Source organism: Megascapheus bottae, chromosome 8 (assembly GCF_031878675.1).
Source record: "Megascapheus bottae isolate mThoBot1 chromosome 8, mThoBot2.hap1, whole genome shotgun sequence".
In the NCBI taxonomy this organism is placed as follows: Eukaryota; Metazoa; Chordata; class Mammalia; order Rodentia; family Geomyidae; genus Megascapheus; species Megascapheus bottae.
Genome location: NC_143516.1, coordinates 54847013 through 54919101, shown reverse-complemented (window position 1 = coordinate 54919101; position 72089 = coordinate 54847013). Strand labels below are relative to the sequence as shown.

The following is a 72089-nucleotide window of genomic DNA, read 5'->3' as shown; positions in this document are numbered from 1 at the left end:
CGTAAAATTCAAAAATTATATTGATCAAGACATATTGCATCCATAAACTTCTTTGTTAAATGGCACCTCTTTTGTATGACAACCTAAAGATAATAACCAAATAAACAACATAAAATAAAAACTTTCAATAAAAACTGAAAGAAGAAAGCACAGCCAGTCTCATTGGCCCAGCTCCCAACTCTTCCTATATAATGACTGTTTTCAGTTTCTATTATATCCCTGTAGAGATATTTTTCTGCCATATATTCTTTTTATAATTAGAAACACATAAAGATACATCTTTTTAAGAGCCAGATGTCTGGAAAGTATCTGACTTTCGGCCTGCTGCTTGACAACCACTTGAGTCCATTCTACTAGACGTGCTCATTTCCTCACAGACACAGCACCCGATGGTGGGACCAGGGTAAGTGCTGGAAAATAATGACAGCAGAGTCATTCCTGGTGACTGTTTCCATGGGAATGAGAATGAAGCAGTGGCAGAAAACTCTTACATTTCAGCCTGAGGGGTCACAGAAGGCCATTCCATTTTCAAAGGGTGGTGGCTGCTTACAGCTTTTATGTTTGTAAGGGGATGGAAAAAAATATCAAACATAAATTTACTTCATTGAGGAACATTACCTAATCCTATGTATGAAAACTCAGCCATTATTCAGGGAACCCTGACAAGCATTCAGCCTATACACAGAGACATGTTTTCTGTGCTCAGTAAACTGTAGTGCTTCTGAAATTGTGCTTTTCAGAGTGAACAGTAGATTTGTGGATTGGAAAAGACACTGGTTTCCAACTTGGAGTAAGGAGACTAAGAGTGGACTAATTGGAACTCAATAGAGTGCACAGATGAAAATGAGAAGTTACTCAATTAATTGTTGGCAAGAAGAGTTTGAGGGAAGAGAGCAGTCTCAAAAATCCTTCAATGCAAGTAAGTTTTGAGGGAAGCTATTTAAGGATATTTTCCAATAATTTAGATAATTATACTCAATCCAAAGGCTGTTTGTACATCTGTCTTTTTATTGTTTAGTAATACTAGATTATAGTTCCCGAACAATGTGTGGTCTCTTCTTTATGCACAACCAGCAGCAGGCATCTTGGCAATATATCATCTGGGAAAATTGGTTTTTGGGGGTGATGAATTGCCAGGTTAAGAGTATTATATTCTTGCGAGCATGCATTCATTATCAGAACAGTTTAGAAAATGTTTTTCTATGATACAGCAGTACTGTCGTGAGAAGAATTCATATAACAGTTAAACAAGCAGCTTCAGAAAACCAGACGGATAATTTTAGATTTGTACTTCACAGTGCTAATACAGGCACTGTAGATCATAGCATTAATGCCAACATTTTATTAAATGGTGCAATTAACACTTGCTTCCATAAGTGAAACAGGGAAGGAATAAAACAAAGCATTTTAAGATATTGATGTATTAAAATAGATAAGAATAAATGAACTTCATATGTGACACCACACATTTTGAATTTTACTTGCTTCAGTTTAAGAAAGGGGTGTGTGTGTGTGTGTGTGTGTGTGTGTGTGTGTGTGTGTCACAGACTAGCCCAATGCTAACGGATGCAGTATATTTTATTTTGAGGGGAGATGGGGGTTATTAATCCTGGGGCTTGAATTAAGGGCCCGAGTATTGTTTCTTAGCTTTTTTTCCCCATCTCTCTCAAGACTGATGCTCTACCACAGTGCCACAATTCCACTGCTGGCTTGCTGGTTCATTGGAGATGAGAGTCTCACAGAATTCTCTGCCCAGGCTGGCTTCAAACCAAAGTCTTCAGATCTGAGACTCCTGAGTAGCTAGGAGTACAGGCATGAGCCATCAGCTTCTAGCTATGTATGCAGTGACTTTTTAGGTAGGAAAAGTTTAGACATGTGATTATTAAAACTAATTACAGATGCAGATAATGGAAAATTCACAGATCTTCAAAGAACATTTTCTTGATGAAAAATTTGGTAAGGACAGATCATGTCATAGAAAGGCACATCATCTTCTCTACATGCAACAGAGGACAAAGGAACCAAAAGGACAACAAGAGGCTAACATGGCAAAAGGTAACCCCCCAAAATGATACTAGCTCGATGCTGGTGGCTTCTCCGTGTAATCCTAGCTACTCAGTAGGCTGAGATCTGAGGACCATGGGTTGAAGCCAGCCCAGGAATAAAAGTCCATGAGATTTTTAATCGCTAATTAACTACTAGAAAAGCGGAAGTGGCACTCTAGCTCAAACTGGTAGAGTGCTAGCATTGAGCTGAAGAACTCAGGGACAGCACCAAGGCCCCGAGTTCAAGCCCCACCACCCAAAAACTAGTGACACCAGCCAACAGAGGCCCTAACAATGGAGCTGCCTCCAGATAGCACCAGAATGTCTAACACAGAACAAGCCATGTCTGCACTGCTCTCTTACCCAATCCACTTTTGTTTTCCTTGCAACGCCACAAGGGCTCATTTGGAACACATTGTATACTGGGTGTCAGATGTTCATGCTTGCCATCTTAGCTAGTCAGGAGATGGAGAGCCAGCCCTAGTAGACAAATCTTGGAGTCTCTAATCTCCAGTTAACCAGCAAAAAATAGTCAGGAGTGGGGGCATGGTTCAAGGGGTGGAGTGCCACCCTTGAATTATCAAGGCCCTGAATTCAAGTACCAGCAATAAATAAATGAAACAATTAAATAAATAGAATACATTAAAATCAATATTATCTCTTCCTTTTTATATATCCTGAGAGTTAATTATATGCTTTATATCCTCAATGACCAGCTAAATGAAGTTCAAACTCTAAAAATACAAAACGTACTTGCTTGCAGGCTTTTCAAGTACATGTTGACACATTTGGACTATTCATTTTGGAGACTGTTAAACACAGTTCTTAGTTTATAAACTAAGAATTGATTGGTTGGAGGATAATATTTGAGAGTTTTTTTCTTTCTGTTTGTAAATGCTCAAGTTTAGTCCTTAAGGTAGATGAAAGATAAGAGTTCCTGATCTCCAGTGTGGAGTGACAATCTTTTCCAGCATGCATTGTCTGTAAACCACTGGAAGTACCATTTTCTTACCTGCAGACTGAATGTTCTAGTCTATACCAGGGGCTAACACGTCACAGAAGCATTCATATATTCAGTTATTACTGGTCTACCAAAGAAGCTGAGGCTTAAGAATTCTAACATTCATTCAAATTCATCTGCTTAGTAAATGGCAAAACTGACATCTGACATCATATTTCTGATTCCAAACTCATGTTTTTCCTCTCCCTACAGAAAATTCTTTTAAAGTCAAAATACTATCCTCATACAGTACCCGACTACATTTAAAGACAAGACAGGTGAACACTGGTTGCAATCCTAACTACTCAAGGAGATTGAGATAAAAGGATTTCCATTTGAAATCAGCCCAGATAAATAAATCTGTAAAACTCTTATCTCCAATTAGCCAGGAAAAAGCAGGAAGTAAAGGTATGGTTCAAGTGGTTGAGCGCGAGCCTGACCAAAACGCCCAGCAAGATCTGGAGGCCTTGCATTCGTAAAACAAAAATAAAAACAGAAGAGCCACCAGAAGAATTGCTTAATGAGATACCATAATAGAAAGGAAACAAGCATTTAGTAGAAGGTTTTTGTTTTGTTTTGTTTTGTTTTTACTATATCTCTTCCTTTGGGTTAAGAATTCAGCCATCACAATTCCTCAATACAGAAAAACCAATCAACCAACCTACCTACCACTGTAGCTACAAAATGTGTGTCCTTTACACAAAATTTTTCAGTGGCATGTGACTGCTTATGCTCTCGGAGTGTGCTTTGGAATCAGCAAATGGACCGCGATAATGGAGAGGGGTTGCAATCTTTCTCAGGTCATAAAATGTAACTGTTTCTGCCAGGATAACATATGGGCTGGCAGCCTTCATGCAATGAATTAAATTCAGAGGAATATTTCACAGTCCTTTTCTCAGGGAGAGGACCTAATAGTTTGGCATTCATCCATTCCTTCTCTCTCATTCAACAAATAATCATCAAGCACATTTTTAAGTACAATTAATTGTAAATGAAGTTGCATTTCCTCCTCTCAAAGTGGGGCAAAATAAAGTCATGTCGCAATGTCATGAGGATAAATCGAGACTGTGTGCAGATGGCTTAGAACTGTACTTGCCACGACTGCTTAATGAACGTTAGTTCAGGCTGTGTGTTACTTGGGACTCAGCTACTATGCTGACTGCTGGACATTCAGAGACAAAGTGGACCTTAGCCTTGTACTCAGGAAACTCATCGCTGAGTAGAGGGAGGCACCTTCTGACTAAAGTCAGATAGACAAGAGAACACAAAGTTCTGTAAGATGCAGGGGAGACTCAGAGAACAATCAGCAAGTATGTTTAGGGGCCAAAGAAATCCATTCCATGTGGGTGATGATCCCTCTGCATTTTTCAGGACGAGTAGAATTCAAGAGGTGTGGAATGGGGAAGAAGTTGCAGTCTGAACAGTGGCACTTAGGACTGCTTGTTTATGAATGTGATTGGAGAAAGATAACTGTTAGAAGAAAATATGAGGCTAGAGAACAACACGTGTGTGCATGCATCAGCAATTATTTGCATTTCTTCTGAACTAACCTGTTAGCTACAAGGAACTGGGTAGTTATTTTTTGTATCCATCTCTTCTCTTCCTGTTCTAGGATTTTCATGCATCTGTGCCTGGTTTGAGAATCTAAGCATTCATATATTCAGTTATTACCTTTAGGAAATGTCTTTCCAAGTTCCAGAGGTAGTATGTATGTACAGGTAAAACTGCTTCCATCTGGATTCTTCTTCCTCAAGAAAATGACTCAGCAAAGAGGAAAGAGACACTCTCTGTGACATTGGTCACATGTCCCCAGAAAAATGCCCTGGAAAGCCTCTGTCTTCCAGAAGAAGCAATCAACCCTCTTTCAGTTCAATATGAAGTGAAGTCCTCTGGCTTTACTGCAGGTTGATGTTTCGGAGATGACTGGAAAACAGCTTTCTCTATAATACTTTCAGTACCAGAGGTCTCCGTGCACTAATCTCACAAATTAAAAACTATGAACAGGAAAGCTCTATTTCAATTTTAACTTACTTTGAAATAATTATGTATCTGTTGCAAATTTTGTGAGGAAAGGAATTTTATACCTTTTACCAATTCACCTGATAGAAACATCTTAAATAATTGTCATATAAATATAGAATCCAGGAAGTTGACATCGACCAGATTAGGGGGAGTGCTGAGTGCTCTATGTGGAGTACCATATAAATCTGTTTAAAGGTGATGACCTTGGGATCATAATGAGACAGACACGCAAGAAATGACTCGGTCACTCCAAAAATCTCCTTCCCGTGGCCCTTTCAGTTATTTCAGAAATGTCACATAAATGGAATCATAAAGTAGGTAATCTTTTGAGACTAGGTGTTTTTCATTTATGACCTAACCAATTCTTTTTGGTTGATAGTGGGGCTTGAACTCTGGGCCTGGGCATTGTCCCTGAGCTCTTCAGCTCAAGGCTAGAAATCTACTTGAGCCACAGTACCACTTCCTCAAGTTGTTGTAAGTACCAGTAATTTGCTTCTTATTGTTGATCAATATTCTACAATACAGATACATCACCTTATGTAACAATTCACCCAATAAAGGAAATTGGAGTTGTTTCCAATCTTACAGCTATAGAATGAAACTCTTGGGCACAGATTTTTATGTGGACTTGAGTTGTTATTTCTCAGTGGTAAACACCAAAGGGTGCAATTTCTGGGTGACTAGCAAGCACTTCATGTTGTTACAAATGGGTGAATTATTTCTCAGAGCAAGTAGTCATTCACAGTGAATGGGACTGGATCAGTTTCTAGCATCTGCAAAAAAATTCTGCTTTTCCACTATATATTTTAATTCTATTTCCAATAGATCCACAACGATCGATCACTGCCATTTCACTTTGCTTTGCCCTGAGGACCTGTACCACTAACCTTTCCATGTGCTTATTTGACATCTGTATAATTTTCTTCTGGTGCTTTAATTACTAAAGTTTTCATTCCTTTGAATTTATGTCTTGTACATAGCAATAGAGACTATATATATATATATACACATTCAGATACATGATTTGCAAATATTTTCTCCTGATGGATAATTTTATTGTTCATTTTGATTGTCTTAACAGAATGAATCACAGAGAAAAATTGTCCATTTGAATAAAAGCTAACTTATTTCTTTTCTTTTCATATGCCTTATTTTTGGTTTTCAAGTCATGTTTAGATCTTTTTTTTATTTTATGCAATTACTGGGGCTTGAAATTAGGGTCTAAGCACTGTCCCTAAACTTTTGTGCTCAAGGGTAGCACTCCATTACTCGAGTCACAGCTTCACCTCTGGTTTTTTGTTTTTTGTTTTTTGGTTTTTTTTTGTAATTAGAGATAAGAGTTTCATGAACTTTCCTACCCATACTGGCTTTGATTCACAATCCTCAGGTCTCAGACTCCTGAGTAACCTGGATTACAAGTGTGAGTCACTGCCATTCAGCTCATGTTTGGATCCTAAGATTTAAAATTTATTTGAGATCAATATGAAAGTCAAGATTCTATTCAAAATACTTATCTTGGTTCTGCTTCAAAGTGATCCAGGTTGTAAGGGATGTTGAGGAAAAGGGTAGATGATCAAATGAACAAGAATGGCTATGGGCTGATCATTGCAGAAGCCAGGAAGATAAGTGCATTGACCTTAAACTTTCTAATTTTATATAGCTATGCTTAAAGTTTTCCATAATAAAAGTCTTTTCAAAAAAGAAATGCATAATTTTTGAGTATATAATCCTGTTTGGGAAACTTTTCCCTAAGGAAAAGAATGGAATATTAGAAAAAAGAAAGCTCATTGTACAGAAATGTTTATAGCAACATTATTTGTGAAAGTGGAAGGAAAAGTCAGGAACAATACAAATAGCTAACGATTAAAGAATGGTTATATAATCTATGTATATCATCTCAGGGGACCATTATGGAGCCATTAAAGTGATAAACGTGAAGCCTAGAGATACATAAAAAGTTTCTGGTTTTGGTTTTTTTAAACTAATTTAAAAAAAACACAATCCTTCAACTTTAACCAACTTTTATATGGGTGTAATGTGATTTTCTATTTCTGAAGCAACATTTGGGTTCATTTTCCTAAACAATTTAATGATCTTTTTCAGTTGCCATAAATAAAAGACAGTGGCAACAGAATTCAACCCTGCTAGACTACCATGGCAGAATTTGTCAGGAGCTCAGGAGAAGGGATTTCTGAAGTGGCTCACATCCTGCTCTTTATATACACCTTAATAATGTATTAAGGTTGTTTGCACAGTATTTTACTAAGACTTTTAAAAAATTAAACAAAGGCAATGCAAGTCCAAAAGCCACTTCATTTGAAGCCAGAAAAGCTATGCTTACAACCTCAGTGAAGAAATGTAGTTTACCTGACATAGTTGAAGGAGAATATATGTTGGAAAACTCAAACCTACTTCTGAGATATATGTAGTGAATAAGGAAAAGTGCCAGATCATGGTTTGTTGTTGTTGTTATTGTTGTTGTCTGCAGGTGCTGTGCAGAGATGTTAGTTATGTAAGTCGGGTAAGTACATTTCTTTTTAAACACAGTCAACTCTTCCCTCATTCTCCCAATTTTTTCCTCCAGATCATGATTTTGTATTTTTTTTTCCAGTCCTGGGGCTTGAATTCAGGGGCTTGAACTCAGGGCCTGGGCACTGTCCTTGAACACTTTTTCCTCAAGGCTACCGCTCTTCCACTTTAGCCACAGCACCACTTCCAGCTTTTTCTATGTCCAAGGAATGGAACTCAGGGCTTCGTGCATGCTAGGCAAGCACTCTACCACTAGGCCAAACTCCTGGCCGCAGATCATGTTTTTAAATATGACAAATCTAGTTGTGAGCGTTTCAAACTTTGTTTACACATACTTTCCTTTAAAAGAAGATCCTGCTGGGCCTGTTGTCTCATCCCTGTAATCCTAGCTATTCAGGAGGTTGAGATCTGAGGATCACAGTTCAAAGCCAGCCCAGGCACTAAAATCTGTGAGTCTCTTACTGCCAATTAACCACCAGAAAAATGGAAGTGGTGCTGTGGCTCAAGGGGTAGAGCAGTAGCTTTGAGCTGAAGAGCTCAGGGACAGCGCCCAGGCCCAGAGTTCAAGCCCCATGACCAACAAAAAAGAAGAAGATCCTAAATAATTCTCAGAGTAGAAATTTAACTACACACCAACATAAATATCCACCTCAAAAAAAAAAGAAAATTAAAGAATCCAGGGATCACGATCTATATCATGAAAACTATAAAATGATTATGGCTTCTACAATGGAAATTTGCCAAGAGAGTGGATTTCAGGTACTAGACCCTTAACACATCCACACACACATCCACATCCACAAACACACACACACACATACATCCCAGAGGTATGTCCATATTTAGGATCATGTTAACAATCTCTCCTAATCTTGGATGAATCTCCTATGAAACTGTTTTTTTTAGCCAATAGCAGTTTTACTGACTAAAAAGAAATTTAAGAACATAATATTTTATCAGTATTCATATTTAATATCTGAAACCTATATTCTCACACCATAAACAAGCATGCTAAAGTAAATATTAGTAAAACAAAATATATCTATATTAACATTTGTTCTGAATGTTTTTCATCCATGATGTTTCATTGTTTGCTATGGATTCTACTTCTTTACAGTTTTATTTTTACTGCTTATGCTAAAAGAGAAGGAAAGAAAAAAAGAAAGATGAATAGAAACATTATATTTGGGAAACATGTGGTTGTAAAAATATTTTTCATGGCTCAGGTACCACACCATTTTAGATCTTGAAAATCATATTCTGAGAGATCGATTAACTCCAAATGGATCAAAGACCTCAAAGTGAAAGCCGATACACTGAAAACTTTACAAGAAGGAATAGGAGATACTCTAGGACTCCTTGGCACAGGTCGAAACTTTCTTGATAAGGACCAAGAAACACAACAAATCAGAGAAAGGCTGGATAGGTGGGACTGCATTAAACTGCAGAGCTTCTGTATGGCAAACGACATAGCTAGCAAATTAACTAGAAAGCATACAGAGAGGGAGAAGATCTTTACTAACCATGCAATGGACAAAGGCCTCATATTTAAAATATATCAACAGCTCAAAAAATTGAATCACTCCAAAACTAATCTCCAAAGAAACAACCATCCCATTAAAAGAGGGGCTAAAGACTTAGAGAGTCTTCTCTGAAGAAGAAATAAAAATGGCCTATAGACACATGAAGAAATGCTCAACATCTTTGGCCATAAAAGAAATGCAAATCAAAACAACTCTAAGATTCCACCTCACTCCAGTTAGAATGGCCAGGATCAAGAAATCTAATAACAACAGATGCTGGAGGGGATGTGGCCAGGAGGGATCACTACTACACTGTTGGTGGGAGTGCAAACTCGTTCAACCACTATGGAAAGCAGTATGGCAGTTCCTCAAAAGACTAACCATAGAGCTCCCCTATGACCCAGCAATTCCACTGCTAGGCATTTACCCAATCATCCAGAAACAATGACATTCTAAAGCCACTAGCACAACGATGTTCATTGCAGCACTATTTACCGTAGCAAACATATGGAACCAAAACCCAGATGTCCTTCAGTTGATGAGTGGATCAACAAGATGTGGTATTTGTACAAAATGGAATTCTATGCTGCCATCAAAAATAACAACATCGCCCCATGTATTAAGTGAAGTAAGCCAGACTCAAAGGAACATAGGCTCAATGGTTTCCCTCATTTGTCATAATCAGTAGAAACCTTGGGCTCTCCTAGCAGAGATTTACAATAGAACAAAACCTAGATACTTAAGGCCATATAGAATGACACTAAATGAAAGGACCTCCAGGATATAAAAACAAAAGCCATATAATGAGTGATTGTTGTTTTTAATGTACTATGTTATCTCTCATCTCTTTTGCTGTCCCTTGGTTATCTCATATTGTCACAGTTTTTCACCTTGTTATCTGATATATTGTATATATGCGTATTTGGTTATTTGAAGTTGGATAGGGAAGGGAGGAAAACAAGATGAGGGGCGGGGGTGGGGGTAAGGAAATGGGGACCAAGACATGAGAAAGAGTATCAATGTTTGTGAAGTAATGCACCTTCTATCTGGTGAATATAATGTAATCCTTCTATTAATTACAATAAAAATATATGAAAAAATCATATTCCATCTCTTGGCAGATAAAATGATTGTTTGAAATTTGTGTCCTTGTCATTTAAGACAATGACATAATATGAATTCCTAAAGACATCACTTAGGAACCCATATCCATATTTCCTGTGACTATTTTGGTGGTCAAATTTTGATTTTTTTCCCTTTATGAAGGGTTTCAATATTCACTATGAGAGAAGAAAGGCTCTAGGACTCAGAGTCAATTGATTTTTATATAGTAAATATTTTATTCTGTGTAAGTAATTGTTCAATGTGTCAGATTGGGACTGCAATGCACCTTCATCAGTGTCACCCCTTCCATGGCTCTTACTCATCTCTCCCAATACCAAACATCCCTTCCTGTGACCTGGTCCCCTTTCATATAGTTGCATTAAATATTGTGACTATATTTTCACAACCTTTTCCCATTCATTTGCTCACCTTCTCTTGTTATCTCCCCCCCCACCTAGTAGTGGATTGAAGCTAGCACAGGCAGACAAATCCAAGAAACACTTACATATAATTAACCAGTGAAAAGCCAGAAAGAGAGCCTGGTTCAAGTGGTAGTCTTACTATTACCTGCCTTGATCAAAAAGTCAAGTGAGATCACAGGCCTGGAGATCAGACCTGGTGCTGGCACACACAGGAGGAAAGGAGGAAAAGGAAAAAAATAACAGAAGGGGTGAATTGAGCCAAAGTACATTATATAAATAGATGAAAATATTATAAAGAAACCTCTTTGTACAATTAATTTATGCTAATAAAAGGAATAAAGAACATGTGACACAAACTTCCACTTATATTATCTTAGCTATACCCACATTGTTTTCTAAGTAATAAACAGTACTATGGATATACTATGGTACTAATATAACACATTTTAATAAAAACTACAACACATAGGTAATTCTAAAACTTAAACACAGAAAATAGTGCCTTAACATCTGTAGTTCCATAAATTTATACTTACATAGTGATTGGTGTAAAGTTCCAAGGGGTGACTAAAATAATCACATGGTGCTTTTTTTCTGCGAAGATGTGCCTTTTCCCATGCGGAGGCCTTGCACTTTGTATTCTTCCCAGGAATAGTGCTGGCCTAGTTAAGGATCTTCCTTTTGGCTTCTGCCTTGTGTTATTAGCTAGTTGATGGAGTAGAGGTGAAGGTCATGGTCACTGGAGGTCAAGATAAATGAAGTTCAAGAGACAGTGGGAGGTAAAAAGCTTAGAAGGACTCTACACATACAGATCTCATTTACTTAAATTCACTGATTTATGAGGAAATTCTGTAGGAACTGGATTGATCAAATTTCGACAAATTTGGGAACCATGGACTCTTCTGACGACCATCTTAACATACTTGAAACTGTTCAATAATGTGGTCTGAGGTCTCGTTATTCTCTATACTTTACCATTTACACATCTTTAAAAATTGTGGCTAGAAAACGAATGACATGAATATTTACTGCAATGGAAGAGAACAGGAGAGAATGGGGCCCTTTTGGAGTGAATGTATTTTGTAGACAACTTCTTGACAGTGAAAGAATTGCTTTATGATTCTCAAAAGCACAGGTTTCTGTTAAAAATGTCAAGATGCCAAGTTACTTTATAGAAGCCATAATAGTCACACAAAGGGTTTATTTTCACCACTGTTTTTATTTATTATTTTTTTTTTGCCAGTCCTGGGCTTGAGCTCAGGGCCTGAGCACTGTCCTTGGACTTTCTCAAGGCTAGCGCTCTACCACTTGAGCCTCAGCACCACTTCCGGCTTTTTTCTATGTATGTGGTACTGAGGAATCGAACCCGGGTCTTCATGCATGCTAGGCAAGCACTTTAACCACTAGGCCAAACTCCCGGCCCCTATTTATTATTTTTTTTTTGCCAGTCCTGGGCTTGAGCTCAGAGACTGAGCACTGTCCTTGGACTTTCTCAAGCTAGAGCTCTATCACTTGAGCCTCAGCACCACTTCTGGCTTTTATCCTATGTATGTGGTACCAAGGGGTCGAACTCAGTCTTTGTGCATGGTAGGCAAGCACTCCACCAGTAGGCCAAACTCCCTGACCTGTTCTTCATATCATTTAAAGAACTGTATATTTTACCCCATATTGATGGTTATCACATTTTTCTTTCCAAATGTTGCCTGGTTTTATTAATCACAGAAGTGGAGACATACCCCAGAAGAAGAGGCTTAGAATACCCTGAGAATGAGGATGTGTTTCACATGATGTCTGCAACAGAACCAGTCCCAGTTTCATGAATCACTACTGCAGGAGCCTTTGCTTAATGGACGGAGAAATGAACACGTATATCTAGTGTAGACCAATGCAAGATGACTCTGAAGAGCTCAAGTTGTGTGGTGAACCGTCTGAGCTCAAATTTTAACTCTATTGCTTCCTAACAGTGTAACCTTGAACAATTTGCCTAACTTCTCAAAACCTCATTTGCCACATTATAAACTGAAGATGATAATAGAAACACTCACAAGTAGGGCGTGGGAGATTTATTTATTTTTTTCTTTTTCATATATTTTTATTGTAATAAATAGAAGGGTTACATTGTATTCACCAGATAGAAGGCGCATTACCTCACAAACATTGATACCCTTTCTCATGTCCTTACCCCTACCCCCCCATCTTGTTTTCCTCCCTTCCCTATCCAACTTCAAATAACCAAATACGCATATATACAATATATCAGATAACAAGGTGAAAAACTGTGACAATATGAGATAACCAAGGGACAGCAAAAGAGATGAGAGATAACATAGTACATTAAAAACAACAATCACTCATTATATGGCTTTTGTTTTTATATCCTGGAGGTCCTTTCATTTAGTGTCATTCTATATGGCCTTAAGTATCTAGGTTTTGTTCTATTGTAAATCTCTGCTAGGAGAGCCCAAGGTTTCTACTGATTATGACAAATGAGGGAAACCATTGAGCCTATGTTCCTTTGAGTCTGGCTTACTTCACTTAATACATGGGGCGATGTTGTTATTTTTGATGGCAGCATAGAATTCCATTTTGTACAAATACCACATCTTGTTGATCCACTCATCAACTGAAGGACATCTGGGTTTTGGTTCCATATGTTTGCTACGGTAAATAGTGCTGCAATGAACATCGTTGTGCTAGTGGCTTTAGAATGTCATTGTTTCTGGATGATTGGGTAAATGCCTAGCAGTGGAATTGCTGGGTCATAGGGGAGCTCTATGGTTAGTCTTTTGAGGAACTGCCATACTGCTTTCCATAGTGGTTGAACGAGTTTGCACTCCCACCAACAGTGTAGTAGTGATCCCTCCTGGCCACATCCCCTCCAGCATCTGTTGTTATTAGATTTCTTGATCCTGGCCATTCTAACTGGAGTGAGGTGGAATCTTAGAGTTGTTTTGATTTGCATTTCTTTTATGGCCAAAGATGTTGAGCATTTCTTCATGTGTCTATAGGCCATTTTTATTTCTTCTTCAGAGAAGACTCTCTAAGTCTTTGGCCCCTCTTTAATGGGATGGTTGTTTCTTTGGAGATTAGTTTTGGAGTGATTCAATTTTTTGAGCTGTTGATATATTTTAAATATGAGGCTTTTGTCCATTGTATGGTTAGTGAACATCTTCTCAAGGGAGTGGGAAATTTAGATGAGCTACAGCTAGTAAAGCACTCAATCCAGTGTCAGCACATAGTAACTAGCACTCAATAAATGATAGGCTCCAAGAGGACTGAGTCTCAGATGTCTTTGATCTAAAAAATGCTATTCTCATCTAAAATGAAGACTTAAGAAAACTTAGTGACTGCTAGATTATCCTTAGGATTCTGCATTAACTCTATAATGTTCTTGGTATTAAAAAACAAAAGCATAGTTGTCACAGAAATTTATTTAACATCTTACAATTGAACATGTATGTATATTGCTTAGATAAATGTAATTACTGTAAACATCTATATGATAGGTATTTTGCTTTTATTTTGAAATGGGAGCTTTTTTTTGTTTACAAGTTCATTAAAAACCAAAAGCTGGGAAAAAAAGAATGAAATTTTCAAGCTATCATTCAAGAAGATGAGACTGACATTTTTTAAGAAATTTCTCTTAGTAGGAGAATTTTGAGTAGAAGTTAACAAAGTATTATCTACGTTTTCTTGTTATGTTGTAGAATACTTTGAAATGCACTTGAATACTGAAACTTTTACCCTTTTGGCAATCTCTATAGAAGGAAGTCTGAGAGAGAATAATGATTATATACTTAGTAATTTCAGTATAACTTAGAATTCATTGGTTAGGTTCATGAGTACAGTTCCTTATTTCTTCTGTCCTCTACTGTCATCATCTGCAAAGATTCACATAGAACAATTTATCAAACTTCCAACAAAATTCCTACAGGACAGCCAGTTTATTTAGGAGAAAATAAAACTTATAGTCTACAATTCATTTTGTCTTGTGCTTTGCCTATGAAAAGCTCTGTATTTTCTGGCCTCATTGAAGTTTGAGAATATAGAAGAACTTTAATAATCCAGAGGTTATTTCATTTCCAGTTAAATAAAACTATGTGCTGTACTAAACCTTATCCACCCCTCCTTCCAGCTCAAACAGTAGGAAAAATTGCTACTGGCTTTCCTCAAAGGCTTATAATATTCTGGGTACAAAGAGTTTTGAGAAGTACTAACTCATCTCCTAGGGTTATTTTAATATAAACTAATTCTTGCTGGGCACCGGTGTCTCACTCCTATAATCCTAACTACTTAGGAGGCTGCGATCTGAGATCGCAGTTCAATGCCAGCCAAGCATGAAAGCCCATAATATTCTTATCTCCAATTAACCATCAGAAAACTGGAAGTGCCACTGTGACTTAAAGTGGTAGAGCACTAGCCTTGAGCTGAAAAACTCATGGACAGCACCCAGCCCCAGAGTTCACACCCCATGACCAACAAATAAATAAGTAAATCAATTAATTTAAAAATAGACTAAGTACTTACCATGAACCAGATATTTTATATAACTTCAACCATGTTAAATAGCAATTACAGTTAGCATTTCAGAGGTAGGGAAACTGAAAAAGAAATTTCTCAAGATTATGTGATAAGTTAGAGTTAGAACTAAAATGCAGACCAAATAAGGCTGATTCTAAAACCTATTCTTGTCTCTCCTAAGCCTACTACATGGAGTCTTTCTTGCCAGCAACACAAGCCAAGCTGCTCAGGCCCTGACTTTCGGGGAGCTTTCACAGTAGTAACTCATCTGCTCCTGGGACAGAATCATTGTTCACACATTTTGAGCTTTTGCTGCTGGCAAAGACATGTGCAGTGACTCTTGCACTGTGCTGGAATGCACAGAACAATCCAATATGAATGCAAAATCTGCTCTCTGCTTATGAGGCTATCATCAATGGCGAAGTTGATTTCATCGGTTATGCAATGTACCTGGACCCTCCATTATGAATTCTACATAGCAACTACTAGTATTGTGCTGGTTTTGAAACAACAAAATTCTCAGGAAAACAGAAAGAATGTATGGATCTCAGCTTCATGAATGAGAATTTCACTCAGAGGAGCCAGTGAGCCACTCTGATGTGAAAACTCAGCCTGTCCAGATAAATTAATACCAAACCCCTTAAAAAAATAGTACATTTCTGGATATTGCTCAGATTTTAACTCCAAGTAATATAATAATGTAAAAGCAATAAAAATGAACGTCTAGAGGGTACAAAGAAATGGGTTTTCTTGATTTTTGTTTTGCTGCTTAGTGATATATACTAGAATTTCCAGGCAATAATTTGGAAATACATATTGAAATCATTACTTTGTGTTTTCATTCTAGGCAGCCTCTAAACTAACTAGAGAAAAAGAAAAAGAAGAAAGAAAGGAAAACATTAGAGAGTGAGAGTCCTCCTCTAGGAAGACTCACGACCCGTGACGTGGAGTTCTCATCTGTGTATTTGTTGAACTAGAAGAGTCAGGAAGAAGGGCCATGTATTTTATTATGGTTTTTATTTAACATGCAATTCAAACTGATCAGGGATATTCAGTGAACAGAGAAAAGTTTCTTCTCATACCCCATAACCACCCAGTTCCTCAGGCACTTCATGTTGTTACCTATTTGCTGGGTAACGTCCTCTAATTTTACTTACAACCTGCTAATAGCAAAGAATAGTCCTACTAGGGTTGACGGAAGCTTGAGCACACATGGGCTGGGCAGACTCAGAGTTATAGCTTTACATTCCGAGAACTCCACATCCTGTTTACGGCTCTAGGCTCTAGTGCCATCATTCCAAAGGCTTGGGTATTGGAACTCACGGCACCTAACAGAAGATAGTGCCCCAACTCTCAAGCCTCAGTTGCCAAATACTGCTACATCAAAGGACGCATAGGTGAATATCTGCTAGCTGACCTGGGAAATGACTTCACCAGCTTGGGTATATAACCAGGAAGGGCTGTGGAATGTCAATGAAGGATTATATTTGCACCAATCACAGCATGGTATGGCACCAAATACAAACTTTCTCCTGAGCCACCAGGGAAAGTGCTCCCCCTGGGCCTGTGAAAATAGTTACAGACAAAGCCAGGTGGCTTAGACTTTACTAGGTCTTGTCTTGTATTGGTGTTTTCCAAGATTAGAATAGGTTGCATGGAGTCACAACAGGTGGTAGGCTTTCTTCCAAAGTAGTACACCCCTGTAGCTGCTGAAGTTAAGTCCAGAGCGGTCATAAAGTCCTCAGACAGCTGGGCTGCCATGAAGGCAGTGAGGTTATTGTCAGAAAAGGGGTAAATCCTCCCAAGAATGAGGGAGAGGTCTATCTACTGCTATTCAGAGGTGTGAATGGCACACTCTTGGGGTTATGCTCATTCACAGAAGAAAAGGACAAAAACCAATATAGAGTACTCACAATAAAGATTCCAAGAAAGCTCAACATAAAACTAACATTCTCAATAGCATTAAACAGTACTTAATGGCATTTAGCAATGTTTAATAGTACTTAAATGCTGCCAGTGCCCTAGGGATAGTTCAGTCCCTCTTATCTGTCTCGATGGCTTCTGAATCCTTCTCGCAGTGATCCCTGCAATGCACACACATTCAACTCTGGGGGATACGCCTCTCTCTAAGACAATACATTCAAGAGAGGTACCAAGCTTCAGTGACAAGATTTACTTTAAAAACATCTGGATTGTTTAGTTATTATAGACTTCATTAATCCATATCCACTGACCACCACCATGTCTACCTGAGAAGGGAGGTCATGATGGAATCCACTTGTCCTGGTCATAAATTCTTAAAACTGTCTATTGGCTTAAAATTCTGTACCCGACTATTGGCTTCCTCTTCCTGGATTCCTCCTTCACCAATATCTGTTAATCTTTTTGCCATTGTCCCATGTTTGTTTATCTAATTTCCTACTATTTTAGCTCTCTGTCACTGTAACACCAGAGGCTATTTACTTTCTATAAAGAGAAGATTTATTTTGGCTTACACTTTCGAAGGCTGATGTCCGTGACCAAGTGGCTTTATTGCTTTAAGTAGCACATCATGATGGAGTGTGGGACATAGCAAAACTGCCTGCATTACAAGTCAGGAAACCGAGGAAGAAAGAAGTGGCCCGTGCTCCTTGATTCTCTTCAAGGACATGTCCTAAGTGACCTGTGAATCACTGATGGGATCTGCCACCTCCTATTCCCACCATTCTGGGAACTAAACTTTTAAAACATGAGCACCAGGCCAGGAGGCTGGTGTGTCGGGGAGGGGGGGGGGGAAATAATCCTGTTTCTTAATATGTTTTCTTTTTTAAGCACAAGACATTTTATATAGAGTAGCTTTCCTGAGAACACATATATTGTTTCATTTCTTTTGCATGATTAATAGTTTGGCCAAGTATGGTATTCTAGGTTGTGAATTATTTTCATTCAGATTCTGAAAACATTCCTCTACTATTTTCCTCTTGATTTTGTAAAGCAATTTGCAACTCTACAAACTGCAAAGCTTGGAGAGCAGAAACCAATACTGAAGCATCATTTCACAATCTGTCTTGACCCCTGCTCCTCATCATAAGGCTAGCTACTCACATGGTCTGAGCTTCTCCCTTGAGATAGAAATGGCTGGTAAATTGGTGAAGTTCCTTCTAAACTTAGGTTTCAAAAGTAAATATATAGACAGAATTCTGAAATCCTGAAACCCTCACTAAGTATGAGAAGTTACTGTCATTACTGTTCAGCAATCAGCAATGTTTTACCCTTCTTTTTCCAAAGTGCTTCTAATTCTGTCCAATGACTTGGGGAAAGCACATTAATTTTGGCTCATTGGTCTGTCAGGATTAATGAAAAGTCTAAATTACAGCCTATATTGAAATGATTACCGACATCTGTGTGGCTGTAGAGGCGGCTTTGGTTCATGCATTTGAAGATCTACCTTTAATTAGGTCCCAGCTTTGCTGCATCTTACATCTTTAAACCAACGAAATAAACTGCTGGCCATTGCTTTCCCATCTGTAAAATAGGTGGCATGCCTACCTCCACACTGCTGGGATTAGTCACTGGGTAAGATGTCATTGTCTGTACACTGCACATCAAAGCACTGAACAGTGCGAGGCATCCCCATACTCATTTAAATTAGATCCATCATGTTGCCTGGTGCAGTTCCTTGGGACACTTGCTTTTACATATGGACAAGAGTGTGATTTGCATACATATTTATGTTAATTTCACTCCCTTCTAGGTTATTTGGCAACTGCACTACAACATTTAATTTTTTGTCATAATTTGTTTAACAAATCCCTTCTTCCAAGGTATTTAAAAAAAAAGTGTCTATGTTCTTGTTCACGTTATTAGAAATTCCAAATAGAAGCCAGGTGTTGATGGCTCACATCTGTAATGCTGGTTACTCAGGAGGTTAAGGCCTGGAGGTTCAAGGTTCCAAGCCAACGCTGGACAGAAATGTCTGCAAGACTCCATCTCCAGAATATCCAGCAAAACGACAAACTGGATACATGCCTCAAGTGGGAGATTGGCAGTCATTAGCAAGAAAAACAAATGAGAGCACAAGGATCTAGTTCAAGCCCAGTTATAGGCACAAATACACACACACACACACACACACACACACACACAACACACACACAAATTCTAACAAGTAGGGTTTGTTACACTTTTACTTTTTTATTTAGAAAAGCATAAAATTGTCACTCTAGAATAGCAAGACCTTTCTGAAAATAAAATTACTGAAATAACACTGGAGTTTGGGTGATTTGAAATAAATGGAATAATGTTATTATTACTTACAGCTGAATTGCATTCCTTAATGGAAAGTAAAATAGGACAGAAATGCTTTAAGAAAGAAGTAGTAGTTTTTCTATTTTATTTTTTGAGGTAAAATTGTACAGGTATACCTTATTTTACAAAAAAGACCCAAACAAGACAACATTGACTCTAGATCAGTCTGAAACAGTGTCACATTGCAGCTTCATCTAGCATTGTAGCTTGAGGACTCCTTTCTTCAGACTTCTGTTTAGTTTGAAGAAATACACAAGAAGCATCTAAGAGTTCTATCATTCAGCCACAAGTGCCATCAAATATTGCTGAGGTTATCCTGGGGAAATCATCTAAAATGGTAAACCACTGGAAAGAGTATAGGACTTGTTTCTTTTTTTTAATCCTATCACAGATATCTCTTAAAAATTGTTATTATCTTTAATGTTATCATACAATTATAAAAAGATAGCATAATTCAGACTTTGACCCAATAACAAGCATAATTCAAAATACTGCACAAGCAACCAAGTAGACTAGACAATGTGTCCTGTTCCATGGGACTTACGCTACCCAGACATTCCAGGATTGCATCCGGTGACTGGCATTCTGAAATAAGAGGGAAAATAATTTCCAGACACTCATTTTTTTCTCTTGGTATTTGGGAGGCCTGAAAGCCTTTGATTCCAATTCCTTACACATCTGGACAATGAAGAAAGACTCAAACAACAAGAAGGTAGTCTCAAGAACCTGGTCACATGTGAAGAGTCACACTGTTTCCTGGAAAACCCACTGGACCCCTTAGTGCCAAGCTGCCTACTCAACTGGTGCCATCAAAAAGTCTAGGGCAATCCTCTGTGCCTACTAGTCACAGCATGCTTTCCTAACTTCTGGTGGAGAAAATATGACCTCTGTCACCATAAAGTACATGCGGGAGCAGCAGTGGAGATATTTTACGGTGCTCTGCCAACATCAAGTAGCAGGGCAGTGAAGAGACAGACTGATTAACAGAGGCAGTAATGCCTGAGTTCATGCTAGAAAGATCTATAATTCTTATATGCCAGGAAGCCATTGGCATCTGGGACAGAGTGACTCAGTGCTTGGAAGAGAGGGTGGTGTTTGCATTGAAAGCCATATTGAGAACCATTGCAGGCAGCAGTCTTAAACAAAAGTCTTTCCCCATTTTCCTGTTGTTTCTCAGGTCGAATGAGAGAAGCTTGACTTTCTTACGAGGACTGTCTCATGAAACCTCTGGCCTCATCTGGTCTCCTCTTTCTTACTCTTATCCTACCACAAATGCACTAGACATATTTTCCCTGGGTAATAAGGTCCTAGAGACATGTTGAACAAGGAGAAACATTTTACCAGGCAGAAACAGCTTATCTATACACAAGTGGACACTTTTTATAGACCACTTTGGTTCCACAGAAATTCAGATTCTTTGTTCTCCACTTTCCTTTCTGCCACATCCAGTGCCAAAGATAAAGTCTCACTGGTTCAGGTCAGTTGATTGGTTCAAGCTAAATCAGACATTACTGGTCACCTATTCCAGACTCTGATGTTATGCAGACGAAAAGAAGGAAATCTGAAAAGATTACTAATCATGAGTATGGTGTTGACCTCTAAGGATACACTGAAATACCATGCTCTTTCAAGAGACCTCTCCAATTTCTGAGTTCTACCAGTAGTTTGGAGAGGAAATGAAATTTCACAGGGAGCCTGGGAAAATACCTAGGTACATGGGTCTCTCATTCAAATGTATCCTACTGCTTCCCATAGTTTTGGGACCATTTAGAGCACACTTGGAGACTTTCTTCCTCTGGTAGAGAGCATGGTTGAGCATCATGTAATTTAAGATAGTTGTCTTTGTGATCCCTTGAGTTTGGATCCTTTGATTTAGATAAGGTGCAATATTTAATAACAAAATTCTAAACTTTATATTATTTTGATATACAACATAGTCCCAGTCAATTGCAAAAAGATATTCACATGTGTGGCGTAGAATGTTTGATTTGGACAAGTGTGAACAGATACCTTTTTGCATCACAGTAGATTTCTAAACTTGATTTTGTGCAAAGATAACTGAAATGGGATATAGTTGCCATAGGAACACGATCTCTGGTGTTTGTTAGCTGTGTTAGAAGTGGGGGGGGTATGTGTGTGTGTGTGTGTCTGTCTGTCTGTCTGGAGGTATATTCTTAATCAACAAGAGCTCTAACAGACAGGTAGTACCTAAAATGGATAAAAACCAATTTGCTTACAAAGTAGTACTACATAATTCATTTGGTTTAGAGATGATTTATTAGCTCTCACAAAAATTAATTAAATATTTAATTTACCATCATTTTTTTGCCTCCTCAGAATTTAGAAAGACTTTGAGATGTTCATTTTTTTCAGATGTCCTTTTTTTAATGCACTACCCACCCCCTTCAAACAGCCACCACTTTGTCACCTCAGAAATGTCTCCAAATCAGACAATTCTTTAAAAATAATTGTCATCCAGAGCTCCCTTCCAAGTGGTAATTGCAATTTAAAATGTTTTCTCCCCTCTTCCTTAATTTATTAAGGGCATCTGCTCACCTCTCAGTCAAAAAACTCCACAGCCTGGACAGTCAGAGCTTTTCCCATCCTTCATGGGACCTACTTGACACTTTCATGGCTCCGGTTTATAAGTACTTCACACTCCACTGAAACCATTAAACAAATTACCTCACCTTTCTAATGGGCATTATATGAAGGAGAGAATAGAACTAAGATGGCATAAGCAACAGCTAGGCCGTTGCTTGCTTATTTCTGGAGTGGGTACATTGTCTGGAGAAGCTGAATAAAGGGGACGGGTGTGGGGAGGATTCATTATGGGTGTTGATTAGGCAGTTTTATAATTGGGACCAGCTATAGTGTCTAGTGTATGGCACAAGACAGAAATGACCCTTGTTCATGTAAAATCAATTAAATTTGCTGCATTGTTCTCCCTCTGGGCATTTAAAATTTGATGCTAATAGTCAAGAATTCTCCTTATTTGTGTGTTCTATCTATAAACATCAGAAGGGATTCTTTAACCAATAACTTTATATAAATATGGCAAAATACAAATCATTAGCTTACCCAAAGAGAGCTTGATGTGGTAGTCAAGAAAAAATATAAACAAAAATGTTAACGTTCTACCTTTGATCTGTAATCCATCTTAATATTTCCCCAAAATACGGTTAGCATGAGCCCTTGTTGGCTAAGGAAACAAATGTAAAGAAAGGAACCTTCTGGAGATGACTATATTTTCAATAGCTTTCTTAGGCTTTTCTCTAGAAACTGGAATGAAGCAAAGCTAAATAGAAGCCCATCTGAAAGTTGGTCGTAGCTTAGGCTAGAATGATGGCAATGATTGTAACTTTTTAACTCATCTTCATACTTTTAGGAAGCTAAATTTTATTTTATTTTATGCCATTCCTAGGGCAGAACTCAGGGCCGGGATACTGTACCTGAGCTGTTTTTGCTCAAAGCTAGAGCTTCATCACACGAGCCACAATTCTACTTCTTACTTTTTAGTGGTTATCTGAAAATAAGAGTTTCATAGATTTTCTTGCCTAAGCTGGCTTTGAACTGTGATCTTCAGATCTCAGTCGCCTAGTAGCAAAGATTACAGGCCTGAGTCATGGGTTCTAGTTAACAATCTATGTTTTTATTTAAAAATTACTTTCTTCTCATTAATAATTCCAAAGAATATAATGTTCTAAAGCAGAGCCGAATTTGTGTTCAATGGTAGAACTCTTGCCTACCATATGTAAAGCTTTAGATTTGGTTTCTAGCACTGAAAACAAACAAAAATAATGATAATTATGCTCCAAGGCAAAATTTCTTGATCCAAGTTCACCAAATGCTTGTCTTTTGTTTTGTTTTGTTTGGACACCAGTCAAAATAAGTTCTGAATAATACTGTGTCTAGGTGGTTTCAGACTGTGTATTTAATAGGCCTTAAGAAATCCTGCAGTAAAATTGTCTTGCCTAACATGGTTGCCCCTTTATAACAAATTTACTCAGCTGTAAAATCTATTTGGAAAATTGCACCTATCAACCTTTTCAAGTACTTCATGAAACCCTCTGATAGAATAGAAGGTCAGAAAATTGTGAGGGGTTAGTCATCTGGCCAATGCTTTCTTCAAGCACAGGAATCTCCATTTTATCTTCCAAAGATTAGATCACACAAATATAATAAAACTGAGCCTACTACTTCCCAAAGATGCCATTTCATTGCTGCTAGAAACTTGTTCCCTTTTATTGCACCTCAACATGGGTTCTAGGACTTTTCACCCTGTGCTACTAATCCTAGTCACATGATAGAACAAAGTGAAATTTTCTTTCTTTGGCAGCCTTACAGATAGTGATTGCATGTCTACACAGTTAACATTTTTCTCGATAGCTCTGTCTCTCCAGTCCTTTGTCATCTGATTTGGTTTTTCGTCACTGAAATCTTAATTGTCTTTCTCAGCCATGCTTCCCAGTGTCTATGTCCTTCTTTAAGAGTAGTTCCAAGGATTATAAATTCAATCATATTTAAATCCATGAATGCCTCTATCCCGAAAGCACAACACTGTACTTTTTTGCTGTTATTTTCAATTAAGAAAATCTTCCTTTTGTTTCTAGCATAAGTTGTCTCATTTATTTCTCCATTTTACGAAAGCAACATAATAACATTTAAAAACTTACTTGTTTTCATCTAGTTCTGGTCTTTTATTTATTTATTTTTATTCAAAGTGAAATTTGGGTGTCAAGGTCAGTGTAGTTGAGCCATGAAAATTATTTTTAAATAAATTTTAACTTAAGTTTTACTTTTATTCTAACCATATTTGCTTATTTGAAAATTTGTGAGACATTTTAGTATTATTTTTCAAGTTTTAATTAAAAGTAAAGCTCTCTTTTCCATTAAAAAAATATAAAAGTACAATCAGAGCAGTAAAAATGATAATGGGATTATCACCTCCTTTGATCTCAATATTTACTATGTGAAACTCCACAAGGTGAGTTTTCAGAAAGCATATTGAGAAGGAGACCAGGGGTGTGGGAGGAGGAGTATGGAAGGGATTATAAGAAGTAAGTTGGGGGGAGGGGACTCAGTCTCCGTGGAAGGAAATATATGGGACAAGGGAAGAAGTTAGCCTGTGAGACAGTATCAGTGGACTGAGTTGGTGGTGGAAACACTGGGTTTTCATAAGACCTTCACCCACCACGTCAGTCGCTGGGTGGCTACTACCTGAGAAAGATGGACTATATAGAGGAGATAGTATTTGAGAAAATAAGTCCTCATCCCTGATGAGGAGTATTCTGAACATCACATGATAAGCCATCACAGTACAGTGGATCCAGAACTTTATAGATTTTAGACTAATAATTATTGAAAGCATTACTTTGAAGTAGGTAAGTGACATTCATAATTGGGTTTGCATTTTATTTATTTATGCTTGTTTATTTATTTATTTATGTTTGTTTGTTTGTTTGTGGGTCATGGGGCTTGAACTCAGCCTGGGCACTGTCCCTGAGCTCTTCAGCTCAAGGCTATCACCCTACCCTTGAACCAAACCCCACTTCCCATTTTCTAATGGTTAATTGCAGATAACCACTAGATCCTTTTGTGCCCAAGGCTGGCTTTGAACCTTGATCCTCAGATCTCAGCCTCCTGAGTAGCTAGGAATATAGGTATAAGCCGCCTCACCAGAAAATTTGCATTTTAATAGCTTACTTAGGCTTTTGTTTGGAAACTAGAGTGGAACAAGGGTAAACACAGAAAAACAGAAGCCCTAGAAGCATGCCAAGATTATGAGAAGAAGAAAGCACATTTGCAGTTGATTTTAAAGGTAAAATGGAGGGAAGGACCATGAGGAGAAGAATGGAGTAAGACACCATCAAAGGGTCCTAGCATGAGCAAACAAGGAAATAAATGAGTTTATCAGGTTAAACAGTACTCAAGAAGCCATGGAGGATGAAAGTGAGGAGGGGGGACACTAAGTTTGATGACATCCACATGAAAATAGGAAGTAAGCAACTGTAAATATAGATCTGGAGCTCAAAGAGGAAATCGAAGCTGGTGGCCCACAGAAATAGGTATTCCTGAAAGAAAAAAAAATGGCCCCTGGCAGAGTCTTGAGGGACCTCAGATATTGATGGCTAGTTCATAGGAAATTGAAATACAGAGTAACCTGAGAAGACAGGAGCAGCAAGAAGAGCAGAGCAGAAGCTCCACAGAGAGTACAATATTATGTGTAGTTTGATCTGGGGTATCTGCCAAAGACTCATGTGTTGAAGACTTAGTTCCCTTCTGACAACACCATAGGGAACCAATTACATCATACTGTCATGGTGCACTAACTTCATTGCTGTGCTAACCCAATGGTGAGTTCATACTGAATGGGATATTGGGAGTTGGAGGCTAGTTGGAGCAAATAAGTCACTGGAGGCATGCCTAGAAAGGATATGTCTCTCTCTCTCTCTCTCTCTCTCTCTCTCTCTCTCTCTCTCTCTCTCTCTCTCTCTCTCTCTCTCTTCTCTCTCCCTCTCTTACTCTCTCCCTCACTCCCCCTTGTTTACTTCCTATCCACCATGAGAAGCTTCCCTCTGCCAGCCTCTTGTTTCTATAAATTAATTTACTTTATTATTTTTATAAAAGTCATGTACAGAGGGATTACAATGGCATAAAGTATCTTCTGTTCCCTAGAGTTCTATATCCCCCAACCCCTCACAAAGATATGCACATGCATACATCATACCTAAAGAAAAGAAGATCGAATCTGCCAGGTTCTTCTACTATAATGTTTCTGCCTTGTCACACTCCTTAAAGTGATGGAGCTAACTGTTTCAACCACAAGCTAAGACATCTGAAAACCCACTTAAATAAGCCTTTTCTCCTTATGGTTGATTTCCTTATGTGTTTTGTCATAGAAAGTTAGCTAAGATCATGGAAGCCTAAGAAAGACTTCTGAAGAAGAAAGCAGCTGCTGGCAGCTGCCAATAGGAGGAAGTGGACAAAGGATAGTTATTGCATTCCTTGTGAACATTGTTTCTTTTCTTTTCTTTTCTTTTCTTTCATGACCAATGTATATAATAGCATCTATGAAAATGTCATCATGAGACCCATTGCTTCTTACCATTACGGCGCACTAATAAAAATACACACTAATAAAAATGAGAGCAAACATGATGTCAAAAAATAGAATCACATGGTATGGAAGCTTTGAGAATCCTTTCACTCAGCATGGCAGGTGCTGATTGTGACAAACATAAAACCACCGAGGGGAAAGAGGAGGTGTTTTGGTTTTGTTATTGTTATCTTTTCAGAATACGTGCATGGTAGTGAGTCATATCACCTTACTGGCTCCGAGAGGCAGTCCAGGTTGTGACAGTCCCCATTACATTCAGTTCTTGTGGCTGCTGTTAGAAATGTCCATGGAAAAGCAAACTGTGATGTTTAATACACTGATTTTATTCTCTTCTACTTCAAGAGGCTAGACATCAGGAGCTGAGACATCAGCAGAGCTTACTCCCTGATTAATTATCAAAACTCTTATCAAATTCTTACAATTGGGCTTCTCTTCCACTTATTGGACCAGTTTCATGCGAAGGAGAGAACCACTAGGGATCTTCTGTAGGATTTTAAAAACTTTTCCTCAAGAAAGAAAAGCACTGTCCCATTGGGACTTTAGAATATAGTACACAGAAAGTCAAACCTCAGTAGAAAACAAGAGCAGTACACAAAAAGTGCAGGTAAGAGTCAGATACACATGATGAAGATGCACTCGGAATCCAAGTCCTGAATCCTTTCACCATGAGGTCAGAACTGAGTGAAAGGTCCATTGAAAGGCTGCTTCAATGTGGGGACCCAGGACACTGAAAAAGAAGGAATTGCTAATGATCTAGAAAAGAGAGAGACTAGGAGAAGGAGGAGACAGTTGTGTGCATCTAGAAGGGAGGACGGAAAAGCAATTGGCAGTGATGACTTAATGCTTGGAAGCCCAATTCTGAGGACATGGGTACTCAGATAGGATTAGCAATGGCTGAAGAGTGAGTGGGACGTGAGGAGGCACAGAAGGAATTGACAACATATGCGGAGAGCTGAGCTTTTGGTAAGACAAGGAAGAATATGGAGTAGATGTGGATAAGATTAGTGAATCATTGGCAGGAATATGAAGACTACTATTTTCTCCACAGAATATAAGGCCATGTCTGTTATGAGTTAAAAAAAATAAATAAAAACAAAGAAGTTCGACAGAATGGGGAATGGGAGGGATGTATAAAAGTCCAGATGGGTGGGAAAAAATGGAGAAGGTGATGAAGAGACTGAAGAATCTGGAAAAATACTTACTCAGTTAACATCCAAAATGACATAGCAATTGAAAGCATGTATGAGGAGTCCAGTGGACCACGCCACATGGATGGCTCTACATACTCAACTCTAGTTGCTCAATGTTTCACAGTCTCAGAATGTGTCATTCAGGCAGGTCCTATGGCTCTTAGCTGTCTTCTTAGCTACTCAGCAGACTTAAGTTGAGATCTGAGAACTGTGGCTCAGCCATCTTGAGCAGGAAAATCCATAAGAACATGTTCTTTCGTTTCTCTCTCTCTCTCTCTCTCTCTCTCTCTCTCTCTCTCTCTCTCTCTCTCTCTCTCTCTCTCTCTCTCTCTCTCTCTCTCTCTCTCATCCTGTGACTAGAGAAAGAACTCTGGGCCTGGGCACTGTCCCTGATATTTTTTTGCTCAAGGCTAGCAATCTTCCACTGGAGCCACAGCTCCACTTTCAGTTTTTTGTGGTTAATTGGAATTAAGAGTCTCATGGACTTTCCTGCCTGAGCTAGCTTCAAACCATGATCCTCAGATCTCAACCTCCTAAATTAGTAGGATTACATGAGGCACTATTGTCCAGACATAAGACTCATGTCCAGTTAACCATCAGAAAGCCAGAGTGGAGCTGTTGCTCAATTGGTAGAGCACCAGCCTTGAGTAGAAAAAACTGGGCCCTGAATTCAACCGCAGATACACACCATCATCGTTGTCATTGTTGTTGTTGTCATTGTCGTCATCATCATCATCATCATCATCACCATCATCATCATCATCTATTCACCTAGATTCAGCCATTTTTCACTGGAGGAGTTTTCAGATTCCATTTTTCCAGTTACAAAATCTGGGGAGAAACAGAAGAGAATGAAGGAGACTAGAATAATGAACTAGAGACACTGAAAGCATCCTTAAATAAGTACAAAAATTCTCAGTAAGAGTATCTTCAAGTTTACTGCACTGCTGGCTAGAGAAAAATCCTGCTGGCTTCGTTCCTGAGCTTATGTGGCTGGATGGAGATTGAAAAGAAACTAGGGAAATGGAGATCATTGTATTGGATAATGTTGAGATTATTGATCAAAACAAAGGAAAAAGAATCCAAGGGCGGGATGGTTCTAACACAGAGAGTCTGACTGGGGGAGCTGAGAGTCAAAAGGGAGATGTGGAATAGATTCTGCCTGTGCCAGAAATCAAACCACAGAAGAAGTGCATGGAGATGAATTTTAAGATGTTTCACTCTGCATTTAGAATAAATACCTGTTGAGAGACTCTTATAGATGGGAATTTTTGCCTTTCTGCATTCTTACAAATATTTCAGAATAGCTTTAAATTCTTTAAAGAATGTTTATTTACAGCCCCCCCCCAGATATACAGTGGTACACCCCTATAAACACAGCTACTCAATAAGTAAAGATACAAAGTTATCATGGTCCTAAGTCAGCCCAAGGCAAAAGTTAATGAATTCATGGCACCCTACTGAGAAAAAAATAAGCTGGTTATTGTGATGCACATCTATAATCCTAGCTACATGGAAGACAGGTGTACTGTAGTCTGAGGCTAGCCTAAGCAAAAAGCAAGATGCTATCTTAAAAATTTACCCAGAACAAAATGGGAATGGGGCATGGCTCAGATTGGAGTGTCTAGCAAGTAAAAAGCCCTGACTTCAAATCTCTAGTACTGTGCCCCCACCCTCAAAGATAAGGTCTTAGAAATTAGAAACGGTATCTCCTCCTAAGAGCATAGGATGTGCATGTATATTTCCCAGATGGAAATCAGGGTTCTCTAACGCAACCACAGTATATATAGACTTCATTTGGCCTTCTGTTGGAGCCTAATAGAAATCAAAACATGAAAAACTGACCACAGCTCAGTTACAGTCAGTAACATACTGTCTTTCATTTCAGGCTCAGGAATTGCATGTCTTCTTCTAGCCTATTTATCAGCATGTATGTCAGAGAACAACTCAGATCGTTCCCAGGTCTCAACAGCTCTTAAAACTCTACAGCAAAGCCAGGGGATGATGCTCACATTTGTAATCCTAGCTGCTCAGGAGATCAAGATCTGAAGATCAAGGTTTAAGGTAGCCAGAGCATAAAAATGTGTGAGCCTCTTACCTGCAACAAAACAGCAAAAAAACCAGAAGCGTAGCCAGTAGCTCACACTGTTATCCTAGCTAATCAGGAGGTTGAGATCTGAAGATCATACTTCAAACCAGCCCTTCTATATTGAGGTTACACCCCAGCTGGTGTTTTACCTGGCACCTACTAACTCCTAACACTGGGCTAATTCCATGATATGATTTTTATTTCCTTCTTTATTTTTACCTGCCACAACCCAAAAGAGGACCTGAAGGACCTTCATCCCCAGAATAAATTATAAATTATATTGATGGAATAATGAATGAATCCAATGAGTCAGAGAAACATGTTTAAAGAGAAAATAAGGACAGGGGATGAAATGGAGACAAGCGCATTTGCTGTCATGTCCTGTAAATAAGTCATAGTACAAAGATGAAATAATCAGTGTGCTTAATTAATTTCATTAGCAGTTCCCTGCATAAATTTAGCAACCCCATAAATGTAATTTAAGTCTGAATTCCATTTTTCCCACATAGGCATTATTGGAGATCAGAAAACTAGTTCAAGGTTTCACTCTGCCATGCACTTATTTGTGTGAACTTGGTAGAGTCCCTGAGGGTTCTGACTTGATGCTGTTATGTATAAAATAGAGATAAGGTAAAGTCACTGAGCTTACTCATTTGTTACACAAAAATTCATTCAAATATGCACCAAGCACTTGTAAGATGTCAAGCTCCACTCTGAGATGGGCAATAAGAACCAAACAAACATCTTTTGCCTTCATAGGGTTGATGTCAAACAAGATAAATAAGGCAGAAACAATTTTAACTAAGATTATATCAGTGTTCTTATAGACAAAATAAATCAGGGAGGAGTCCTCTTACAAACACTAGGAGAGAGTGTGAGGATGGTAATTTTCAGTAGAGGGATCGTTGAGTTTCTTAAGGAGAAGGTCTGATTCAAGTGGACATCTGCAGAAAGGAAGGGATGGATGAGGAAGAGTAAAGAACCCTAAGCAGGAGACCTCCTAGCATGTCTGAAGAGCATCAAGGAGGCCAGTGTAGATGAGGGCAACAAGAGTAAAAGGCAAGACAGGCAACAAGGAGCCTGATTAGCCTGGCCACTGGGCCCACTGAAAGCCTTTTCACTCTTCATGTGATTGACAGCTATGGGGAAAGAGTGATCAGAGGATCTGATTTTCATGGAAACAGACTCACTCTGGCCTGCTATGCTAAGAATAAAATGACATAGGGATGGGAAAGTAACCAAGATGAAATAGGAAGACCAGTAAAAAGCTATTGCAATAATACCAGCTGACCTAGTCCACATCAGGCTATTGAGAGAGGAAATCATAAGGGTTGTCCAGCCCAAAGGCAACAGAAAGGGCAAGTCCTTACTCCTGCATGCCCAATCTCCTTGACTGGTCTTGAGCAGGTCCAAGTGGGAAAGCGAGTTCCTGCTGACAAAGGAATGATAAGGTGGAAAGGCTCGGAGAACTGAGTAAAGGAGAGGTAGGGATGACAAAAAGTGACAGTGAGCATGTGTTGTGGTCATAACTGACATTCAAAGTGGGCCAATCAGACACCTCTGCTTAGTACCTCTGCCTGCAGAGGTTTGTAGATGTAAATGCAGAAATATTTTCTAGAGCCAGCCTCAAGTAAGAGCATGATGGTTTCTTAACAAGCACGTCTATAATTTAGAAAACAGTCCTCCCACTGCCCGGCCCAACCAGGTAACCAGCTTGCAAGACCCTCAGGGTCAAAAGCGTCATATGATATTAGGAAGCAATACTTTCACCTAGTGGTATAAAAGTTATATTAGATGTCAGAGCCATGTGTAAGACATCCTCAAGCATATATAGCAAACACATAGATATTTATAAAATGTGGATCCCTGGGGGAAATATTCCCTTCATTGCCCATTGTAGTCCTCCATCAGGATCTGGGGAAGAGTCCTGGCTAAGGCAGATAGGCCTCTTGGATGACACACAGGCAAGGCACAGTCACAACCATGACCTCTCCCCCCCACAATTCTTTCTGCTCCTTTCTCTTTTCCACTATGACCTATTTCTGTGTTCAAGGAGCAAATAGGTCCACAGAAGGATCCCAATGAGGTCACTGAAATGGTTCTTTACAGTAATCCTGAGTGTAGATTCTGCCAAACACCCACTGTTCTGCTCTGGGGAGGATTGGTGAAGATACCCAGCCTCTCTCAAATACTGCTGTGAGACCATTCCACCAGCCAGCACCAACTAAGTGTGCATATCATTAATAACAGTTTGAAAATTCCACTTCTTCCTTTTGAGTAGCTCACATTACAGAGGGCAAAATAATCATAAATTGTTACTATAATTGTGTGTTCTAAATAATAGGTCTTTCATCTGATTTTGATACATTTCAAGTTGTATCTGCTAGGTAGAATTAATGCATCCATATTCCAACGATAAAAGCAACATGTATTTACAGTTTTAAAAGCAAATAGGTATTTGAGGAAAGCATAAACCTTGAAATATTTACTTACAATGATTTCTAATGTGCTGATATCGCTCCTTCTAATATAACCACGTTTGCCTGTTTGTATATTTTAGGTGGGTTTTTTTTGCCTATTTAACTTTATAGTGACATTATTTTTATAGGCCAGAGTGGGAGATCAGAAGTTTGAGGTAGGAAACATGAATAAAAGGAGCACTCGGCCTCCTGAAATCAATCCCCTAGGAGTAGACGGACTGAGGACCTTCCAGGTGTGACCACAGAATAAGAGCAGAAAGAAAGGCAGGCACAGAAAGATGGGTCACAGGGAATACTTAGGGACTAGAAGCTTCTAATATGGCAGAGGATTTGAGACTGTTTCTCCAAATGTCCACCTCCCACTACTCTGTCCTCGTCAGCCTCAGAGCAAAATCCCACTTGTATAGTCTGATTCTATTTCTAAATGAATTTGCTGTCCAATCTTTTTTGGCTGTCCAGATAGGGATTTATTGTCCACTGTGATACAGACCTCCCCAAATCATGTTTATATTTTTGGCTTCCCATAGTCCCTCATGTGAAACTCACAGAAAATAAAAATCGAGATGTGGGAGGGAGAAGTGGTAAGCTTAGAGATTCTCTGTGCAGTGAGCAATTCCCTGCTTTTCGTTGACTTCAAGGTTATATTCACTTTCATAGACCAGGAAGCAGGAGGCAGGTCTTTACATTGGGATTTCAAGGAAGGCTGCACTTATAAATTAGTAAAACTGTGTGAGTCATTCCAAAGTTGTGCTTGATCCAAGATTCAGCTACTAGTCGAGCATAATGCCCAGTATCTGTCCTCATAACAGTGGGCCCTTCATGAAACACCCCTACTTCCAAGTAATCTTGGAGTTAAACTACAAAATAGTCATTGCTGTCCACAACAATATCCAATTACTTAAAATGCTGGACTGTTGTCAGAGGTCAGTGGAATTTTGAGTTGTGAATCACCGAGGATGCATGCATGGCTTACAAAACAAGACTTCTCAAAGGACCAGACCAGAAGAGTTCTTTAGAAACAAATTCTGAAAAAAATTAGAAAGAACTCTGAATAATAACCTTTGCATTCCAAAGACATTAGCAAGATATGAACTAAACTGTTTCGTGGCTGTGGCTTTTGGGGAACACAAGGAATCGATAGGGAGATAGGTGTCTCAACACCAACAATCAGACTAAAGAAGAAAATCTTAGAGGAGGAACCCAGAAGCACAACTCCTCTGAACATCAAAATACAGCTTCTCAAAATGAATTCCAGGAAATGAAAACCTGGTTTTGTTGTTGGTGCTGGTGGTCGTTGTTTTAGCTTATGGGGTTTTGTTTGTTGGTTGGCTTTAGAAGGGGAAAAAAAGAGGCACACAGAAACAGAGAAGGAAGGGTGAACAAATGCAATCATGATTTTTAATATGCACTATGTAAAAATGAACTATGCAATTATGGACAGGGATAGGAGGGAAAAGTGGGGGGAAGGAAGAGGTGACGTTGTCCTAAAAGAGCTGCACTTATTACCTGATTGATAGAATCAGAATCTCTCTGTATAGCATTGTAATAATAACAATCAAATTATATTAACAAAAATTTGAGAAATAAGCCAGGCACCGTGGCTCACGCCTGTCATCCTAGTTACTCAGGAGGCTGAGATCTGAGGATCGCAGTTCAGAGCCATCCCAGGCACTAAAGACTGTGAGATTCTTATCTCCAATAAACCACCAGAAAAGCAGAAGTGGTGCTGTGGCTCAAGGGGTAGTGTGGTAGCCTTGAGCTGAAGAGCACAGGGACAATGCCTGGGCCCTGAGTTCAAGCTCCATAGCCGACCAAAAAAAAAAAAAAACAACAACAACTGAGAAATGAAAAATGAGGAGCTTTTCAATAAATACTGTATCACTAGTGAAAAGCATTCAAAGATGGACTCTCTTAAATCAGCAGAAGCTGCTCTGAGTGTTCATTAACCTCAGAGATCACAGAGATTATTTGAACAAATTATTTATTTGAAAGATAAAACTGCAAAGAAAAGGGAAACAATTTTCTAACTGCCAGATTTCAGTTTGTTGACCAAATTCCCAAACAATTGCACTTACTAATGGTCTCATGTCCACAAGTAAGAGACCACATCATTCCCTGTTCAAATACGTGTGTGTGCTTGTCATGAAATCTGTCTCTGTTGGGTTCAGCAGGGAGGCACAAACACTTCTACAGGTAAAAAGAATTTTCCAGCTTTTTATTCCCACGCGGACCCAAAGCTGACACCCAGAAAATTGGTAGCATATCAGTGAAGCTTAGATGCTCATAAATGTGAATACAAATTCTATGTTCCCTTTGGAAGCTAAGCAAAAAGGAGATCTTCCTCTCTGAGATTAAAGTGTGCAGCGGGAGATGAGGAACCAGCAAGGAGATTGGCAGTTTGTGCTTCGGTGCAATCAATATTGTTTATGGATTGCTCAGAAATGGTTGCATCCAGTTGAAGGGGGTGGGGGAGGGAGAGGAAAAGACACTACAAACACATACACTTGAGAATTTTAGGAAATTATCCAAATGCTCCAATCCTTCCCCAGGGGCAATGGTTTTCAATAGGAGTTTACATGGTAAATCCATGCAGTGAATACATTTAAAAAATAATAATCTGGCAGCCATACGGAACAATAGCATGCCCAAATTGGCCGCTTATTTTGAAGTCTTTAGTCAGAATGTGTGTGAAATTAGGCCATCAAAAAGGAAACAAGACAAAGGATGCCCAGAACAGACCCTGCAGCTTATCACTAGTCCCTGACAATGCTTCCCGTGCTGGGAAACTACTCAGAGCCCAGCTTACAAAGAGGCAGACAAAGCCAGCCTGGAAATGGATGATAAGCAGAGAGAGATCTGCAGCCCTCAAGAGCAAGGGAAGAGGAGACAGCTGCAAAGACTGAAGGCTGGATCGTAGATAAATGCTCCAGTAGTGATTACCAGGTGTGGTGGGCTTTCAGTTGCCGGCTATCGCTGCTGCTAGGAGTTTGGTTTTCGGTATCTCCGTGGCTTAGGCATGGCTGACAAGACAAGGTTTTCTTCCCTGTTTAACGTGAGGCTTGAGTTTCAAGAAGGAAAAAAAAAAAGATACTGCAAAGTCCAAGTCTGATTTTGACAACTAGCATGTCTTAAACGAGAGTAAATAGCAAAGGCTAAATTTTCAAAAGCAAAACAACAACAGAAGCCAACGAGGGTCAGCGTTGATGAGAAAGCCTGTTTGCACCCACGTGTTCCGGCTGGCACAGGAGCTGTGGGTATAACTAGCAGACAAACAGCTTCCTAAGTGACAGCCCATTGACAGTCGATAAAGCAAGCAGTGCCATGGAGCAGTTATGGCCCTGTCGTCCAGGGTTGGAGATGGACACTGTGCCAAGAACTTTTGTGTAACACCTGGCTCATTTCCTGACCACAAGGGATAAGGATTCCCCCAAGTCAAGTGACATGCAACATATAAGCCAAGAGAAGCTGTTTCAAAAAGTCATTTAGGAATCTGCAAGATCACAAATTTCCAAAGTATGTTCTCTCTGTTGACACTCTTCATTCTCAAGGCCGCCATTTTCAAGGTTTGCTCAATTTATCCATTGCTGGATTTAAAGAACAATCCAGTTCTCCTTTGTTTTGCTTTGTTTTCCATATGGTGGCTAGATGTGGCTGAACAAGCTAACTGTCACTAAAGCATCAAAGGCTACAGACCAAACTGCCTTCTCTGGATTCTCCCCAAGCCCCTTTGTATTCTGCGCAGTAAAGGGATAATTTCACAAGAAGTCTGTGAGCAGCCCAGATACTTATCTGGTCAAAATGAGAGCAAAAAACTTGCCCGTAAAGAAAGGGAAGTTGAACTGCTGGCTCACACCTGAAATCCTAGCTGCTGGGGAGCCTGAATCTGAAGATTGAAGTTCAAAGCTAACCCAGGCAGATAAAAGAGTCTTATTTCTAAACAGCAAAATACCAGAAATGGCTCAGGTGGTAGAGTACCAGCCTTGAGCAATAAAGCCAAATAAGAGCATAGGCCCTGAGGTCAAACCCTAGTACCAGCACAAAAGAAGAGAAGGAAGGAGGGAGGGAGGGAGGGAGGGAGGGAGGGAGGGAGGAAGGAAAGAAGGAAGGAAGGAAGGAAGGAAGGAAGGAAGGAAGGAAGGAAGGAAGGAAGGAAGGAAGGAAAGGAAAGGAAAGGAAAGGAGAAAGGAAAGGAAGAAAGGGAGGGAGGGAGGGAAGGAAGGGTGGGAGGAAAGGAGGAAAAAAAGGACTCTGATACTAGGTTGTACAAATTCTGCTTAGCCAAAGCATAAAGGAGTGACAAGGGAAAAGAACTGACAAAAACTATTTTGTTATTTTCATTATATCTCATTCCTGGCCCCACAGCTCACTGGAGACAATGCCATGTCTACTGCTCTACTCTGAGTGGATAGTCCAGAGTGAATGGTGCCTCTGCACACCCCTAATTCAGCTAGGTGGCAGGTGGCTTTGGAGCTGGTGTTTGTTGTTTTGTGTGTAAAGACTACGAATTGCTCTTTGGAGCACATCCCTCATTTCGAGGTGAAAGTAGGTAGTTCTCTAATAAAAGCAAAAGAATTATTTGCACAGCATTTGGGACTCTAACGACCTGAGATCTCCTTTGGATTACAAAAAGGTGCTAGCATGCTTGGGCCTCATTATAACAGGACTCCAGGGGGTGAGGGAAAGCTTGTCTCGTCTATAATAATTGTGTCAGCTGCAAAAACACAGTGTAGAACTGCCCCTCTCCTCTTTTGATCAAAGCTCATGCAATGAAGAAAAGTCTTGCTTCATCATAGTTTTATTCTCAACGCTAGAAGAAAAGATTCTCCATTTTATTTATCACCTTAAGGCGGACCAGCACCGTTAATAACAAGTCCATCTAGCCCAGCTTCTATGGGCCTGGGGGGAGTCGTTTCGGCTGGGGAAGCGGGCTGGCAGCAGCCCATCTTTCAGCGTTGACTCATGCCTGAATCACAGCCAGCCTGGCAGGATGTTGTTTGGGGGAAGTTCGCAGGCCTGTCAAAAACCTGCTGTTGCCATTGGCTGATATTATGCAAGATTCCAAATGATATTTATTTATATTCTCCTTTGGGGTGTGTTGTGCGGATCTCCCCCAATCCCGCTTCCCATATTCCATCAAACTACAAGTGACCAAAAAGGTAAAAAAAAAAAAAAAAAGAAAAGAAAAGAAAAACCCCACAAAATTGTGAAAATAGGCTCATTAAAAATCAAAGATCCTTTGCCCCCAGCTTCCTTCAGCAAACCCATCCAGAGCAGTACCATGCAATTTGCTGTAATTCATTAAAGTTCTTTCTTTACTCGTGGACAGGTGCAGTTGAAAGCTAAGCAGGAGGAACAAGGCTGATTGCCATGTAAATTCCACTAGCTTACATAAAGAGCAATGCAGAAGTCTGTCCAAGTGTATTTGTTCCTTTCCACGCTTGAAAAATATCTAACTTGCTGGGCTGACAGATTAAACCTGTCACTTTCCTGATGGAGTTGGGCTGGGGACTAGATGGATTTGCTCTGTTCTGGGGTCTGACTGATATGAAGGGAGGGGCAAGAATGGGGCTGTGCAGCTCTTGGAAAGTTGGAGAAGAGACTTAAGCTTTTCCCTCTCAGCATCTCCCACTCCCTGAGTCTGTGGGAGTTTAACCGTTAGAGCTGAGGAAATTCTCCCAACTGTAGCAGGGGAGCACTGAGAAGTTCCTTTGCAAGGAAAAAAAAAATCTTGGTAGGCAGAAAGAGTGTGAGTGAATTCATTTCTATGCCTAATTTAAGACACAATTGAGAGGCACAGTGTTCTAATAGATAGAGTTCTGGCTGAGGAATTAAGGAACCTGAGTTCCATTCTTAGCTCTGATGATGGCTCAGTGCAATGGAACAGAGGATTGGCACTTCCAGAAGAATTTGAACTGTAGAAACAGTCAATTCAGGACAAAATTATACAGCGAGGACAACTATGATCTCCATTATCTCCAGATTTCATTGTTCTGATAAAAAAAAAAAAACAAATTTAGCTCTCCCTAAACTCTTAGAAAGTCCTCATGGAAAAGAAATGTTCTTTGAGTTGAGCCTCCAGGGGGAAAAGATGGAATTTGTTTAGCATTCACTTTGCAAAGGAAAGCTTTCTGTGGACCCTTGTTCAAAGCAGACCTGGGGTGTGGAGGAGGGGCTTTGCCCCATGCTGGCAACCGGGAGACACAGGAGGCTCTTTCAAGTCCTGCCTAGGGCACTGGACACAGCTGCATAGCTGTATCCCTGGAAAAAATGACCTTGCCTATTAGCCTGAGTGTTTGGTGGTGGTTTCCATGTAAATAGCTTATCTTGGAAAGACTGTAGATTTATAAAGTAAAACAGTCAATATCTCTTATTTCACAGTCTTTCATATTGCCACAAATGAGTTACCAACCAACATTTCCTGGGACTATCACCAAAATAAATGAAATTTTACCTTAGAAAATGTTCCCAGGCCACCATCAATACATACAAAGAAATTTCAAATCCAGTGATCACCAAACTTCATTAGTAGATTTACCTCACAAATTAGTGACCACTTTCTGAACTAACAAAGTGAACTGTAAATGAGGCTGTAATTCTGTCTATCCTACAAAGTAGTCAGCTTCCCTCTGGTACTGAGGACTTCCTTTGGTCCCTTTTTCCTTTGTATTTTAATTTTTAATTGCCAAAGGTCTGAGTTTCCATCATTTGGCTATGTTAATGACAAACATTTTAATGTTTATTATATTTTATTGTTTTGACAAATATAGCTTGGTGCCAACTATGACAACTGTGATTTGCTATTCAGGATATAAGATATAACATGTCTCTTGTGACCCACAGAAGCTGACAGTCTGGAATGGGAAGACAGATCCATCAGAATAGGCTTGGAACATCATGTTCTCATAGGAATCTCTTAGGTTCCACGGAGATAAAAAGTGAGGAGAGCCTGGACACAAGGCTAGGAGAGAGGAGGTAGGTGATTAGGTATTTTCTAGGTGAAGAAAATTAGTAGTGGCCATGTGAGCAAACACAACGCATAGCACAGCATGAGGTGATGGAAGAATCTCAGGCAAAACAATCTAGGTGGGAAGGCAGTGAGAACACAAGAAGGAAGCAGAAGTCAGATTTTTATCGTGTAAGAAATGGGAAACTGTGGAGGGATTGTGAGCCTTTATGTAAAAGATTGTATTCTCAGTTCTTCTACTAACATTATATATGATGTTGTATGTATAGAATACATAGCCATATGTAAGTAGATGGATGGGTGGGTGGGTGGATTGATGCATGGACACATACATACATACACACACACATACACACATACACACATACATGCGAGCCCAGCAGAGCTATCCTGTGCATTTACGGAAGTCTCTTCCGAAGAGACAGCAAAAACCAGCTGGAAACCTCAAACTTCAAACTAAGCTGCCATCACCATCTACACTGGGAAAAATCTGTCTGAGTAGAAGCCACAAAGAATGTACATAGAAGGAACAAGACTGAATTCTAATTAAGTCGTTTTATACTATGGATTTCAGATTTTTAAGTTCCTGTGTCCATTTGTTGAGTTTCTGTCACCTGTAACCTAAACTTTCCTAGTGAGTGCAGTAACATAGGAGAACCAATTAGAAGACTACTGCTAGAATAGTCTAGGTCAGAGGCAGGAAGAGCTTGAGCTAATACAATAGCAGCAGAAATGAAGAAAAGAGTGACAAAATGAAAGATACTACAGAAATAGAAACACAGGATTCCGTGAGTGATTTAAAGTAGAGTGATTTAAACCTGGTGATCCCCGGGTTTGGGGGTTATTTTGTCATGGTGCTGCCTCTCACAGACACAGATGAGAAGTGAGAAAGCAGAAGTGAGGTCTGAGGGAAAACAGAATGAGTTTATCTATGGATGTGTCAAATTAGGCCCTCTGGGATATCCAAATGGAGATGCACCGTATGCATGAATAATGACTGAGTAACGATTCTGGAAGTCAGAAGAGAAGTGTATAGGGAAGTAACAAATGTGGCTTACAGATTCTTGCATAATAAATATGAAAGATCCCAAAACCCCAAGGTGAGAAAAGTCAATGTACAGAAACCACCAACATATCAGCATCTTAAAAAGAGTGCAATTCATATTTTTCATGTAACAGTACTTGTTTGTATGGAACTGTTCAAAACACTGTTCAATGTCTAGTATCTTGATATGTGAGGCATTAACTGCTGGACAATTCCATCCTTGATGAATGGGAGCACTCCCCAGATACAGGTCCAAGCATCACACTGAATGGACAATGCCATTTTCCATACGGCATGCAACATCTCTGGCTAATGTATGGATGGATCTGTGGGTAGCCTGTAGGTAAACTGCTACTGCTATATCAGTCACACAGGTATAGATAACAAAGGTTGTCTGTAAGTACAGTTAAAGGTCATATAACAAACCCAGCTCTGAAAAAGCCAAGGTGCTTCTCTGCACAATCCCATTCTACCTGCATGTCTGATTTTGTTTGTTCATTTATTTGTTTGCTTGAGAAAGGGGCACAACTAGGTAACCAGCCCAAGCTGGCCTCATATTTGTCATCTTCCAGTCTCAGCCGCCTGAGTGCTGGGCTTAGAAGTGTATACCAGTTCTGTGCTTTCTTAGAATTCTTGTCTGCTCAAATCAGTGCTCCAAAGTTCTATCACCAATGGCTACTCCATTTTTCTGTGACACCACCCAGAATATATAATTTCCAGCACAAAAAATAACATGTGTATTCTGCTAACACACATGTTATAGTGAGACCTACATGTGCTATTTCTCAGTTTGAGAGAATATGAACTGTCATTCGATTCAAATCAACATGGCAGTAGGCTTTGAAAGTGTGATGCTGCTAAAGTCACACTTGTCTGAAAACGAGTAGGTTTCTATGTCCCATGTGTGGGGAGTGACATGTAATGTGAGGTTTGTAAAAACCTCCGATCAGGATGAATATATCAAAGACATGCCTGAAGTGTGCAATGATTGGCTCTTTGATTCAACGAGTAATAGGTACCTCTCAGACTAATTTGAAAGCCTTCATTTTTTTTGACAAGCTCTTTAATTTGCACAGTATCGTGAATTAACTTGTATGTAAACATAGCAATCTGATGAATTAAATGCATTAAATAAAGTGTATTGAATGCATGCTATTTTATACACTTGTTCTTGGAATGAGAATCTCCAGTAATTTAAGTTGTCTAAGTAGGAACTGCAGGAGGTTGATTTTTCCTTCTCTTTCTACTGGGATAGGAGAGCACTTGAGGGTGGGTGGGTAAAAAAGGTGAAGAAAGAAGCAAAGCAATGAAGAGCTGAAGGTAGAAAAACATGTCATTTTCATCAGTGCCATAGCTACATAAGCTAAAGAACAGTTAATCTTCAGGCCAGGAGTCAATGCCAGATAAAGAAGGATACAATGCAAATAAAACAAAGCAAGGGAAAAAAAAAGAAACCCTCCTGATGCAATATGTGTGATAACAACCTAACATCTGGTGAGCATTTCATGACATTTTCATTGATTTTCAAATGGAATCACTTATATATGTGTTTGGTATGAACTCTCCTTTCCAAATCACTACCAAAAACACAGGGATAACAAGAGGTTCAAAGGACCTCTAAAATATCCTCTCTTCACCCCATTTCTTAGTGTGGGTTCTACAGTGTGATAGAGAGAGGGAAGGGGAACACTTTTGCTCCAGGTTGTAAGAGGAGCATGCGCAGGGCACTTCCTCTGGGCCCAACAAAAGTGGAGATCCTTTTGCTAGAGAACAGAATAGCTTATAATGGAGAGATTTGGTAGCTCCTTGGTACTTCTATCTACCTAAAACTTGAAAGAAATGGCAAGTACTGGTGTAACAAAATATTCTTGATGCCTAGTCAGCAGTCATCTTCAAAGAATTCCATTTCTTTTTTGTTTTTCATTTTATTTTATTTTTGGTGGGTCATAGGGCCTGGACTGTAGGCCTGGGTGCTGTACCTGAGCTCTTCAGCTCAAGGCTACTGCCCTAGCCTTGAGCTAAGCCTCACTTTCAGCTTTCTAGAGTTAATTGGAAATAAGAGTCTCAGGTCCTTTTGTGCCTGGACTGGCTTTGAACCTGAATCCTCAGGTCTCAGCCTCCTGAGTAGCTAGGATTACACCGTGCCAGGCTTCCATTTCTTTTTTATTAGGTAATGTCACCCTCAAATGTCCAAGATGTGGTTTGTGTATGCCTGCAAAATCTTATTCCAGGTAAGTTCTGCCATTTACTGTAGGTTCATCAACAAGAATTTCCATGAACTTTTTTTTTTTAAGTCTACTGTTTATCCACAACAACAAACTCAAGAAGTGTTGGGGACCGACTGTGGGGTCAATGACCTTGGACCTGACCTTGGACCTACACAACTGTATATACAAGGAAGTAACTCTTATCAGGATAACTTTAAGCAATGTCAATCAGTTCTTATCAGGATGACTTTAAGCAATGTTAATCCTTTCTCATTTATCCTATATGTGACTTGTTTACCATTTTGTATGAATGTAGCCTCTGGCAGTTCCCTAGTTTTAAGAAGAGTATTTAAGGTCGGAACTTGAAATAAACTGGGCTGCAGTCTTTACCTGGGCTGCAGACCTCCCGAACTCAAAAAAAAAAAAAAGTCTACTGTTTAAATGTTCTATAAAAATAAGAAAATGGAAGTTGTATTGTTTTGCTTTTATCACATAGACCAATGATATTTCTCATTTTATTTCCCAGTGAAATCTAGTATCTTACTTAGTATCAATAAGAACTAATAATAGTATCAATAAGACTAGAAGAATTACCACCACTATTGACCTGAGTATTACTGATAGCATATATAGGAAAACCCATCTCCTTTTTTTCTTAATGAAGCATAGTATTTCCTCTTATTTATTGTTGAGAACATTCAGTATTCACAAAATCAAGCCAGAGATCACCCAACTAGGAAACCACAAAGCACAGCTTGACACTGCCTCCGAAAGCCTGATTTCTCTGCCACAGCATTTCCATATGCCAACAGTTCTCAAAAGTCAGCATATGTCAGAAATAGCCTGAGGTCTTATTAAAACACCTACTGCTGGGCCCAGCCCAGAGTTACTATTACAGTAGGTTTAGGGTGGGAGTCCAGAATTTACACTATTAACAAATACCAGGGTGATGCCAATGTTTCTGGCTGAAGGAGAGAGAACAAATGAGTGTATTTCTTACCTGTGTGTCCTGACAGTTGTCACTTCCTTTCAGGCTGGCTGCCCTCAAATGAAATAAGCCAGAGGACTGAATACTACCTGGCTTGGCTTTTTCAATGTGGCGTGGAGCTGTAAGTGAATTGTTGGTCTTTGCTACAGATAGGAAAGCATTTGGTAATAAAATATCACAAAAAATTCATGTGCCAGATGTTAATAAACCTACCATCAACAGTGATTAGTCCTTACCTTAGAGTATATGTTTATTTCAAAATCAATGCTATTATATCTGAATGATAATAAAACTTCACCTTTTGAGGAGATAATTGAAAGTTGCCTGAAATCTAATGAAGTAGGTAAATAGTCAAAGTAGAACATATCATTTTGTGTTTAAAACAAAAAAAAAGATGTATTTTCTTTTATGCCCTTTAGACCAATCAAGCATGAACTCCCAAAGAAAGAATTTCCAATGTTCACAGGGTAAGGTCAGTTTCCAATGGAATTGCTTTGGGAAGAGGAAATTGTGACAACTGTAAAGAACTATCAACTCATTCAAACTAAAAGGCTCTTTTCTTACAACTTCATATTTTTTAATTGCAGAATCCATAAATTCCATAAGGAATCAGTTGTATGAAATATTTTAAGTAAACACTGATCAGAGCCTAAGATACAGCCATGGAAGCAGTTTGTAAATGCACAGATCAACACATTTTCAGAACGAAAACCCTATACAGGTGCCAGAGGTAAGAAATAGAAAATACTGCCTCCCCCATTCTCTTCCTTCTGACCTCTTCCAGCTATAGTTTCTGTAGAGATATGCACTCTTTTGACTTCTGTTACAATTGACTCATCTTACTTATTTTTGTTTTGTTTTATTTTTTGGATTGAATCTAATGCCTCATACATGTTAGAGCTGAGCTTTAACATTGAACTACATCTTTAGACCTCATCGTGTCTTCCTTTTCATTTTTTTTAAATCGCAGTACTGGAGTTTGAACTCAGGACCTCATGCCACTAGGAAAATACTCTAAAGTTTGAACGATGCCTCTATCCCTTTTTGGTTTGATACTTTTCTAAGAGGATCTCACTTTTTCCACCTCCTAGGCTGGTGTGGACTTTAATTCTCCAAGGTAAACTCTTCACAGAGCTGGGATGAGAGCTACACACCTGTACCCAGCTTCTTAGTGGCTGCGATGGGGTCTCACTAACTTTCTCTCAAACCGAGATCTTCAGTCTCCATCTCCCAAGTAGCTAGGATGACAAGCTTGAAATTACACAGCTGACTTGGTTGTACTTCATTTTGAACTTTAGAGAATCTTATATCTGGTTTATATCACTCAATATAATGGTATTTAAGTGTTTCGTTATTTTTAATGAAGCCATAGCAATTCATTCTTGGTGTGAGACGAGTTACTTAGATCCCATTGATCTAAGTAACTAACATACCATATTTTTTCATCTTTTCTTATGTTAAAGAATATTCAAGGCTCAAGCCTGGATCCGAGGTAGAATGTCTGCTGGAGAGTGGGAGGGTCTAGGTTAAACTCCACTGTGAGGAAGAGAGGGAATGGGAGGAGAGAGGCAGGGAAGGAGAGAATGAAGGGGGGCTATTTCCAATTTTGGTATATTATAAATGGCACTTCAATGAATATTCTGGTACATGGTATCCATGTTTTTGGTACACCTCCCACCAGGGAGTAGAATTGCTGGGTGACGGCGCATACTCATGGATACTTTTATAGACATCGTCTAATTTCTTAAGCATGATGTGAATGCTATCTCTTTTCCACAGTATGGCACTACTGGATGTCCTTCCTACTAAATGATACAGCCACCATCCTTAAGTTTACCTGTCTGGGTACGTATGTGGTATCTCAGACTTTCCAGTTACACCATCTATGGCCAACTCCCTGTCATGTGTATTAGTCACTTGGTATTCTTTGTTGTGAAGGGCTCATTTTAAGTTCTATAACTTTAAAAGAACACTTTTATATGGTTTTTATTACCTGTCTTTAGACATATTTAATGTGCTTGGGATATTAATTGTTCATCATTTATGTTTCACAACTTCTCCTATGCTTGCCTTTTCCTTAATAATGAGCATTTTTAATGTAGCACAACTTATTCTTTTCCTTTGTGTTTGGCAACACATGTGTCCTGTTTAGTTATGTTTCTCTGTCCCAGAATCAGAAGGCAACTCCAGTCTACTTCAAGAAGCTTTGTTGTATGGTTCATATTTCTATCAGCAGTCTACCCGTTAGTAATTTTACCCTATGAGATATGAGGTACATGACACATAATTGGAATGATTTTCTTTTTTAACTTAGTCTGACTTTTAGTTGAAATATTTAGTCCAATTATCTTTAGTGCAATTATTGATATATTAGGTTTCATGCCAAAAATCTTAAGCATTTACTGTAATTGGAGCTCACCTGTTTTATATCTGTTTTACTTTCTTGTCTTCTTTTGGATTGATTAAGCATTCTGTTCTATCTTTTATCCTAATAATCCTTTTAATTTGTCTTCTTTAACTCTTACATAGTGATTATCTTGGAAATTGAAATAGTCTTTCTGACTTAAAAAGCTGAATACATGGGAGCATTTTTTTTGTCAGTTGTGGGGCTTGAACTCAGGGCCTGGACACTACCCCTGAGCTCTTTTGCTCAAGGCTACTATGCTACCACTTGAGCCACAGCACATTTTGTGGTTTTTTTGAGTGGTTAATTGGAAAGGAGAGTCTGCTGGAGACTTTTCTGCCCAGGCTGGCTTCAAACCATGGTCCTCAAATCTCAGCCTCCTTGAGTAGGTAGGATGACAGGCGTGAGTCACCCAGCCCAGATCAAGGGAGCATTTTTACTACATGACAGACAAACTCAAAGACTTAAAACACTTTAAATTCATCATACATACTTCATGGATACTAATTTTTGTTATATATTGTTTATGTTTTTAAAATCAACTTTCAGACTTGGTTTGAATCATTTTCTGGTCTTTCTCTATAAATTCTAGGCTATCTTCAACTCCAGAGATTCTCTCTTCTACATTGTCTAACCTGCTATCAATACTTTCTACTTTGTTCTTCATCTCCCTTCCTTTTACTTGGTCATTTTTGATTACTTGCATCTCTTGTTTTAGATCTTGTATGGACTTCTTTTTTTTTTTTTTTTGCCAGGCCTGGACTTGGGCTCAGCGTCTAACCTCTGTCCTTGGGTTTTCTCAAGGCTAGAGCTCTACCACTTTAGCCACATCATCACTTCTGGCTTTTTCTATATATGTGTTACCAAGGAATCAAACCCTGGTCTTCATACATGCTAGGAAAGCACTCTACCCTTAGGCCCTTGTATGGACTTCTTTACCTCCTTGATTTTGATTTGAGTGCTCTTTTTAAATTCCTTTACTTCAGAAGCGTTACTCTCATTGGGCTTTTCTTGGAATTTATGGATTCTATGAATTCCTCCATTATTCTTTGATTGGCTTCCTCACATTCATATATAACATTCTTTATTTTTCCAACTTTTCATTAATCATACTTTCCAATAGCATTTGGAGAGTATTTAGAGGACTTTCCTCTAGGTTTCCCATTGACTGCTCTGTTGCCTGTTAAATTTGAGTGGGAGATGTGATTCCTTGATTTGCCATTTTGTTGAGTGTCTGGTTCTGCCAATTTGAACATTCCAAATGGATCAAAGATCTTGAGGTAAAAAGAGATATCTTGAAACTTTATAAGAAGGAATAGGAGATACACTAGGTCTCCTTGGCACAGGTTGAAACTTTCTTAATAAAGACCCAGAAACACAATAAATTAAAGAAATTTTGGACGAATGGGACTGTATTAGACTGCAGAGTTTCTATATGGCAAAAGACATAGCTAGCAAGTTAAATAGAAAACCCGCAGAGTGGGAGATCTTCACTAGCTATACAAAAGACAAAGTCCCATATCACTACAGCTAAAAAAATTGAATCTCTCCAAAACAAATCTTCAAAGAAACAACAATTGCATTAAAAGGTAGGCTAAACAAAACATTGATACATGAGGCCATATAGTATGACAATAAATGAAAGGACCTCCAGGATATAGAAACAAAAGTTATATAATGAGTGATTGTTGTCCTTAATGTACTATGTTATCTCTCATCTCTTTTGCTGTCCCTTGGTTATCTCATATTGTTACAGTATTTTACCTTGTTATCTCATATATTGTATATATGTTTATTTGGTTATTTGAAATAGGATAGGAAAGGGGGAAAACAAGATGAGGGGTAGGGGTGGGGGGAGGGAAATGGGGACCAAGACATGAGAAAGAGTATCAATGTTTGTGAAGTAATGCACCTTCTATCTGGTGAATATAGTGTTACCCTTCTATTAATAACAATAAAAAAATCTATGGTTACAAAAGGTGAGCTAAAGACTTCAGTGAGGAAGAAATAAGAATGGCCTAGAGACACATGAAGAAATGTTCGACATTTCTGGCCATGAAAGAAATGCAAATCAAAACAATTTTAAGATTCCACCTCACTCCAGTTAGAATGGCCATGACCAAGAAATCTAATAAAAACAGATGCTGGTGGAGATGTGGCCAGGAGGAATTGCTACTACACTGTTGGTGGAAAGCAGTATGGCAGTTCCTCAAAAGACTAAACGTAGAGCTCCGCTATGACCCAGCAATTCCACTACTTGGCATTTACCCAAACATCCAGAAACAAGGACATACTAAAGCCACTAGCACAACGATGTTCATTGCAGCATTATTTACCATAGCAAAGATATGGAACCAACTCAGATGCCCCTCAGTAGATGATTGGATCAAGAGGATGTGGTATTTATACAAAATGGAATCTATGCTGCCATCAGAAAGAATGACATCACCCCATTTTTAAGGAAACAGAAAGACTTGGAAAAAATCATATTAAGTGAAGTAAGCCAGACCCAAAGCAACATAGGCTCAATGGTTTCCCTCATTTTTAACAACTAGTACACATCTAGGATTCTCCAAGCTGAGAATTACAATGAGCAAAACCTAGGTACAGAAGGTCCTACAGTTAGGAAATGGAAAGACTTAGAAAAAATCATATTAAGTGAAGTAAGCCAGACTCAAAGGAACTTAGGCTCAATGGTTTCCCTCATTCGTCATAATCAGTAGAAACCTTGGGCTCTACTAGCAGAGATCTGCAATAGAGCAAAATCTTGATACATAAGGCCATATAATGTGAAGCTAATTGAAAGGACCTCCAGGATAGTGAAACAAAAGCCATATAATGAATGATTGCTGTCCTTAATGTACTATGTTGTCTCTCATCTCCTTTGCTGTCCCTTGGTTATCTCATATTGTTATAGTATCTCACTTTGTTATCTGATATATTGAATTTATTTGTATTTGGATATTTGAAATTTGATAGGGAAGGGGGGAAACCCAAGACGGGTGGGGAGGGTGGGGGGGGAGGGAAATGGGTACCAAGACATGTGAAAGGGCATCAATGTATGTGAATTAATGCACCTTCTATCTGGCAAATATCATGTAACCCTTTTACTAATTACAATAAAAAAAGAAGGTCCTACAGGATGAAACTAAATGAAAGGATCTCTAGGATATGGAAACAAGAGGGGGTGGATCAGGGAAATGGGGACAAAAACATGAGAAGGGGTATCAGTGTGTGAGAATTTATGTACCTACATACCTGATGAATGTAACTGTAACCCCTCTATACATTACCCAACAAAAACAATAAAATAAAAATAAGATCAACTTTTATCTCTATTTACCCAAGTTGTCACTTATTCTTTGGCTGGTTATTTCTTTTTGGACTCCTTGCTCTCATCAAGGATGGAAGAGTCTTTCTTTTTTCTGTCAAGGGTTGTTTGGCGGTTTGTAACCTCACTCTCTACCCCTACAAGATTATCAATACAGAGAGACTGCTGAGAGCAACTAGGGAGGAGAATACAAATGTCCTCCATCATGTACCAAAAGATTGCACTGACCTCATAAGGCCCATGAACAGGAAGCTCTCTGCTCTGGCAGGTCATGTTCTTCCTCCCTGAGAAATTCATTTCATATTTCTTTTCCTGTGAGTGGGCTGCTAAATTTTTTTCTCCATTAGTGTTTCTTTGCCTGGACCTGAGTTATTTTACTTCACTTTACAATAGTACCTTCAGTGGACAGAAATTTTTCTTTGGGCACTTTTTCACTTTCTGTGGATGACAAGGTAATTTTCTTTCAATACTTTTCCTTAGACCTTTTTTTTAAATCTTCCTTACTTTTGTTCTTTTCAAGATAGTATATCTTTTAACCCTGTGGCTGATTTTTAAGATTTTTTTTCTTGCTTGCCTTTAGTTTTCAGTAATTTTACTATGCTGTGCCTACTTATAATGGTTCTTTGTATTCTACTTGGCATCTGGTGTGATTCTAATGATTCCATAGCTTTCAGAGCCCTTAGGATGAAGTACACAGAAAGCCTAGGGGTTTTACTGCCATGTTTTTTGGGCAGGTCTTGAATTCTAACTTTTATCTTCTTAGTACCATAAAACTTTCAAAAACAAACATACAAAAAACCCTCCACTCTGCTTCTAAGCTACATTGTGTTGAGCTTCATAGTTACTCTTTGAATGTGCCTAGTTTAAGAATTAGATAAGGTCTCAAAAGAAAGACCAGTTCCAAATGTGAGCTCATTTTTCTATACCTGCTTGTATGGAAGGATCCTGGTCCTTCCATATAAGGCTGCTTTATCAGGCCTGAGCTCAAATTTATTATTAACTATGTGAGATTACTACTAGCTCTGCTTACCCCCCCTACCCCCACCAGCCTCTTTCTCTATTCCCAGATTTGGAAGAAGGCTCTCAGAGGAAACACAGCATGTACAAGAAGCATTGTAGCACATTAAATTTCTATTTCCTCTCAGATCTTCTCTCAAGGTCTGGCTGTCTTGTAGCTCCTAATCCCTTCAAACAACTGTTTTCTGCTTTATCTTCTTTGACTTTTCTAGTTACTGTCATTGAAACTTTTGATGTTTTATGAGCCACACCATCATAGCTAGAAGAGAAGTCTTCTATTTTAGATAGATAGATAGATAGATAGATAGATAGATAGATAGATAGATAGATAGATACACATACACACACACACACACACACACACACACACACACACAGAGATTCTTTCTTCCTATGCCACTCTGACACTCTTGTAGACATCTATATTCAGAACCATGTTCTTCATATCTCTTCTAGCAGCAAGTGTTGGTCTCTTAAAATTATTGTAATTTCTCTCCCATGAAGAAGCACGCGATAAACTACAGTTTATATGAAGAATCTTGGATTTCCACTGGAATAGCATAGGGATGTGACTTGAGTTAAAGGCTCACATTGCCTAGTCAGTGATGGAGCATGTGAGGAGCACCACACGATAGTCTGTTCTACTCAGCTGATGCTCTGGGCTAGACTGCCCTAGTCTCTCAGAATAGGACCAGTCTCTGAGATGTTCCCCATAGAAACTTCCTTTCTACTATATTTTCACAAGTTTCAGACCTGTGTTATAATAGAGGCTATATAATAGAGACCTGTACAGGTCTATTATAATACAAGTCTATAATAGAGACCTATACAGGTCTATCACAGGCCACCTCTTTCCTTTTTTCCCACACAGATGTTACTCCAGATCCAAATTTATACTTTGAAGTCCATCCTGATGTCTGCTTCATAAAAGATCTGGAATGACACACATTCACATAGACTCTGCTCTTCTGGGTCTATCTCTTTATTAATGATATCTGAGCAAGCATTAAGACTTCTTTGTTAGATTATTACAACCAGTTTCTGTTAGGAATATGGAGAGATTTGTTACTATTTACTGAGTAGGGAGTACTGCTCAAGTCCATCTCTTCTGAATAGCTTATTGTAGGCTCTTTATTATTGCTGCTGCTGTTTTAGTTGGGAATGAGCATATCTATTCATTCAACTTTTCAGTTTTTAATTTAATAAGAAAATCTTATTCAGCATTCAATATATGCTAGAAGCTTTCTTAGATTTTTCTTCTAGAAAAAAAAAGTCCCAAGGATACAACAAAGACCTTGCCAGCTAGCTGGTCATGTTCAAATTTTTTCATCTCTCTTGCCCACCAGATTATAGAGTCTGTCACTCTTCTCCAGTCATCACTTAGCCTTTTATTCCCAGTATTCTGTCTATGAACAGCCTGTCTAACAACATTTATGGCCCAATTACAGCTGTCTTTCTGAACAAACATTTAATATACTTTTAGTTAGGCTATGTGAGTAGCTTTGAGAGTTTGCGTAGTGCTTTTCCTATTGCCTACCACACCTAGCTGACTCTGGATTCCTTTCTTCTTTTTTTCATATATTCTTATTGTAATTATATTCACTAGATAGAGGGTGCATTACTTCACAAACATTGATGTCCATTTCCCTCCCACCACCCCCACCCCTCATCTTGTTTTCCCCCCTTCCCTATCCGATTTCAAATAACCAAATACACATACATACAATATTGGATTCCTTTTTTCTTTTGATACAATTGCACAGCCAAGGTGGTAGGGAAACATAGCTAAGAGATCACAGAACAATAGCACTAACAGAAAAACAGAGGGAAAGAAATTCTCACCAGGAAGCAAAGTTTGAAGCAAAGAAGACACCAGGCTACCCTGACAAACCTGATCATTTCCCAGGGACTGGCATTTCCTCTAGAATATGGCCAGGGAGACACCTCTTGATGGTCAGTGGGAAGCTTATAATGGCTCCTATTACTCAGGCTAAAATAACTGTCATTTCAAAAAGCACTGTTTTCAGTTATTCTCCTAACTTCCATGGAAAGCAGGTGACTAGTTCCATCATCATTACAGGTCTCTGATTAACATGTCAACTCTCAGACAGTCATGAACACAGATAGGTCAGGGGAACTAGACAAGGTGTGATAGGATTCTAGCCCTCCATGCATCTCCAGGCTTGCCAGTCCCTCCTGTGGTCAATGGAGGCTACCCTAAGAAACAGCTAGGTCTTGATAGGTGGTCTAAGATGAGCCTTCCCTCTTTCACAGTGTCTAACACCAGGGTTCCAGTTTTGATTGGCTTACATGGATCAGCAATTTCCTACCTTTGTGACAGCAACTTCACACTGAAGGCTACTAAATTGTATGTGGTAAAGTGTACAATAAAATACAAGTACAATAGGCTCAAACGAGATGATAGAAAATAGACCTGTAAAGCTGGAGGATCTCTAGATAAGGAATTGAATTATCACAAAGAAAATGAACTTTCCAAAGAAGCTGTTCAGAAGAAAAGCACAGTTTAAAGCTCACTGAAATATTTCCCAAATCTAACTGCACAATAAATAAAAAACATTCAACCCACCAAAGATGAGATGAGATGGAAGCCATTCTGCACTCTAATTACCCTGAGCTCTTACTCCGCCTTACATCCTCTGTGAATGAGTCAGTGCTACTTCTTTTTTAAATTTAGTAGGAAACTGATAGTTGAGCTACATAAGAAAAATAGGCAGAACTTGTCTATTGACCCCCTTTGCCACTACAAGGGATAGTGTGTGCATGTCAGGAGATGCTTCTTTTTAAATGTTTTATTATTATCTGGAAGTAGTTGTGCCATTCAACAACACAGTTTATGAATACAATGCATCTTGATCCATGTCAGTGAGATGCTCAGAAGTCCCCACTCCAGGAAATCTGTTCCATGTGCTACCCTCAGATCCCTCTCCTCTTTGACTTGCTGAGGTGTTAATTTTACCAAGCTGTCAGAACATGGAATGGATGACGTTTTGGCCTCTAATTTTTGGATCAGCTTCATCCCTGCCTAGAATTCTCTCCCTGTCTCTCTCCGTCTATTCAAATTTCTGCTTCTTCTTAAAGGCACCTGTATTAGGCAGGACTCTTTTGAACATAAGTCACCTAAAATCATACCCAACGCAGGTAAGGCCAAAAGAACATTTCTTGAACTTAGATACCAAAGCTAATGGTACAGTAAAATTCAACTAGCCACAAGATATCTAAACTTAGGAATCAAATGCTTGTTAAGACCATACATTAGCATTTTTCCTTCTAGAAACTCAGTGTTTAGCTTTATTCCCTCCAAAAAAGATTTTATGTAATTCTGGAGACAATATTGCAAAGCTCAGCTCTTCCCAATATTTCCAACAGAGAGGAATTTCTCCCTCTCCTTACACCAAAACTTAAATTTCCATGGAAAAAAATTAATTGATCTATATAGGATTGCAAATTCATATTTGTGCACATGGGAATAGGCTAGTAAGATTTTCAGGGCCCATTATGGCTGTAGTTGGAAAATGCAGTAGAAAAAAATTATACAGCTAAAACAATTTTAAGAAAAGGTAGAGTTTTTCCAGAAATAAAACAAAAACAAAGAAACATGATTTTTAAACCTAAATCTATTGTCCTCTTCAACCTCAGTTTAGTTCTTTCTTTGTCAAAGTGTAACCTTAATGTACACTGAGACAAGTTACTTGGATTTTTTTTTATATCTTAGGATCCTCAGCTATAAAATATAATTAAGAGCCCTTTAGGGTTCAGAATTTAATGTGTCTTTAAGCCTATTATAAAATCTTTCTTGTGCAAGCTCTAAGTTTCTCTCTATGAATATCAGCCTTGCTGTTACAATTTCTATGGATGACATGATAGAAATTAGACTTTTTTTAAAACTGTCCTGGCAAATTTATTTGTGGTCTGATTTGCATTTAAAATCTGGTTTTCTGGTGGCGGGGGGGTCAAATTTCCACCTTGCTGCACAGTATCTCTTTGTCCTATGCTTTTACTATGCAGAATGGGTAATGTACAGCAGAGAGATTACAGCTATATAAGTCAGGTATAGAGCACATTTCTTTTTGAACAATGTCACCCCCTCCTTCATTTTATCCCAGGTTTTTCACTCCTTCATTGTATAGTTTATTATCAACGAAGTGTCTAGGTAGTATCATTGCTGAATTAATTGACCTTTGGCCCCACAATTTCTGTGTTTCCCCTATCCAAATCAGATAAACTTACATACAAGACAATAGCTATAGAAATCAAAAACAGCAACAAAAGGGGTAAAACAGAAAAAAAATGAAAAATCTCTTGCTTCCATTTCTTGGAGTTCATTTCAATAACCATCATTTTGAGGATCATTTGCACATAGCTATTGAGTCCTTGTGATCCTCTCTTAAGAATATTCTCCTTTGGTCTCACTGTTTAGCATCCTGCTTAATTTATCATGATAAATTAGACTGTCTATTTGAGATGTTAATTTAGTCATTGAGTATCAAATATATATGGCTCCTCAGCCACAGGTTTGCTGAGTCATGCAAATCAATCACTCAGAGGAAATATAAAGGCAATTATGCATAAACGAAAACACCAAGATAAAGTTGTATGATAAGCCATCACTAGAAAAGGAAGAAACATACAGAAAAGAATTCCTCCTGCAGTTACCAGGTAAGATGGTTATTTGAGCTGAGATAGTAAATCTCTCCCAAATCACCACTATAGTGGAAGGTAGGGGCAGAAAATAGGAGAAATTCATCTCTACCAAGGAAAAATCAAATTGGACCATCTACAAGTTTCAACCCTCAAGAAATTCCAGCTAGACATATTGCAGGTAGAAACAGAATTATGAAAGATAGTAAGATACCTTCTGGAGAAAGCAATGCCAGATGGTAAGAAAGAAGAAAATATATCAGAAAATCCACAGCAAATGTGTTACAAAGGGGTTTTGGCTAAAGTATGTAAAAGACAATGGTTAGACAGAAGGCAATGTCTGTGGAATACATTTCAATAGTTTGAGCCAATAATATCCAGTAGTGGCTGCTGAGTAATTTACATGCTATTGAACAAAACTAATGAGGCTCCATTTTGGCTAATTAGAAAGGTTTCTTAATACAAGGCTTTCCTGGCAGGTATTTGATCACAGAGCAAGGATGCTGTCAGACACTGTTATTGTAGGGATCTGAAGTGGAGAGCAGGATGAATCAAAAGCCAGACACAGCAAGCTGTGCCAGTGCACCAACATCACTAAGAAGATGCCATGCAGAGATGAAGTCTATCTTTTGAAAATGCAGAGAAATGGACGGGAGAGGGAATCTATGAAGAAAGAAACTTAATAGACCTGTGGGCAATGAGTGGCCAGGAAAAAGGCAGCAAGTACTTATAAAAATACACTAGAAACAGAATAAAATAGTTATCAAAGAGGCAATCAGAGCAAACAAAACTGAGATGAAGGAATACAAATTTAGGGACTGAAAGAATTCCCTATGTAAAAAAAAAAAAAAAAACCTTATGTGCCAAGCAAAATCAGTAAAAGGGAAATCATATTCTGGTGGATTACTGAACAAAAGAGAAAAGTATTCCACTATTGTCAACACAAACGTTTCCAAGAAAATAGACAAAGAATAAGCCCTTTTTCAGATTTCTTTTCTAACGCACAAACTAAATTTTATTACGTTAACAGTAAAAGACTGTAGCCATGAGTTCTATATTCAAATCTATATTTCAGTGGAAATAAGTATAAAAAATAGAAAAATATCTTCAAATATGTCAGAATCAAAAAAAGTTATAATATACAATTTCAAAAATCAGGAAACAAAATAAGATCTAAATAAATTATAGATTGCATATAAATAAAAATTACAAATAATTCTCAAACACTGATGCAAGACCTAAATAATATTAATGTAATCATATTAATAATAATGCAATTTAAAAGGAAAAGTATCTTAAATCATGTCAACCAAAATCAAAACAAAAGATTAGGAAATAAGGGAGAAAGTCAAACTCACCAAATACTATATCTAAACTCAGTGAGATTCATTTTGTAATTTTGCAAATTATACTTCAATAAATAAAGCTAAATCTGTTCACACATACTTAAATGTACACATATATAGATATATACAGAGGATACTTATGATAGACAGCTTTATGTAGATAATTTCAGATATTTAGATGCAATGCATACTTTCCTAGAAAAACACAATTTTGCAGAAGAGAAGAGACAGAAAGTGTTTTTATATATCTACTAATGAATTCATAACTTTAAAGTTTTCTATAAAGCATCTGAGAAAATCTAATGTTAATTCATATTATAACTGTTAAGGGAACTGAAAGAAAAAAGAACTTATATTACTAAGTGCATCCCATAAGAAAATAAATAACATCATATTTAATGGTGAAAAGTGCAAAAACATGGCTAAACTTTTGGCTATGAAATGTTCTCATGGACGCCTCTGTTGAAAGCTTGAGCCCCAGTTGGTGTCTTCATTGGGGACAGGTAGAAATGCTAGGAGCTTAGACATAGCTGGAGGAAACACCTTTGAAAGTTAAACCAAGTCTCTACCTGATTCCTTCCTCTCTTTCTCTCTCTGCTTCTTGTCCACCATGAGGTGAGCAGCCTCTGCCACATGGCTCTCAGTATCATGGCGTTCTGTCTCCCCATGGGTCCAAAATCAATTATGCCAAAGACAATAGACTAAAAGCTCTGAAGCCACAAGTCAAGATCAGTCCTTTCCCCACTTCAGTGGTTTATGTCAAGTATTTTGTCTCAGAGACAAAAAGTCAACTATCTTCCTGAAATCAGGAATTAAAAAATAATAATAAAACAAGATGATACAGAAAAAGAACTAGAGGCTCATTAATCCAAATACCAATGACTTAACCTTTAAGTTTAAAACAAAAATTTTAAGATTTAATTGGAAAGTAAATTCTAACCAGGTGATTCTTACAAAAGATATTTAAAAGTGATAGGGAAACTTTAAGACTGAGTGCATACTAGGTAAAGACAAAGACAAAACAAAGGCAGGCAAAGTAAATTTCAAGTAAAAAACCTGGAATATGACCAAAGGGAATAATATCTCAATGAAAGATCTCCACAGTGGCTGCATAGCAACTAATAAACACATCAAATGAACCAAAATACATTTTAAAAATCTACAAATAAATTTTGTACATACATCATGCTATTTTTTATGGTTATTTTTCAATACCATGGTTTGAACTCAGGGCCAGCTTTTTGCTGGTTATTTTAAAGATAGAGTCTCTTTGACTTTTCTGCCTTGAGCTGGCTTCAAATTCCAATTTGGATCTTAGTCTTTTTATTAGCTAGGATTATAGAAATTAGCTTAATGCTTTTTAATTGTCTATGGATTGCTTACAAAGGTAGATTATTAATACAACTTTTGAGTTCAAAGAGTAGACCTTCTGTGTCAAGAATCAAACAGGGCATACATTTATACCCAGTCACAAAGGTTTAAACAAAAGACCTCAGAAAACTTGAGAGTATTTTTTAAATTGCTTCCCTAAATAAATTTTATATCGATAAGGACAATTCAATTAAAGTCTCAGACTTCATTAAATAGCACCATTTTGACCCACCTCCAACCATCTTTCAGAATTTAATAGGAACAAAAGATGTACTTAATTTACAAGTTGAAGTAATTTTTCTCTATTTCCTTCCCCCCTTCAAATCTGTATCATTCGAACTAAATCCACTTGGTTGTTCTGATTTAGGCCTAGTCACTGATTGTCTAATAAAAATTGAAAAGGGGGAGATCATGTTCTCTCTCGATCTGCCTCAGCCATGGACCTTACAAGCCAATTGGATTTCAGTAGCTGAGCTGTGAACAAGGCCTGGAGATGACTCAATTTTATATCTAGTGACAGGACTAGCTACTCCTGTCCTCTGCTGACCACCTCTCTTCTCAGATGGTTTTCTTAGCTGATTTACAAACTTGAGCTAGCCATCCCTTTTTAGCTGCAGCTCTTTATAGAAGATATTGTAAACGCAATGGCAGGTGAAGGGGAAAAGGACATCTTTGCCCCTCGGAGAAAGCTTCCACACTGCTTCTCCCACCTCACCTTCCACTTTGGAGCTCCTGGGGACCCACTGAGTCCCAGTCTGGCTGGATGGCGATAATGTACAAAGGGCAGAAGGGAAAAAGAGAGCATCAGGCTGCAGGACTCTGATAACTAGGGAAGTGAGCTGTGGTGTCTGAGCAGCCGGTGACAAACACAACAGTCCTGTAATGAAATTCAGTCAGTACAATGATAAGCAAGTTTCATCTGTGCCATTTCAAAAGAGGAGTTTAAAACTCTGAATCTGAGAGACTCTTTAACACTCCATTGAAGGCAATAATGCCAGGATCAGACAGGATCAGATTTTCACTGTACAATTTAGAGAAAATGCTTGTGTGTCTGGAATATCTAATATCTCCACGCTTGCCTAAAATCTGCACAATGCAATTCTGCCTAGTCAGATTCTCCATAAAAAACACAGCGAAGGGGTTCCCAAAAGCTTCTAACATAGACTGCCATTTCTCTTGAAGGGACAGTTTAAGACTATTACCTGGACTGAGTGATATGCAGCGAAGAATCTATGCACAAGTCTTAAAATATGATCTGTACCTGAAATCCTGAGCCAAAGATAGACACATCAATAAGATGGGGACCAAAAACTGGATATTTAGGAACAAACAGATGATAATTACAGTGATTTCACAATCACATGTTGTGAAAGTGCCACCAAAGATCAGAATCTTTGGTTGAAATCTAGAATCCAGAGTAGAAACCACTATCCCTCCATTGGCAGAAAGAGAAGACAATTTGCTTTGCCCAACTCCTTTACTAGCCAGACAGACCCAGGGGGAACCCACATTCTACCTTATCCACTTTTCATACTTGCTGTTGCTAATAAAGAAAAACAGACACACTTAGGTTTCACATCACATCTCACACTTCTGTCTCTTAGCAAAGCCATTTCTAACTGCATATATGCCATTGATAAATACAGGACATTGGGCTTTAGCTCAAGCCTTCAACAGAGGAGTCCATGAGAACATTTCATAGCCAAAAGTTTAGCCATGTTTGTGCACTTTTCACCATTAAATATGATGTTATTTATTTTCTTATGGGATGCACTTAGTAATATAAGTTCTTTTTTCTTTTAGTTCCCTTAACAATTATAATATGAATTAACATTAGATTTTCTCAGATGCTTTATAGAAAAGTTTAAAGTTATGAATTCATTAGTAGATATATAAAAACACTTTCTGTCTCTTCTGCAAAATTGTGATTTTCTAGGAAAGTATGCATTGCATCTAAATATCTGAAATTATCTACATAAAACTGTCTATAATATGTATCCTCTATATATCTATATATGTGTACATTTAAGTATGTGTGAACAGATTTAGCTTTATTTATTGAAGTATAATTTGCAAAATTACAAAATGTGCATTCTACCACCTGAGCCACAACACCACTTCCGACTTTTTCTGTGTATGTGGTACCAAGGAATTAAACCCAGGGTTTCATGCATGCTAGGCAAGCACTCTACCACCAAGCCACACTCCTGGGCCCTTTCTTACTTTTTTGTCTTTGAGGGTCATAAGCCTTACAAATTGAGAATTGTGCTGGTTCTCCTTTCTGGGGCTTGCACACCTTCAACCACCCACCTTATTTTTCTGAGCCCATTAGGAGAATGGTCCATGTATTTTAGGAGATTGCTTGTGGTTTGAATTTAACCTTGAAGCAGCTTCTTCTTCTCCAAAAGTCAATTGGTTGACAAAGTAAAGACAAAGACAAAACAAAGGCAGGCAAAGTAAATTTCAAGCCAAGGATATTGAATACAGTCAAAGGGAATAATATCTCAATGAAGGATCTCCACAGTAGCTATATAGCAACTAATAAATACATCAAATGAACCAAAATACATTTAAAAAATCTACAGAGGGCCAGCAGTTTAGCCTAGTAGTAGAGTGCTTGTTCAGTACCACATACATAGAAAAAAAGCTGGAAGTGGTGCTGAAGCTCAAATGGTAGAGCTCTAGCCTTGAGAAAATCCAAGGACAGTGCACAGGCCCTGAGCTCAGGACTGGCAAAAAAAAAATTCTACAAATAAAATTTGTACATACATCATGCTATTCTTTTAAGGCTTTTGTTTCTGTACCATGGTTTGAACTGGAGGCCTTGCTTGCTTGCTTGACTGGTGCTTTACCACTTGAGTCATGACTCCAATCCAGCTGATTGTTGGTTATTTTAAAGATAAAGTCTCTTTGACCTTTTTGCTTTGAGCGGGCTTCAAATTCCAATTTGGATCTCAGTCTTTTTATTACCTAGATTACAGAAATGAGCTTAAAGCTTTGTAATTGTTGGATCAAAGGAAGTAACAGAAGTTGCAGAGGTCCTGAATTACTACAGTTATCTGTTGGTTTTATTTGCATTACTCTCTCCATTCTACATTTGAAACCTGTGGGAAATGCTTTATGACTCAGTAAACTGAAAATTACAAAATTGTATTTTAAGGTAACTATGGCTGAATCAAAGTTTTAATGTGTCTTCATCTATTCTCCTGGTATAAGAGAAAATATTTATGTGATGGGAAGGTAGAGTTTTAGAGAGGGCCACAGTGTCTAACAATTGCCATATTGACCTCTAGAACTTATTTGTGAAGGTGACAAAATTTGTGGAAAAAGTAGCTTTATTTTTGTATTGTGCTGTTACTTCAAATATGGTGTATATGTGAGAGGGGTAATCTTTCTTTCCTTTTACCTAGTGACAACTGAGGCAAGTCTTATGACATGTGAATGCATGTGTGCATGTATGCATATATGTGTGTGTGCATGTGCGTGCAAGCTCTTGCTTAGCTTTTTCACTCAAGGCTAGTGCTCTACATTTGAGCTATGGCTCGATTTCCAGCTTATGTTGATTAACTGCAGATAAGACTCCGATTTGTCTGGCAGTGCTGGCTCTGAACCTTGATTCTCATTTCAACTTTCTGACTAACTAAGATTACAGGCATGAGCTACTGGTGCCACCTAAGCCCCAAGACTTTTAGTTCTATTTTTGATCATTAGTTCATTCTAGTTCTATTTGTTGCTGAATTTATTCAGTGAGTTGTAACACCATCATGACCATCTTGGTTTAGAGTACTTCTGTGACTCTCCAAAATTTCTTCAGCTCATTTGCTGAATCTGAACTTCTTCCCCAGGCCAGGACCTACTGGCCCACATTCTGTCTACACATTTGTTTTCTGTGTTGTCTTATGTGTCTAATATGGCTTGTTTCCCCTACTACAATACTTTAAAACATTGTTTGAAAGCCAGGTGTCAGACTCACACCTGTAATCCTAGCTACTCCAGAGGCTGAGATCTGGAGAATCGATATTCTAAGCCAGCCAGGACAAAAAAATGGTCTATGAGGCTCTCTCTCCAGATGAATTAGGCAAGAAAGCAGAACTGGAGGCACAACTCAAGTAATAGAGGGCCAGCTGAGCAAGTCAAGCTGAGAAATCTCGAGGCACTGATTTCAAACCCCAGTACTGCAATTTTAAAAAATAGGGAGCCAGGAGTTTGGCCTATTAGTAGAGTGCTTGCCTAGCATAGATGAAGATCCAGGTTTGATTCCTTGGTATCACATACATAGTAAAACCTGGAAGTGGTGCTGTGGCTCAAGAGGTAGAGCTCTAGCCTTGAGAAAGCCCAAGGACAGTGCTTAGGCCCTGCGTTCAAGTCCCAGGACTAGCAAAAATAAATAGGATTTCAGCCCTTTGGTCTGAATTGCTTTTAAAGCATCCAAAGGCCAACATTATGTATGGATTTCATATCCACTAATGGGATACTTGTTCCTTCTATCTGCTGGCCAGAGTGGATACAGTCAACTCTGTGGCTACAAGGCCCTTGAATGTTTTTGTATGTGTTATTATTCTTTCATGCACCTTTGTCATCCCACTTAGAAAGATCTGTTTAGATCTTGAGATCCTTTAAGATTCTTTTTAGATCTTTAGATCTCTTTATGTCAGAATGCCCATAATAACAGAAGCAGGAATCTTTGTCACTCCTTCAGCAAAGTTCCTATTACTTCATCTGGGATCCCTGCTTTAGGTCTAAAAAACAAAGTCCCAGGGCTTCTTGAATAAGAGTTCATTACAGCGCTCCAGACTCATTTCTCAAGAAAAACAAAGCAGCACCTAGAATCAATGCTGGAAAAACCTTTTAATTCAGACCACAAGGCATTTCCACCCATCCTGACTCTCTATAACACTCCATTTTAGCAACCAATTAAACACACGCATACAACACAACCAGACAAACTTCACAGACAAGATCCATCTTTTATGAGCCAGATCACTGCTATCAAACTCTGCAGTTTGAGCGACACTCTGGAAAATGACACATTAATAAGAGTAAGGGGAAAAAAAGAAGTTACAACAAACAATCCAGCAGAGCTTGGGGGAACAAATGGGCAGGATTTTAAATTGGATGTGTCATACTTTGGCAATGGCAGCCACTTGTGATTAGTGTAAAACAAGACACTAACAGGCTAAAAGGGCCCCACAAGAAGCCAAAATAAGTGGGAAACAAATGAAGCTCCAGCAAAGGGCGAAAATGAAGACAACTCAATCACGACAGGCCTGTCAACAGCTCACCACTCTCCAAAATACAGCTTTCTACTGGTGTGTCACTCCTCCCTGAATATTTACCATAATATACTGGTCCATCCTGAAGCCAGGCCCTAGACTTCAAGTCTGTCTTCTCTCTTTGTGTCTCAACTTCAACCTCCTGCCTCTTCTACATGACCTTTCCCAGAAGCCATTTTACATCTTCAGAGCTGGAATCAAGCATGTTCTGCTTCCTCATTGGCTACTTGACTGTTTTAAAAAGTCTCTAAAATGGGACCTGGAGTTTGGCCTAGTGGTAGAGTGCTTGCCTAGCATGCATGAAGACCCGGGTTCAATTCCTCAGTCCCACATACATAGAAAAAAGCCAGAAGTGGTGCTGTGGCTCAAGTGGTAGAGCTCTGACTTTGAGAAAGCCCAAGCAAGGACAATGCTCATGCTCTGAGCTGAAGGCCAGGACTGGCAAAAAAAAAGAAAAAGTCTCTAAAGTAACTGAGTAGCAAAAGCAGGGTTTCTCCCCTATATACTCTTGCAAATACATGAAAACTATAGCTTTCTAGTAGTTCTCCAGACCAAGGAGAAAAGCACATCCCACTGCATCCAGAAAGACGCTGTGGTTCTTTCTAGCCAGTGCAGGCCTTTCTATGTGGACTAAGAGAACTTGTGTTTGGAGGTAGGCCACTTTGCACTGTCTCAACATAGCCTCAGAAGTTCTTAGACCATCCTTCTGATGGCTCGAGGAGCCCTACATCTAGACCCTACAGTGATGGTCAGTGGCTAAACATTAGCCTCAATGAAAGCGCAGTAATATCTGTGGTGCATTACATTGTGGGCAGATCTCTCAAACAGATATATTCCAATTCTACTCTCTAGTATCTGTAAGTGTGTGTGATCTTATTCAGAAATAGATTCTTTGCAGAGTAATTAAGTTCAGGATTAGCAGACGTGAACATCCTGGATTCATCATGGATCCCAAACCCAGTGATTTCTGTATTTATTTTAGAAAAAGAGAGATATAAGACATTGAAAGACACAGAGGAGAGCACATGAAGACAGGGGAAGGAATTAGATCTAAGCAACACAAGGCGAGCTTCCTGACAGCCACGAAAATCTACAAAAGAGACATGAAAAAGGAGTCTTTCTCCAAGCTTCCAAAGAACTGACTCTTCCAATACCTTGGTTTTGGACTTCAGGCCCTTAGGACTCCAAGGAAATAAATTTCTATTGTTTAAGTAACTGAGCTTGTGGTAATTCGCTATGGCTGCTAAAGAAAACTAATTCACTTCAGTTAAATGAGCTTTTGGAAACAAAACTCAAATGAAATTATACCCCCATAATGCAATGATTATTTTATTTCTTGGATTCTAGTTCCATATAAAGCTTGAAGGTTTGTTGTAATAGTCCAGGGAAAGTAACTTCTTAACTTCGGTACTTTACCTGGACTGACTGCAGGATACATTCATGATATGAATGGATTGCTCCCTTGTACCTGTGTGCGTAAGTGTTGGAGCAGGGTTTCTAATATTTCTTTTATTTCTCTTATCCTTGTAATTTTTTTCAAATTCCTTGCAGGTATACAACTAAGGTGATTTGTCACAGGCATTGCTTTACATCATTTGGTAGTCAAAATCAAATTTAATTGGCAAAACTGATCATTATCATCAAATAATATTTTTAGATCCCAAACAGCACTCTTACCTTAAAGTCTCGTGTTCTACGCAGAATTATTTAACACAGATTTTAAATTAAATGCAGTTCTTTATGGTTATATTGAATGGTGATATACTAACAATTGCACAAAGATATAGATTTGTATATCCACCCATTTCATCTTGTTCCATGGCTTTACCCTCATTGTCCAAAGAGTTTTGATGTGATCAATAATGGATAGTTTGCCAGGAGCGTAGCCTAGTGGTAGAGTGCTCACTTAGCATGCAGGAAGCCCTGGGTTCGATTCCTTGGTACCAATACACAGAAAAAGCTGGAAGTGGTGCTATGACTCAAGTGGAAGAGCATTGGCCTTGAGCAAAAAGTGTCCAAGGACAGTGCCCAGGCCTTGAGTTCAAGCCCCAGGACTGGCAAAATTAATAATAATAATAATGGATGGATTGTATGATGTGACATTATATTATTTCTTTCTTCTCCAAGCATTCATTGCTCAATAAGACCATGAAGCCCCCAGTCAGGGCTCTGGGAAATTGTCACTGAACGTGAAGAATAGACAGACTGCAGAATCTACTCAGTCACAGGAAATGGACTTAATCACTTCCTGGGTGCTGACATTTTCTGTGTCATATCTTTCCAACAAGGCCTTGGCAATGTAAACTATGACAGCTGGGTGCTGTCATCATTGGCACTTAGTAGATCATGCCGTGTCTACCCAAATGGGTGTGTACTATGCCAGCAATATACTCCCATCCACTGAATATCACAGTAGCCATCTAAGTTCAAGACAGTTGTCATCTAAGTTCATGATCATGGCTGGTATTCCTGGTATGTTTGAAAATGAGAGAAAAATAAAAAAAAAAAGAAAAAGAAAAATTGGGGGTGATCTTGTACATCAAGAAATCCACAAGATGCTAGGGAAACTTCTTCAAAGCTAAGGAATCCCAGGACTCCAGGGACCGCCCACCGTCCTGCACTTGGCACACACTGTGGCCTCAGGTTTGGCCTCTATCCAGTTGTAGATCTGGCTTTCTGCCTCAACCTAGATTCTGATTGCACTCAGGGGCAACTTAGAAAGTCATATTTTTCTAGGTAAACAAAAATGAAGATATTTTAGGGTGAGAAGTAACAAGCTAGTACTTATGGACTTTTGTTTGTATTGCTCTTCTTTCTCTTGTGTCTTTAAATTTCAATTTCATTGTAAAGGTTATGTATAGAGGGGTTACAGGTGATGAATATATTGCTTTTTGAACAGTATTACACCCCCCCCATTTTCTCCGACTTTTCCTCTCCCCGCTCCCCTCTCCATGAGTATCAGTGTTGAATTGGTTCACCCTTTGTCATGGCATTTCTGTGATTCCCCTTCCCCAAATCAAATAAGTTTACATACAAACCAAAGGGTGCAGAAATCAAAAACCGTGACAACAGGAAATAAGCCAAAAAGGGGAAAAAGAAAGAACTGAAACCAGTACAATAAAAAAAATATCTTTTTGTTTTCATTTCTTTCCATTTAGATAAGTATTGTTTTATATGGTGATATTTGCAGAGTTATTGAGACATTATGATCCTAAGACTATCCTAGACATATTCTTGTTATGCCAAGGGAAACTATATGGCCTTTGTTTCTCTGACTGAACCTAGCTTAATATATTTTCTCTTTTTTAATTGTATTTTATTGTCAGAGTGATGTATAAAGGGGTTACAGTTACATTCATCAGGTAGTGGGGTGCATTACTTCTCACAACTTGATGGTCCTTCTCATGTTTTTGTCCCCCTTTCTCTTCCCCACCCCCTCCCAATCATCTTATTTTCTGCCTTCCCTTCCCTATTTCAAATAAACAAATCAATGTTTATACAATATACCCGGTAACAAAGTCAGATATAGCAACTTAATATGATTTTTCTTGTGGACTTCTTTTAAAAATAAGTTGGGTGGTTTTGATTTTTTAATAATTGCATTTTATTGTCGGGGTGATATATAGAGGGGTTACAGTTACATTTGTCAGGTAGTGGTTACATTACTTCTTGAACATTGATACCCCTTGGTGGTTTTGATTTTTTAAAAATTAAAAATGAAGGAGCATAATAATAGCTTTAGTTTCAACAAAAAAGAAGAAATTAAGTGACATCAATATTCGCCCTTCTTTCAAATATTAGACAAGAAGAAGCTCTTTAAAGGGGTCACTATTTTAATGATTTTGCTGTTGATTGTGCAACAGAGTCTCACTATGCAATCCAAGCTGATTTTGAAGTTGATTCTTCTACCTCAGCTTCCTGGGTCCAGGGATTACAAGTATGTATCACCATACCCAGCTAAAAAAATGAGATACTTTTTCTCTTTTTTTTTTTTTTTGCCAGTCCTGGGCTTGAGCTCAGGGCCTGAGTACTGTCCTTGGGCGTTCTCAAGGCTAGAACTCTACCACTGGAGCCACAGTACCACTTCTGGCTTTTTTTTTCTATGTATGTGGTACTTAGGAATCAAACCCAGGCCTTCGTGCATGCTAGATAAGCACTCTACCACTAGGCCATACTCCTGGCCCTTCTTTTTCTTTTTAATTGTAATGTATAGAGGGGTTACAGTTATATTCACCAGACAGTACGTGTATTACTTCTCACACATTGATACCCCTTCTCATGTTTTTGTCCCCATTTCCTTCCCCCACTCCCTCCCAATCATCTTGTTTCCCCCCTTCCTTTTCCTATTTCAAATAAACAAATAAATATATGAGAGACACTTTTTCTATTTCTTAGTTTGCTTTTAGCTTTGGGATTAGCTTGTTTGAAAAAAAACAAAAGAGTTTTTTTCAAAGCAAACTGGAGAATAATCTCATATACTAAATGGAAAAACAAACCCTAATTCCCCTCCCCAAAAAAGGACAGCGAAGGTGCTAAACCCATGACTCCCCCTGTCCAGACATTAGAAGGAGATAGAGTCCATGATAATCTCTGGCAATCCTTGATCTACAGAAGAATGAGTATTTTTTCTTTTGCACATTATAATATTTATATAGCATTTAGAATACAATAAAAAATGTTTAAAAGCATACAGAAGAAAGAACTACCTATCACACACATAATTGTTACTAAAACTTTGAGGTACAGCACTAAAAGAGAGGAAACCATATGCTATACATTATTCCTTATTTTTTAAATATTTCAAAACAGATAGAAATATATATTGCCAATTGTCACAACTTGGTAGCTTAAAAAAAGTAAGGGTTTATTAACTTACAAAGTTCCTGGGATCAGCAATGTGGAAGAGACTTAGCAGGATGTTTGGTTTTGGTACAGGGACTCTCTAAGGTTCCAATGTTAGCCACACGGATTGTCTAAGCATGGACGAGCCATTCCCACGCCTGTCTTGTCAGTGGTCCCTGGTTCTTGCTGGTTGTTCAGTGGACGTTCTAGTTCCCTTTCCAAGAGCTGCTTGAGTTCCTGCAACATGTGGCTGCTGGCTTTCCAAGAAGTGGGTCAACAAGGAGCATGGAAATCAAAACCAAAATGGAAGCCATGGTGTTTTACCTAATCCAGCATCCTTCGCTTCTGCTACACTTTGAGAATTTCACAGAGTAAGCCTAAAACAATGTAAGAAGGACATAAGAAAGCCAAAGGCAATGCTGGCAGGGTTCTGTGAAAAGAGGAACCCTACTGCACTGCTGGTGGGAATGTAAACTAGTTCAGCCGCTCTGGAAGGCAGTTTGGGGGTTTCTTAAAAAACTGAAAATAGACCTTCCCTAGGATCCCACCATACCACTCCTGGGCATCTATCCTGAACACCATAACCCAGGATATGATAAGGACACCTGCTCAGCCATGTTCATCTCTGCACTATTCACAATAGCCAAGCGATGGAAACCATCCAGATACCCTACTACAGATGAATGCATACAAAAAATGAGATGGATAGATGGATAGAAGGAAAGAAAGATAGATAACGGAATTCTACATAGCCAACAGACAAGATAAAATAATGGCATTCACTGGGAAGTGGATGAAACTAGAGTGAATCTTGTTGGGTGAGGTAAGTCAAGACCAAAGGAACAAAAGGTGCATGGTCTCCTTGATATGTGGATATTAGATTTCAAGCAGTGTAAGAGTGATGACTCAATATTTGTGTGCCCAAGGTTATAGACATGGTCTTGGAGATATAAATATAACTACATAGACATAAAAATCTATGCTGGGATATATATTCTATAGGCATAATGTTTTATTATATCAATTAATATGTACAAGCCCTCAGCTTAATTTTAATTATGTTCCAAAATCTAGGTGCCAGTGATTGCATATAGAGATTCCCTTCTTGAATACTTGTTTGTTGAACATGACATTTGAACTGTGATGTAAAAATCAGTGTTAATAAAATCTTTAAAAAAAAAAAACAGAAAGCCAAAGGCAGGGATCCTGGATATATTCTCGAAAATGTTTCCACAAGCAAAAAATAAAGACTTTAGTGTACATTTGATGTGGACTCATCCATACAGTCATTACCAATCATAAAATATTTCTGTGAGTCCAACTATTTTCCCATCTCCTTTCCAGTACTCTGCCCACCTTCAACAGAGACTGTCACTCTTTTTAATTTTTATTTTAGTCATAGAATCATTTTTGTTTATGCTCTTTTTTCCTGAAAATAGAATGAAGCAATATTTTTACTCAGTGCTGCTTCTGTGGCTTTATCCATGTTGTTTATGTATCAGTCCTTCATTCTTTCACCTTGCTGATGAGTGTCCTACTTCTGGAACATACATCAGAGGTTGAAGACCTTTGGGTTGCATCCAATTGGAGACATATGTAAATAAAGCTGATATGAACATTCTCAGATGATTCTTTTTGTAAAAACATGTCTTTACTTATCTTAGTTATAAACTGACTTATTGCAAATGTTAAAAGTTTTTAATTGTTAAATTTCAAAGGTAATCATGTCATTTTAATTTCCACCAGCAATCGATGAAAGTTCTAGTTGCTACATCTGCTTCCTAACATGTAGAAATAGTAGCACTCTTATGGACATCAGTAACAACCATCTTGATTACTGCAGCTTAAATGCACTGATGACTTCTAACACAAATTGAGATGTTAATATCTGTCCTAAACCAACAATTCATTATAACATCTTCAGTTTTTGAGTGCAAAGAGCTCTAATATAGAGATAAATTGTAATCTATGAATAAATTCCCACTTGCTGCTATTTAGCCTTAACATTTTAAAAAGCACCTCAAAATTAAAATGAAAGTCCTTGGCATTATCCTACTTTTTGAGACACTTTCACTCTACAGTCCATGCTGACTTTGAATTGGTGATTCTTGTGCCTTGAAATGAAATTTCCAAGTTACAATATCTCCTGATTCTTAAGGCATTTTGTAAATACCACCAAATTGTACTCCATAAAAGTCCTGTTGACTTACATCTACTTCCAGCAATACATGAGAGAATAAACCTGGTACATTATAATTTAAAATAAAAAATGGCATGCAACTGATTGACAATACTAGTAGTATATCATTGCTATTTTACTATGCATTTGTAATTACAAGTAAAATTGAACAAAGCTGGACACCTGTAGCTCAGGCCTATAATCCTAACTATTCAGGAGGGTGAGATCTGAGGATCATAGCTCCAAATGAGCCCAGTTGGGAAAGTTTGTGAGACAGTCAGCTTCAATAAATCAATTGAGACTCTTGTTTCAGAAGTAGAACTGTTGCTCAAGTAGTAGTGCACCAGCCTTGAGCAAAAACATCTCAGGGAAAGCTCTCGGGCCCTGAGTTCAAAAGCCTCAGGTCTGGCACAATTGTTTCAACTGGATGAGTATTTTTTGCATATCGGCTATAAAAATGGTCATAGAAATACAAATTTCCTTTTTTGCAATGCCTGTTCATGTCATTTAATCATTTTTCAATTTCCTTTACTTACTTCATACTGGATTCATAGCCAGTGCTAATTGAACTCTCAATGTAGAAGTCCTTTTGGATCAATTATGTGATAATTAAATATATGCTTCTTTTCTAGAAATAACATCAGTAAAAATGAAAACACAGAAAAGATGCTATTAAGTCTTGCTGTTAAGATAAATTTGCTCATTATAATTGTATTATCACCTTGCCCCACCTATTAGCTCATTTTCCTTAGATTTGCATAAAACCCAGCCTCTGCTACTTCAGGGCTTTGGCTCACACTCCATCTGTCCAGATGGCTTCTGGCTTTCTATTTGTCCTTGATTTGCCCTAAAATCTTGTGATTTCTGTACTCTTGGCCTGGTCCTTGTCTCATGGTCACTATCTTAGTTCCTTGAAAATTCTTCATAGCTGAAAATTTCTTTTCACCCGAGTCTTTGACAAATCTACCCTTACTGCCAACACTTTCTTATTGAAACTAGAGCGTAGAAAATTAGAAAGAAATGGAATTCTACAACAAAACCCCTCAACTGTTGTGCCTGTTTCTCTTAATCATTTGAACGTCACTGTTGAGAAAAGAAAATGTCCCTTCGTGCTCAGAACCCAAAATAGTTATGCTTTTAAGCAGCTGGTTGGTTTTTACTTGTGGAGCTAATGAATCATGAAACTGATCTGAGCTGGCTGCTAGATATCTCGAGTCAGATTTGCCACCCATCTGTAGCAAGTGGAATCCATCTCACGACTGACTTTCTATGCACTCTCATCATCTTACTTTTTGTACTGATTTTTCCCCCTACCTTTCTCTTATTTTTCTACCATTTACTGGCCGTTTGCCCCTTCTCCCATTTTTTTTTTACTTAAAAGTAAAGTCAGCCAGAAGCCAGTGTCTCATGCCTGTAACTCTAGCTACTCAAGAAGTTGAAATCTGAAGATTGTAGTTCCAAGCCAATCTATGCAGACAAATCTATGTGATTTTTATTTCCAGTCAGCCAGCAAAACTGGAGATGTGCTCAACTGGTAGAATGCCAAATTTAAGTGCAAGGCTGTGAATTCTAGGGCTACTAATAGAATACACACAAACACACACACACACACACACACACACACACACACACAGTTAGTTACATAGTTTGAAAACTGACCTAACTTTATTGGTTTTTTTTTAGAATAAGATAGTTTGCTTCTAAATAAATACACAAATGTCTATTTTTGAAGAAAATCAACGTCATGATCCATTGTTCAACGATAGCAGATCACAGGATCCTAAAGATACAAATTTAATCTTCACATAATTTGAAAGTTGAAGAGAACTATCCAAATAGTGAATTTCCTCAAAACATACAAATAAGCCAGTCACATGGGTCCATAATAGGCATTGGTTTTGTCTTTCACCATGTTGTTTATGAGCTCAGCACAAGCCTTGCACTTGAGTAATTACTGCTTAGGCTAGTTGATTTCTTCAAGAATCCCCTCAGACAAGACAGCTATGTTAGGACTTGGCCATTTGAATGTTTATCAAAGGCTGTTTGCAAAGTTAGTTTTGGGGGGCATTGTTTTTTGTTTGTCTATTTGGTTGGTTGATTTTAAAAGGTTATATTTTAGAGCAAAAGAAAA

General features: G+C 38.5%; 1 long non-coding RNA gene across 1 annotated transcript; it reads left to right on the top strand.

Moving 5' to 3' along the window:
• The first annotated feature begins 39278 nt into the window (after positions 1–39278).
• Positions 39279–64104, top strand: LOC150059952 (uncharacterized). Its single transcript, XR_016536414.1, has 4 exons — positions 39279–39304; positions 42512–42572; positions 44124–44266; positions 63920–64104. It is a non-coding gene; the product is annotated as an uncharacterized LOC150059952 (long non-coding RNA).
• The last annotated feature ends 7985 nt before the right edge of the window (positions 64105–72089 follow it).